Genomic DNA, 72,089 nt, shown 5'->3' with positions numbered 1-72,089 from the left:
TTCTACCTACTTTTACCTGTTTTTGAAAATATAAATAAATAATGATAAAGGCGCATCTTTTAAACAGGTCAGTCGTATTATGTATCATGTTGTGCATGTGCACGGCAAAATTCGGAGTGTAAAATTTGAATACTTTACGAGGGTGAAGAATGCAGAGAAAATGCATGAAAATGCACCCCAAAAACCTTAAATGTAAAAATGCATGAAGGTAAACTTTAAAATTAATACAGATTTGTAAGACATTCTAGACTTTTTATCACATAGCTTTGATCCTAAGCACCTAGAAAATGGAACTGGGTGCTGTTACTGATGCAAATTTGAAAGGTTAGAAAGTAATAATATTTTGTCCAATATTTCTGTGGTATTCATCGTCAGTGTAAGTGAATCAAGAAATTTGGTACACACCATATTGCGCCGTTCCTGCGTTTGGCCACAAAATGCATGTAAAGGAAAAAGTAGGTAAAAATATCTACCTGGAGTAGGTTTAAATACCTATGTAGCTATAAGTAGCTACGTAGGTAGAAATAGTCTTTGGAGTGGACCTGATAATAGCTTACCTTGTCAATAATTGCTTTAACCTTTATCAATTTTGATGTCTTACCTTATCAACGACATATTCCCTTATTGATAATGTCTTGCCTTATCCTTACTAATATTTTACGTTATCAATGTCTTACCTTATCAACGACATATTCCCTTATTGATAATGTCTTGCCTTATCCTTACTAATATTTTACGTTATCAATGTCTTACCTTATCAACGACATATTCCCTTATTGATAATGTCTTGCCTTATCCTTACTAATATTTTACGTTATCAATGTCTTACCTTATCAATAATAGACTGCATGTGTGATTTGTGGTTTGTGTCTCCATACAGTAACGATGACCATTGATCAGGTGCAATTCTCAGACCGGACTCCATCGCTATCTGAATGATCTGGGAATCGTGTTCTCGTCTCAAAGCCTCGTAGGAACGGAACTCTTCCTTGAGCTGCATCAAAGACGATTCTTCATCTCGTTTTGTCACCTACGTTTAAACAATGAGTGACTCAAGTGACCAATTTCAGTTGTACTGCATTTAAGACACAAAAAATTCAAAGGGTCCAGGGTCCATGTAAATATACCAAATACGTAACAAAATACACAATAGCAAAAACCTCAGACACCTGTGCCATGACTGCATTTTGAATTCCTTCTGAACAGGAAGTATGCACCATGTTACACAAAGCGACCTACCTTAAAACAAGATGCCCTATACAAGAGCTGTACTACGTGTCCTATAGCTGTCTTGGAGGCTTGAGGGTACTGAGATTCTAACCGCTGGACCACAAAGAGAACCAGCACCTTCCTGGACAGCAGAGAACCATCCTCCAGAGCCAGCAAGATGAGCTTTAGAACCTCTTCCTGCATAGCTGAAACAGAGCAACAGTCTTATACAAGTCTCCTGAAACAGAGCAACAGTCTTATACAAGTCTCCTGAAACAGAGCAACAGTCTTATACAAGTCTCCCGAAACAGTACAATAGTCTTATACAAGTCTCCTGAAACAGTACAACAGTCTTATACAAGTCTCCTGAAACAGAGCAACAGTCTTATACAAGTCTCCTGAAACAGTACAATAGTCTTATACAAGTCTCCTGAAACAGTACAATAGTCTTATACAAGTCTCCTGAAACAGTACATAGTCTTATACAAGTCTCCTTAAACAGAACATAGTCTTATACAAGTCTCCTGAAACAGTACAATAGTCTTATACAAGTCTCCTGAAACAGTACATAGTCTTATACAAGTCTCATGAAACAGTGCAATAGTCTGATCTTATACAAGTCTTCAGAGTCTTCTGAAGTCTAAAGGACAAGATATCCGCACAAACACAGTGACTGCAATTACGAGACAGATTCAGATAAGGTGTAAAACCAAGATATCAAATTCCTGGCTTATTTTTGGGTCTGGTTACCAGACCCATTTCCAATCCAACAAGATTTGCTTGTGAAACAGATGCCCCCGGATTACAACACAATGGAATTGCAAGACAGTGTAGTTTCTTTTTTGTTGTTGAAAAACTAGGCCAAAGGTCATTGTCAACAAATCTGGTACTGTTGGAAAGATCTTCTCACCAAAAAAAAAAAAAAAAAAAAAATTGCTCATGCTTAATATAAAAACAGTACCTCTTATGATTTGAAAGATATGGCCTATATTCTAATTTTCTAAAATTAGGTCAAACTTTAAGGTAAATGTAAAGGTCATCAGATGAAAGACTTGGTATCAATGGAAAGGTCTACAATTTATACACATACATGTATGATGTATCAAATATGAATGCTTTACCTCTAATGGCATAAAAGATATGACCAAGGTTAAAGTTTTTTGCTAAAGACAGACCAAATACTACATATGTATGTCCCCCCGAATCTTCGATCAAAATCTTTACCATCTCGAAAATTTCCCATGAACTATCACATTTGTACACATAGCTCTTTAAAATCAAAATTAAAGTGATTGTGAACATAGCTAATTTCTTGACTGGGCTAGTTTGTAACAGTCACTTTTCTTCCTATAAATTTTTTCACTCGCTATGCTTGGGCAATGGGAAAATTAATCTCAGTCGAGATTTGGCTTGGCTGAATATCTGGACTGACGCCTTCATTGAATCTTGGAGCAGTCCTTCATAATTCATGTCTGGATATTTACTTTCAGCTTCGGTCGAATCTCAACTGACATTATGGGAAAATAAGTGTGCGTCTTTCTGCACTTGTAACCAAAAGTGTTCACAAATGTCCAAGGGAAGTCTCACTAAATGCACAACTTAACATGTCAACAAGATCACAAAGATGATCAAATTGTACATAAACATATTCTATTTCTCAAACGTTACAAGCTCAGTATTAGATACATACCAGGGCCGAGGAACTGACAGCCACGAGAACGCACTGCAGCCCACAAGTTTGATGACAACTGTTGTGCATTTTGATGTTGAAGAATGAGTTCTGTGACCGTCCGCTCACCGAGTGATCGGGCTGCTCGAGCAGCACGAGCTCTGCCCTCCTCCTCCACTAACTGACAACTAACAAGAGAGACAACCTTTCTCTGCATGGGACGACTTAAAATGCTGTTAGTTACTGAGCTTGTAGCTGCTGCTGTGGAACAACCTATAATTGTGAATTTCATATCTGAGAAACTCGGGAATCATTGCAGAGTATAATCAAAATTATGCTATAAAAAAGGTTTGTATGTTTACATTTAAAGGGCCAGAAGATTTACCTTCAGAGAGGGGTTTAAGGTACAATGCAATTTCTTCTATACAGCGCTTTGCTGATTCGTAATGCTTCATCTTCTCTGGTATAGGGATGGAAGGAGCTGACTGCTCACTGTCCACTGGAATCGCAGCGCCTACTAACTGGAGCAGGGCATAGTTCACTGGCAGTTCATTGACGTCCCGCGTGATGACACACTGGTCAAACGGACACTTCTTCTGAGGAAGATTCAGCAGGCAAGTTCTACAGACTGTGTGTCCACATGCCAGGCTGACCGGCCTGCGGTCAGTCTCATTGAAGACATTGTAACACACCTAATCACAGAAGACGCATTTTAATAAATTATTTTGTCAATAACAATGGATTAAAAATTACTTCAGAATTTAAATTCAACGAAATATACAATTAACACATGGAACATAATGTTTCAAGTATAGAAATCATATCTGTGAAATTAACATCCAAATAAAACTAGAATTTTGGCAGTTCATGAAAATTAACCCCATGAATCCAAGTGATTAAACAGAACATTTTTATCTTCAAAGTCCATCTGTGCAAATTGGATATTGTTTACATGCTGATAACTCATCATGCACAGCTTGTATAGGCTACTTTTTTGGAGTTGATACTGCACCTGACATGACAGAAACTCAGTCCACTGGGGGGCTTGTGCTGGCATCTTCTCTCTGTCTATCACTTGCACAGACATACACTGGGCTTCACAGTATGCCAAAAGTCAACTGTTAATGGAAATAAAACCTTCATCAATGCTTTATTCATCACCAACAACTATACAGTAGTGACCAAAATCACAGAATTTATTACATGTCAGCACATTCTTCTTTAAATAACTATAGATTTACAGAATAGTTACCACTTATTTACCAGGGTCCACTTGCACAAAAGTTAGTTAAGTTTAACTGACAGTTAACTCTAAGTTAACACTATATAAATGTTGAAGTTAATGGAGAGTTAACTGTCTGTTAAAGTTAACTAACCTTCGTGCAACTGGGTCCAGATTACTTTAACAACCAGATGTACAGTATATGTACGATATATTTAACAAATATTGTGGCTAGATTTGAAGCAATACATTCCACTATCTTCACTGTTCCCTTTTCATTTGAGGGATGCCATTATATGCAGACCATGTAGATTTGGACGAACAGGTGGTTATTACTTTTGTGATACCAGGAAATACTATTATTTCGATCTCTTGTAAATACAGCCAATCTTACGTACTTGATTACAAATTGACAATCATATATCTCTTGCACAATATTATTAATTGTTAATGTTGAATAAAAAAAACAACCCAAAGAACTAGACAGAATACGAGAAGTCAGTCAACCATGAGAAGTTTACGTTTCATCATTTTTGTTAGAGTAATTCAATTGTCACGGAAGTGAAACCTAATGTGTATTTGCTCATTCAATAACCATATAAAAAAATTCAGATTCCTCAGTTTTAAGGCATTGTAAAGTCTGGAAAACTATATTCTGCATGAAGTCCAATAAATCTCATAAAAATAAGTCAACTGTGACAAAACTTAACATATAAAATCACATACCAATACCAATTCTCTGCTTCCAAAATTAAATTACGTGAAAAAAAAGTATGGAAAACAAAAATTGAAGAAGTTCATTTAACCATGAAACTAAATTTTTTATTGGTTGGAATCGGTCAACCATAACAAAAGTGAAATTTGATCTGTATCTAACCATTAGATAACCACACATCAAATGCTTGATTCCTAAGTTGAACGACAAATGTCTCAGAAATATGTAAACCCCCCACCCACCCCCCTTCTCCTGATGCAAAATTTAAAAGGGTTATGCACATGCACCATATGATTAACATTAGTGCCAAAACAATTCAAGATATTGAGCAGACAATATCAAGAATTCCTATATTCAGAATGGATTGACCCTTGACCATGTGGCTTCAAAATAAAAAGGTGCCATCAACTCCATAGGATGTACCAGTGTACAAAGACAACATTCAGTCAAAAGTCCCATAAACCTTGTAAAAATCAGTCAACTGTGACAAAATTCTGTAAACACAAGAAGTAAATTACATACCAAATTTCAGCTTCCTTAATCAAAGCATAATTAAAAAAAATGAATAAACAGAAAACTAACTTGTGACAGATGATTGGCTGGACTAAAAACTATAGTAGACCCTTCAGCATTTACAGTATAGGCCTATCATACTTACTGTTTGAGCTATTCCAACTTCAAACAAGCATTCTCGGTGTCTTGAAAAAGCAATACATGTCCCCTACCCTTACCCCCTATTATTTGACAGATACCAATATATGCAGACCATGTATATTTTCCAATACCAAGAAATATCATAATTTCAATGTCTTGTAAACAGTTGTGATGAATCAGATAAACTGTTAATATGTAGATAAAAGTCATACTTATTTGAAGTCTGAGGAAAGAAAGATCGATATGTAGATATTAGCGACTTCAGCAAACCATACCATGTCAACGACAGAGAGAGGTATTTATTTTTATCTACATAATAACAACACATTAATTATCACCATTTCTGTAGACCAGTCACAAAAATTCACATAATAGGAAAATTTAAAATATAATAACTTGTACCTTGACATTTTCGTTCATCAAGTGTGAAATATAGTTCAGACCAGTGTTGGCAAAAAAGTGGTCAATATGAGTATTGACCGGGCCGGTGGTCAATACTGGTCAATAGTGGTCAATACTGGTTGATTGAAAATTGTTTGGTCATTATAGTCTGTGTTGTTGGTTATTTTAAATGTTTCAGTGGCCATTATGGTAAATACTGTAATTCATAACATGCACTATCAGTTTATAATATACTTGCAAGTCATAATATTAAATAAATAATGTAAATGACTCAATTAAATAGGGGAAGATATAAAAGTTTATTGTAAAAATTAAAAACTGTTTCGTGGCCGTATTACTTTGGCACTGACAGCAGCATTGCAGTCTTTACATCTTGCTGTGGTCTTGTTGTTGTCCTCAACAATATCATAGAAATTCCAAAATGTTTTGTTGAAGCCATAGACAGTATGATGGGGGAAGTGTTTTCTATTTCTGTTCAAATTCTTTAGTTTATCAAGAACTGCCTATTGTTTTAAATCTTCATTTAACTGTTAAATAAACATTTTAGGGGGTGTGTTGGTGATGTTTTCATAACAATAACATGTACACTGGTCCTCTCTGGTCCCAGAGTATGCTAATTAACAACTGTCAACTCTGTTTCCTGTGCTCTGGTACATCTCCTGCTCTGTACATTGCAACACATTGTTTATCTACAGCATCAGTCACCCAATTCATATTAAATCACTGTGTTTATTTAATGTCCTCTTATTCTTAATCTGTCCAGGTACATGTATAAGAAGATCCTATTGTCTAGTTATGCTATATGTGACCCCCTTTTATAGTTCTGAAGATATTATGGTCACAGTTTCAGCAAACCAAATATATTAAACTTATGAAATTACATCTAATTATCTAACGAAAATTATTAATAACCAATTGATCCATATATCATAATGAAAAGGCTTAATTTATCTTTGCAAAAAATATACAAAAATAGGAAAATGGACAGTTTAAATCTCAATTGACCAGTATTGACCACTTATGGAGTATTGACCGGGACGGTTAAAACCGCTGGTTAAAACCGGGGGCGGTTTTAACCACCCAACCCTGGTTCAGACATCTTTTATTAAATCTTATTAATAAAAGATAAAAAAAAAAAAAATAGTTCAGAGACATGACTAAGATAAGGTTCAATCAACTGCAAAGTTTAAACTTCCTTGGCTCTTTTGAACCAATTTTCAACTCACTGTACACATCAAAATGTTGATGCTTTACAAAGTATTCTAACTCACTGTACACATCAAAATGTTGATGCCTTACAAAGTATTCTAACTCACTGTACACATCAAAATGTTGATGCCTTACAAAGTATTCTAACTCACTGTACACATCAAAATGTTGATGCTTTACAAAGTATTCTAACTCACTGTACACATCAAAATGTTGATGCCTTACAAAGTATTCTAACTCACTGTACACATCAAAATGTTGATGCCTTACAAAGTATTCTAACTCACTGTACACATCAAAATGTTGATGCTTTACAAAGTATTCAAACTCACTGTACACATCAAAATGTTGATGCCTTACAAAGTATTCAAATACAAAATGACTCGAACACGAAGTTGCTGCAATTAATGAAAGAAAACAATGCCAAAATTGTCAAGAAATAAAAATTCCAAGTTCTTGTAGAATTGACACCCCACCCCCTGTATATTTACTTAAAATCAGGTAAATGCAGACAGACTAGGACATTCTAAAACTGCCTGCAGCAGATGATGAAACTTAAAGATGCTGTACAACAAGAAATTTAACTTGGGAAGAAAATGTTTGTCATATTTACGAAAAAAAAATGTTCTGCAAATTCAACATACTGTGAATATTAATTCAAAACTTATAAATGATCATCTGCAAACAAAGACGTCTTTATCAAACAATTCTTCATTCTAGGGCTGTCATGGTTCCAAAAATTTTCGGGTCAGGTTGGTTCTAAATTTTTAACTTTGGGTTCGGGTATTTTGGTTCGGGTCTATATAACTTATTTTAAAAATCTAATATACAGTTAAAATCAAAAACCTTTATTGTATTTTGTTACAATAATTACTCGGGGACGTGGACTGAGGTTTCGACTCGACATCCATGGTACTAGAAACAGCACTGTCACTTCTTCTCATTTCCATTCCATGCTTTCAATGTTTTGTCATTGACGATGTTGATCCTGTGGCATATTTCCAATGCGTCTGTCATATCTTACATATACTGTCATTATTTACAGTTTTGTCAAAAATGCCATCATTTGACAATTGATCAAAATACAGTCACCTTTGAGGATTTTGACGACATTTCATTTAAACAGATTTCTAATAATGATTCCATTTTAAAAACCAGACCCAAACCGAAATACGAAAAAATGGAACCGAACCCGACCCGATCAACACAACCCACGGTTTTCGGTTATTTCAGGTACCTGTTGCAGCCCTATTTCCTTTGTATTCTTTGCCTGGAGTTCTATTGGTGTATTGTTAGTGATGTTCCAATCATCGATTATAATCTAAAATCAGTCGATTGCTGACAAATTCTAAGCGCTCGATTATAAAAATTTTATTCCATTTAATCAGTTTTTAGATTTTGTTTTCTCAATGACAATAGCGGCACACATGAAATCAAAAGTATCCATACCCGGGAATAAAGCATGTTTGCATGGTCAGATAGACGTACTTTGATTCAGGCATATAAACGAAGGACCATCCATCAAAGAGAATCTTCATACGAGCAAAGCCATGTGTGAATTAAGTAGATAAAAATCGCTTTCAAAGGCCACTGTTGCTTGTGTTTTCAATTGGTGACAATAGATCCGATTTGTGTTTTTTTTAATAAAATGAATTTCTTTCCTTATTTTTCTTTGGTGAATGTTAATCATATTTTAATTATGCCAGATCATCATCAGTTAATGACATGTAAATTTGATAAACGGGGTTATAACTAAAGCAAACGATATCCGTTTTTTCTTCATAAGCCCTTCTAAAAATCGTATTGACTTTTATATATGTAATGAAAGGTTATTAAGAAAGTAAAACAATAACAAATACACACAGTTAATATTCTTTTACACTCCCTCAGCTATAGAAACAACAAATATAAACACAGAAAATATTTATTTACACCTTTCCAGTAGTTCAATGCCTTTATTATAGAATTTCTAGTTGTCCGATTATAATCAATAAATAGTTAATTACAGTAAACCAATCATCGATGATGAAATTCTCACCGATTCCCCCCACAACATATTGCTACAGAGTAACTCACTTCATACAGTATGTTGACGTGAAGCGTTGCAGCTCATACCCTCAATGTATCTTCAAAAATGAAATCCATTTTCTCTATATTCAGTGGTACGCTTTACTTCTATGTGCCACTGTCACTGTTAAGCATTTCTTTGTTTACGATGCTGCTATAGATAGCAATGCCCAATTAAGGGGGAGATAACTTTCCAAATTTCCTTAAGTCTCGTTTTCATTCCGTATCAGAAAAGAGCTTGGAAAGTACAATTTCTTACAGTATTTTCTTACATGTATTAAACCATTTTGGTGATGTCAAAAGGAAGTTTGAGATGCCCCCTATCTTTACCAACATCGATAGATGAAAACATGTCAGAAAGGCAAGTTTTTGTTGGAAGTAAAGATTTGAAAATTTTGCATAATTCCTTTTTCATGTGAGTAATGTGGAAAGCTTCCTTAATTATTTTACTATAGAACTGCATCAGTTGTAAACAAGTACTCTACCGTTCTTGCACTGAAAAACTGATATTGCCAAGACGAACTTCAACTTGTCAACATTTAAAATGGCCGCCCCACATGGTTGAGAGAAATGTAAACAAGAGTTTTATTCCCTTTTAATATGGAATATGGGTGAATTGGAGATGATTAAATGATCTGCATTAGTCAATCAATTAATGGAATAGTTTGCATTCAGGAGTGATTTTGTATGTTGGAACAACAGTACAGTGTACTGTAGTTACGAAAAAGGTTTATTTCAGAACAGTACTGATTAAACTTTACAGATCAATGACACAACAGCATTACCATTAAAAATAAGCATATCAATTCTCTCACTTTTCTAATTCCAGGTGCAGACAAGAGGATCAACTGGAATAATACATATGTATCTTTGTTATTAAAATTGATATACTTGCTGCATTATAAATTCATTCAAAAGAAAAAGAAATGTAATACCAATTGAGTTGATTTTTTCAACAAATAAAATTGCTCAAAAAAAAGAGGTAAATTTTAATTTCAGATTCGTAATATTGTTTTAGGTTCAATCTGACACATACACAGCATTTATGAATAAAAATACATAATCCCATCCCCCCCCCCCCCCCCCCCCCCCCCCCCCCCCGTTTGTTTATTAATTAGCAGAAGTACACTTTTACAAAAATCATTTAAAGAAAGATAACTGTACTACCAATGACAGGGTCTTGTGGCTTTCAAATTGGGAAAAATCAATTTTATCGTGAATAAGTTTTGAAATCATATCAAACATTAATTATCTTTATTTAACACATCTAATTTTCTTTAACCTTCTAAATTTTTTATGTATTCTATCCAAATCATCATTCCCATAACTCTGTTTAAGTCTTATGTATATAATTTACATCAAATATTTTTTCTCAAATACATTTTCTTCTCATAATTTTATTATTGGGGAAAATGCAAACAAAATTGTAAAAAAAAATTGGCAAATTTTAGGAGGGGAAAGGACCGAAATTTGGACCCAAAATGTGCCTTAAAAAATCACTGAATGGAGATTTTTCAGAAAATTATTTTAAAAAGCTGGTTTCCAGTCTAAATACTGAGTATTGTTTTAAGTTCAATGTGACATACACAAAGCATTTCAGAATAAAAATATGGAATTTTTTTCTAATTAAGATTTGGCTGGACATTGCTACTACAGAGTAAATTTTACAGTTAACACAGAAGCGAACACAGAAAATTTAGAGCCTAAATTCTGTTATTGGTCTGTAAAGATAAGTCATACTAAAACCGACAAGACATTCAACTTTGTCTTTGTCTAATATCAAGTAATGTAACGGAACAGTTAACTATCGGTCTATTCTATTAGTATCAAGCTAGTGCTGGCTCGTACTGCGAGCTCCAATGACTAAAGCGCGCAAAATAATCCGAGCTAAATCTAAACCTTTAACAAGAAATTTTTTTTTACGCCAATCCCAGAACTCCTTTGTCAAAAATGACGGAGATCTCGCAAAGTCACACCTTGAAATGTGATGGTGAACTTACATGGATTAGCATCCTAATCTTGAGGTCTCCTACCTCGAGAATTCAGTGCACAATTAGGCGTAATGTTTAACGAAGTACAAGGTTGGGTAAGATGATGTGACATCATGTCTACAATTTGGAGTACGTCATAATAAGACTGACAGTGGCAGATCTAAATACTTGTTATTTCTTATTTGTAAAAGTCGTGCTACCGTAACATTATACACTCGGCATACGTAATATGGCATCGAAAACAAATTGTGTATAATCAATTGCAAACCACAAATCTTATTAAAATACTAAAGCCAAAAGGAATTGATTATTCTAACAAGAAGAACAGGACTGTCACTAGAAATTATTGAAGACGAGTCCAGGACTCGACCTTAATAAGCAGGTTGAGTCTCGTGAAAATTTAATGAGTCCCATGAAAATTTGATGAGTCCCATGAATATTTAATTAGTCTTTTTATATATAAGACAATCAAAATGGAAGCAGTACAAAACATATCAATTTTAAGATTTATTTTTAAGCATTCGCGACTTGGCCTCAGACAACGAATTGTCCACGTCAACAGATTAACTTCCCCGAATCTCCTATCATCACGACAATCCTATTCAATGTTAAACAGCATTTTAATCAAATTATTATTGTGATAAATAGACTCGTACTAGTTTTGTTTGCCAACAATCTGTAAAACCTACAAAAGTTGACAAACTACGCTATTTTCGATTCCAATACAGGTGGCTACCAGAAGACAAACATTTAATATATTTAAATATATATCCCAATTTGTAAAACAAATACATAAATAAAGAAATAAGAGTAAATAACTGCCAGTGGCAAAATGTTCTTCATTTTGCATCTTATCTAATTTTCTTTTGAATACTATAGCAGCGATTTTTTTCTACCCACTGGTAGTGGTATCGATTCGATTGGGGAAAATAGCATCAAAATAGAACAAATTGGGAATTTTCTACCAATGTATCGGCAAATGATTTCAACTAAAAGAAAAGAAACAAGAAGTATTCATCTCCTTACAAACTTTTTACAGTAATATTTCCTGTTGTGAGACATAAAGAATCGTCGTAGGCTCATTTAAAAATAATCGTAGCTCTACAACACGCGCACTGCCATGTTTTGTACTTTCAATTTAATACCGGAAGTGAACATTTTAGTTAACTCGTACAACGTTTCGGACTAAGTAAATTACGATGTCAGATGTCTATATTTTTCGGAAATTGAATTAGGAATTTTTAGTCTCAAAATTGGGAAAAATCTACAGTTTTCGGCATAGGGAATGGTACCGTTTATCGGTTCGGTACCAGTTATATAAGGAAAAAAACCGCTGCTATAGTCTAATTCACACCTAATTGACTGACGCTAAACAAACAAGTCGGATTGGAACAATGTGAACTCGGTGGTATTATCTCGGTTCACTTGAGCGTAACGTTTTACCTAGATTTTTTCCTACGAGTTTTAATTATACACAATATCGGGGCTTCTAAGTAAAATTGTGACTTTTTACTCTTGAGTCCATGACGCGTCCACAGGACTCGCCATATAAGAAAAACTTGCGTCCCAAATCAATTTTCTGCATCTAGAGAAGGGGAAAAAAAAGGGAAGTGACTAACTTGTTAAACAAGCATTCTAAGAGTATTGGATGGCAATACATAGTCCCCTACCGGTTGCAAAAATTACTGTACCACAACATTATTCAAAGTTCATTATGTAGGTAATGGTAAAAGGGAAAATTGGGGAACCAGGATAGGATATCAACTACTATTCGAGTAGATATTAGACCAGGAAAAAAAGAGAAATTTATAATTAGGTTTAATTAGGTCTTTAACCAAGTCAATAAACTGTGAAATGTAGGTGATCATGAATAATTTAGCTATATTGTTGTATTACTATAATAGAAGTTTTAATGAGTTTAGTACTCTTATCTACAGAGATGAGAAACTTGGATGTAAGGCCACATCAAATCGATTCTCTGGTTCTCAGACAACGCCAACCCCCCCCCAAAAAAAATCGGCCGCTGACATGAGTTTATTACCGCCCCAGAAAAAAATTGCAGCTGCCCGTCAAAGTCAAGTTAGGTCTTAGGACGATTGTATATCATAAGAGTCAGTAAGTTGACTAGTTTGAGTGTATTAGTGTTTACACTTTATCATGAGTACATAATAGAATCATGTGTTATATTTAGTGTTACTCTCACACTATATATACTTGCATATGACTCTAGTGTTGAGTGGTTTGATCAAAGGTTGTGTTCACACATTATTTAAACAAACTACATGTATTAGGTTACTTTATGACATCACCAATCATCATTCGATCTACCTTTGTACATAATTCATAATTGTTGTTTACTGATTTGTACTTTGTTCTTTTTAAATCACTGCTGCCTTTTGGCATAATAAAATAAGGAAACGGACAAAAGTCTGGTCACTTGACTACAACTATTTCAAAATAATTAATCCATCGGTTGAACGTTATTTTTTTCCCAATATCAAGATTTTTTGTGTATCCAAACTCCATTGATTTAAGCTAATTTTAAAAAAAGATTACCAAAAAAATAAAATTAAAAAAATAATGCAATTCGGCCAAAACATTTCCAAAAAAATCTTTCATTTGTCCACGTCTAAAGCGATTTCCTTGGCACATCCGATAATGTAAACCACAATACCCCACCCCCCCTGATAACCAACTATGTCACTTGCTGAAAAATCGTTAATTCTAGTTTTGTGAATAAATCTTAATGTATCCTCACAACAACTTTATTATATGTTGCAATTCATTCAATAATTATATGCGAATGCTGAAATATTTCATTATTGTGTTAAAATTAGGATTATGTACAAAATATAAAATATTGTTTTAATTTTCTCTTCTGAAAATGACATTGCTAAAAGAGGATTGTTATATGAATTTTCTTTTTTCTAAACTTTAGATAGGTGCGCATAAAGCAAAGGAGGAGGTGGGGGGGGGGGGGGTAAACAGGAAAAAAATCTAGATCCGCGCATGTGTGTGTAATGGTGTTGAATTTATCGATTTATTCAAAATTATCATTATGCGTTTTATGTTCAAAAGCAGGACTTTAATAAATAATATAAAACTCCAGGAGAAAACTAAATAGACTGTTTCTGCTGCCTAATTTCATTTATGTAATGAATATTTGGCAAATAGATATTGTTTAAATTGAACTTGGTCGAATGGTCAAAGCAGGAACATTACAAAATACGTGTATATGTAGCTGCACTCGCTCAAACAGTAGCACCATCAACATATTCAAAATTAAAATAGCATTCCATACTATAGATGGCCTCTGTGTACGATATATTAGTTTTTAATCCTTACCTATTGATCACCATATATGGTGAATTCTAAGCCACACAAACAGCTTCTTAATATATGAAGCATATGCATGGCAGTCATCATTTTAACTGTACAACTTTATAAAAACTAATAATTCATGATCTTCGATTTCCAAATTCAACCCATTTTCTCCTCTCTTAAACGGCTTTAACGCATGCGCAATAATTTATGACATTTCTAACCCGATCCAAATACTAAAACCATTCATAGATTTCATGAACACTAGAATGTGCAAGAATTTTATAAACCAGTGTGATAGGGAAAAGTTTAGGAGCAAGGAATGTGACAGTGTTGTTAAAACTTTTGCCAATTACATATGTAGCTGCTCATTATTGAGAAATGATGATTGATCATGAACTTAAAGGCCTAATTTTTTGTTTCTTGATCTATCTTTTGGACAATCTCACTCTTAAACACTCTCACTCTCGGACAATGCAGACAAACAATTTGGTTAACTACGAAAATATGCAATATTCAAAACAAGATTCTGTAGGGGAGAATGTTTTTCAGTATTTCGTAATCTCCATGTCATGCAATGTTTCACATATTTTAGAATCAGTTCTCATTCTTTGGCTTTTGAAACTGGACGTATATACACACAGATATATGTAAATGAGAGAAAATGTACTGTCTGCAAGTCTGACTGTGTAGAAGATGAATTCCATTTTGTATTTGACTGTATAGCATACCAACACCTAAGAAAACCATTCACAGAGTCCACGAACAGTTTGTGCAAGAATTTTATAAACTTGTGTACAATAGAGAAAAGTTTATCTGGCGTATGAGCAACGAATGTAGCAAAATCATTGAAAAAAATATTGAGCATCAAATCATACGTACCTAATCTTTGGTGAGCAGGTCTTCCAACAGTGTTTGGAATTCCCATGGGCACGAATTGTGCTCCTTTGTTAGCTGACCTGTTTTTATATTCCTATGAGGCAGAAATTATTCAAAAGCTTCTACATGAGAAGAATATATTTCTTGCTGTGACCTTCAACTCGCAATTCAGATATATCGACGTTTTATCTAATAACAATAATCGTTTTCATTCACATGTCGATTCGATATATCCCAGTGAATTCAAAATAAAAGACACCACAGAGTTCTCCACATCTGCTTCGTGCTTAGATATTTTATTGAAAATAAAATTGAACGGAAAACAACTCAACTTTATGAAAAACGGAAAGATTACAGCTTCCACATTGTCAGCTGTCTATATTTATGTAGAAATATTTCATTACCACCCCCATATGGTGTGTATATCTCTCAACTGATTCGTGGAGATCCGGGTTAGAATATGTCCTCAGTACCAATTGCTTGTCGTAAGAGGAGGCTGGATGAGGCGGACGGTCCTTCGGATGAGGCCCTCAGTACCAATTGCTTGTCGTAAGAGGAGGCTGGATGAGGCGGACGGTCCTTCGGATGAGGCCACAAAAAAACAAGGTCCCGTGTCACACTACGTGTGACACGATAAAGATACCTTCCTGTTTAAAGTCCATACAAGCCAAGCATAGGCCTACATTTTGCAGCCCTTCACCGGCAATGGTGATGTCGCCATATGAGTGAAAAATTCTCGAGAATGCTGACTCTGAACGAGATTTTCGAATCTTTATGACTCTTTATTACAGTCCTGATCAGCAGAGTGTGTTTGTGGACTCTATTATGACAATTTGCCCGAGTTCACCTAAAAATTAGGGTTACCCTGGACTGTTTGAAAGACCCCTGTTTGTGGGATAACACGATTCGATATATCCCAGTGAACTCGAAATAAAACACACCACAGATTCGTCAACTTCTGCTTCATACTTAGATATTTTATTGAAAGTAGATATAAACGGCAAGCTAACAACTCAGCTTTATAACAAACGGGATGATTTCACCTTCTTAATTGTCAGCTTCCCAAATTTATGTAACAATATTCCATTATCACCTGCATAATATGGTGGTTATATCTCTCAACTGATTCTATACGCAAGTGCTTGATCTACGTATGGTCAGTTTTTAAATCGAGACAGGCTACTGACAAACAAGTTGATGGTGCAGGGGTTTCACCAGTCTCGTTTAAAATCAGCATTTCACAAATTCTATGGTTGTTATAACGACCTAGTTTGCCAATACAACCTATCATGTGGTCAAATGCTGTCTGACGTGTTTTATACCGATTGTTATACCGTTCTTGACATACTGATTTTGACTAGGGATTATTCCGTTTACCTGATCAAGATATAGGGCTCACGGCGGGTGTACATGTAACCGGTCGACAGGGGATACTTACTCCTACTAGGCACCTAATCCCTTCTCTGGTATATCCAAGGGTCTGTGTTTGTCCAACTCGCTATTTTGTATTTCTTATAGAAGTTATGAGATTGACCACTGTTCGATATGTTCACTTTTATAGAAGTTATGAGATTGATCACTGTTCGATATGTTCACTTTTCGTGCTGATGATCTTGAGTCATCATGTGCATTCTTAGTTGAGGGAGAACTATGATGTTCGTGTTGTACTTCGTTTTTGACCTTTTTTAAAAAAAAGTTTTTAAAGGTGTTATTGGTTATAATTTGTTTTTTCTTGAGTTTTCCCACTTTTGTGAAGGATATATGATCGACAAAGATGTCGACTCTAGTTCCACTAGCCAGTAGATTAGATTGCGTGTGGTGAGCATGAATGATACATTTGTTTTGACGACCAGAGGTACTATCAGAGGTACTAACAGAGGTACTATCGGAACGTTTGTTTGCAATATGATATATGGAGATTAAAATTGCCCCCGTTTTATCCTGGTAATATGTGAGTAGTATATCAATGGCATGAATTGACAGTTCTTCGGACATGTTATTGTTGTCCTTGCAGATATTCATTTGATATTTGGTACTTTGCTTTGCCATAACAAGTTATACAGATCCAATTCGAATTTCGTCTTGGTCCGTTAATTTTTCACTAAATTATTGCCCTTGAATTTAGAAAAATAGCGTGAATTATCAGATTCCGAACTCGTTTTTGTTGTGCTTCCAGATTAGTACATTGCTTTGCCATCACATGTTACTGTTGAAGTTGCGCTTGCAGATATTCATTTGATAAATGGTACATTTTTAGCTCACCTCTACAAAGTTGACAAGAACTAGTGGAGTCGCATGCACACCAGCTTAAAGTTTACAAGTTTCTTATTTCTGTAGGTAAGAGTACTACGCTCATTAAAACCCTCTAGCATAGTAATACAACAATATAGCTAAGTTATTCATGATCACCTACGTTTCAGGTCATTGACTTCGTTAAAGACCTATACCTGATTATAAATTTGTCTTTTTCCTGGTCTAGTCTTTGTACCTCTATTGAAGTTCCTATCCCGGTTCCCCAATTTTCCCCTTTAACATAACCTACATACTTCGAATATTGTTGCGGCCCAGTAGTTTTTGCGACCGGTAGGGGACTATGTATTGCCATGCAATTCTCTCAGAATGCTTGTTTTAATGAAATTAGTGTTCAGCACTTCAAAGTTGTTGTTGACAAGTTTAATTGCTTATTTTGTAGACGCCTGAATGACATGGAATTCTGACCAATACAATTTTAGGAATAGAGAGAATGAGATTGTTATACAATACACATTCACAGATAATTTGGGCAGAGCATTGTAAAATTAGTATAAAGTTCACAGACCAATGGAATCCAAGGTAGTAGGCTAAATGGATACACGTTGTAATATCTGTAAGATGGCTGACATGATTTTTGGAGGAATAAATACAGTTTAGGTTAAACAACACTATGGCAAGCCCTTTTACTATTTATTCGAAAAATAAGATATCTCTTTAAATTAAAGAGATATCTCTTTTACTTTTAGAGATATCTCTTACACTTAAAGAGATATCTCTTTTACTTTTAGAGATATCTCTTACACTTAGAGATATCTCTTTCACTTTAAGAGATATCTCTTACACTTAAAGAGATATCTCTTTCACTTAAAGAGATATATCTTTCACTTTAAGAGATATCTCTTTCACTTAAAGAGATATCTCTTTCATTTAAAGAGATATCTCTCGAAGAATTCTTAGAGAGATATCTCTCAAAGTATAAGAGATATCTCTTTAATCGTTGAAAAAGAGATATCTCTCACAGAGAAAGAGATATCTCTTTCCAATATTTTTATTAGTTTGAATACGTAAGGAATTCTCCATAAAATGGAAGCCCGCCAAAGCAAATCTTACCATGATGGCTGGGGTGTTGCTAAAACGCGGAACAGAAAATGGAACGGAAGACGGAACGGAACAGAAAACGGAAACTATATTATGCAAAAATGTTATGAGGAGGTCAATATTTTGCAAAATCAAAAGGCTTATTATGAACAAGGAATGCAGAAATTACAGAGAGAACAGGAAGTCACCCTCAGAATCCACCATTTCATATTGATACCTCATACTAATGCATTATTATGTATTTTTACACGGTGTGTTTTGTGGATGAATGTAATACAGGCGCTTGCTTAATAATTTGCATAGTAAGTTTTACATATATCAAGCAAACGCCTGTTGGCACCATCTTTTTTCCCGGCTTTGTCATCCCTCCCCCCCAGATTTTGACAGTATGTTGTTTAACAAATAAAGGAAAAATAAATAAGGTAGCATACTGAAAAAGACTTGAATTATAATTCAATCCCTTTCAAATTCTATTACTTTATTCTGGCTGGTATGGTAAGAAAAGATTTTATGAGCCCATCCAATGAATAAAAGGTAACCCCCCCCCCCCCCCCCCCCCCCCGAAAACAACATTGTAAAAGATGAAATAATTTTTTGAACAATTTCCCCCAAATATAGCCTTTTTAAATCGAACGTGCTTTTAATCGAACTACATATGTTTAAGATAACTGAATTTGAATTTGGATTTAGTTCTACACCTGGTACAATATACATTTATGTATCACATCAAATTTTAAAGTGAACGAATCCTGTGAAGAAAACCGTTTTGCCTCATTTGGGATGAATCTATTTGAAAGTTCGTATATTTACCGATATCCTGCGGATTAGTGTTATAGAATTAGTGTTATAGAGATACAGAAAGGAAAGAAAGATTGAAACAAAACCAATGTTAACTAGGGTGAAGTTACAATAGTAAGAGAAATTAACAGATTTATTTCATAATATATGAAATAGCTAAAAAGCTAACACAGAATTTAAATTTGAATGGAATTAAAAGTCATCTCATTATTAATCCAAATGTTAAGCTATACAAATATTTAGTAAAAGAATTAACTGCCAGAAGTCCTCCCTATTTAGGATTGGAGTGTTGCGGTTACTAAGTCTCCTGTTAGTTAAAAATGATAAATCAAACAAAAGATGTTTCACTTGTTGACTAAATAAAATCATGAATTATTATTGTTTTATACATATCACACTCCCTGTTGTAAGAACGCACATACACGGTATTATGTGTAAATACGTGTACATGTGCGTTAATGACGTTTTGCCACGGGGGTGGGGGGGTAGAGGGAGTATAAACCACGTGTGTTCTTTTCATTCTCTACCCATAGGTGTCACTACTCGCTTACACCTCTGTCATTGCCGAAATTTCGAAATTCTTGTAAAATGCCTAGTAAATTCTTATACTAACGTTTAACAAAATTCGCTTAATCAATTTATGATGCAAAATTTTCAGATTAAAGTTGTTTTATCGCTTGTAAACAATTCCCAAATTGTTGATTTTAATCAAAATGACCCCCCCCCCCCCGATTTTTACCGTTATCTTATCTACATTAATCATTCTAATTCTTAAATTCCGTTCCGTTTCGTTTTCCGTTCCGCGTTTTAGCAACACCCTGATGGCTGCTATCCCGTGGGAAGATTTTGCTTTTACCACATGTGAAATGTATACATGTACAGGTCACAAAAACCAAAGACAATAAATTGATGAAATATGTGCGCTAGATTAGATTTCGCCTCTCGGCAACTTGACAATGTTACCCCAACCACCTCTTCAACCTTTCCCGCCATTTGTACACTAGAAGTATTTTGCTTGGTTAAAAAATGGGGTTACATCATTTCAATGACAATGCACCAGGGAGAAGTCATTATGGTCACCGGGAGGAAAATCTAAAGAGATATCTCTTTAGATTAAAGAGATATCTCTTTTTGAAAATTTAAAGAGATATCTCTCTAACTTAAAGAGATATCTCTTTTTACATCGATAGAGATATATCTCTTTACGCTAGAGAGATATCTCTTTCTCTCTGAGAGATGTCTCTCAAAGAGAAAGAGATATCTCCCAAGCGTAAAGAGATATATCATTTGTTTAAAGAGATATCTCTTTAAACAAAAGAGATATCTCTTTTGTTTAAAGAGATATCTCTTGGTTAAAGAGATATCTCCCTAGCGTAAAAAGATATCTCTCTAATTTACAGAGATATCTCTTTAACCAATAAAGATATCTCTCTTATTTAAAGATATATCTTATTTTACGAATAAATAGTAAAAGGGCTTGCCATACAACACCCTCACCTGTCCATAATTCTAATCTACGCATGTGATATAGATCTATAAAAACTACATTTTGCACTAGTTAAAAAGTCACATCCAATCTCTAAAACTATGCTAAAAAGACCGGATCTACAAATTCTACATCAATTACCTTCCAGCCTCGATCCCTGAGTGATAACCAATATGATATTAAGGAATGTGTTAACAGCTTCATATTGAATAACTACGTCAAGGTATCTAACAGCCAAATTATCACAGGCTGGAGTGAACTTCAAATGATCAATAGTGGTGAAAATAGTTGCACGAATAACAAACCAAGTAGGAGTGTATATATTTCTAATTCCGATGTTAAAGACCCATCTTATGACCGTACGGTCAGTGAAAATGTAGGCGGAGCCTAATCTGAACAGATGTTATTTTCCTGGAGTGGCCAGGGTCTACCAAGGTGTTAATTGCTATATATCCCATGGCACTCAAAGAAATACACAGAGACAGAGCATGGTAGAAATCTACCTGTCCATGCTTTTTTATAGTTTTGATATACACAGGACCTGTCTCAGGGACCTTTGCAGAGTTTCTGTAGTCATAGTGTTTGAATAATGGTTATATTCCTAAGGGTAGCTGACACACATTCTACACCCACCCCTCTTTCTCTCTCTCTGTCATTGACTCAATGAATGATTTCTGTTATAAATATAGAGGTATCATAAATTGATGACATAAATTATTTCAATAGGTTACAAGTTTTAGAAATTATTGTGCAAATCATTGTTTGATTTCTCATGTACAGGTATATAGAGGTGGGATTACAATTATATTGAAATTGCATTGTTCAGGGGCCTTTTTAAAAACAATTGAATTACATGTAAAGAAAATAGCAGTTGTGGACAGGTCATTGCTATCAAAACTCAGGTATACTGGGCTTCCTCAAGATCTAAAGAATACCTGTAGATACTGGCTGTTATTGTTATCAAAACACCTCTCTGGGGTAGCCCCAGACCACAGTGTCTGCAGATGTCACTCCACCTGAGATCTATTGTTAAATTATTGATTGGCAGGCAGCTTACAATTTGGGGGTGTCAACTTAAAATTGGGTCTTCAAAGTAGTTCCACCCTCCTGTGACGTCATGAGATTTTGTAAAATCAATGATTTATTTATATTTATGTGTGATATTACCATAAATTTTGTTGAAGTCTTTTCCAATGGTTATTGTAAAAAACATTATTAAACATAAAATATTTAAAACATCTAAGTTATATATAAACAATCAATATTATGTTTCAAAATATTGAATCCAAGGGCAATAACTCTGTTTTAATTGACAGTTTATTTACAGCATTATCAATATTTCACAAAAACTGGTTAAACCGATATAATAGTATTCATAATATCGGTTTAACCAGTTTGTGTGAAATATTGAAATTGCTGATGAAGGAAAATTTAAATTTTCTTACGTTGTTAGATGATTTTGCATATGTATGTCTTGCATCTTAAAAAATGTGATGACCTATATATTTCATTTGATAATTTATTTGTTTTAACTCTAATGAAAAGTGAATATAACGACCAGTAATCAATCTCATAACTCCTATAAGCAATACAAAATAGAGAGTTGGGCAAACACGGACCCCCGGATATACCAGAGGTGGGATCAGTTGTCTAGGGTATGGATTTACCTTAAATAACTGTAAACACCGAAACATAGGGATGGGGTGGTGCTATTGCATGGTTTGTTATTGCTGAAAAGGATTGGGGAAAATGGTTAAAATCTATTTTATGCTCTGTTACGAAAATTTGTGAAGAGCTTCCGTCAGCTTAACAATATATGATATATATGCACTAGTATATAAAATAAAAATATCACAAAGCCGATTGAGTAATCTCACACTCCCGAAGAATTGAAGAAACCAGTGGAGTATACTCAATCAGCTTTATGATATTTTTATTATACTACTACTTGTGTAGATTTCTCTATACTTAATTCTGGATTATTATTATCATTATCATTATTAAGTAAATAAAGTAAATAAAAGACACCACAGAGTCTTCCATATATGCTTCATATTTGGATATTTTGTTAATCATAAATGTCGACGGCAAACTAACGACTCAACTTTATGACAAATGGGATGACTTCAGTTTCTCCACCGTCAACTTCCCATATTTGTGTAACAATATTCCATTATCAACTGCATATGGTGGTTATATCTCTCAGCTAATTCGAGACGCATGTGCAAGAGCTGCGTATGATCAGGTTTTAAACCGAGGCAGGCTACTGACAAACAAGTTGACGTTAAAGGGGTTTCAAAAGTGTCAGCATTTCGCAAATTCTATGGTGGTTATAACGATCTAGTTTGCAAATACAACCTGGCATTGGATCGAATCTGTCTGATATGTTTCATACCAATTTTAGGCTGTTCTTTACACACTGAGTTTGACTACGGATTACTCCGTTTACCTGATCAAGATATAGGCCTCACGGATGATGCGACCGGTCGACAGATGATGACGAATCAGTGTTAGGATTAGGGTTAACCATAACCCTGTGAATTGAGGTGTCACATGCGGCACTTTTTTCGACCTCTGGTATATCCAGGGGTCCGTGTTTGCCCATCTCTATTTTGTATTGCTTATAGGAATTATGAGATTGATCGTTGTTCGTTATCTTCACATTTCATGTCAACAATGATTACAAACCAATGTAATTTCATTTCAAAGGTTACTAGAAGAAATGATGGATTTACTTATACCCCAAAACAAGTCTTGCATTTATATTGATCAAATAACAAATTTCAACTTAAAAGTTTTGAATACATGTACATATTTATATCTAAACATTCTACGGAGAGCGCTTTGTGTAACAACATTTACACAGTCATTCCAGCCCACTGGATTGACATTACTCTAATAATTTGGTGAATACTTTATTTAAAATAATTCAGAAAATTAGAGACAGTCTATGTTCTTCGATGAAAGTACTTCTTTAGATTGACATTAAGGTTGATGGTATTCCATTGGCTATGGGTGTGTTCACAATTCTTGCATTGGTAAATGTTGGTATTACTTATTACCATTGGTATACCAATGGTACCAAAGGTTACCAAAAGTATATTACCATTGGTAGACGTTTTTGCTGGCCGACCACATTCACGTTAGGATTGGCAAAGTTGGCAGCCCGGGAATTTCGGTAATCAGTCGCAACTTCCAAGATGGCGTCCAACATACATGCAAATGTTAGCGATATAACCAGTAGTATTTTGCCGCTCCAAATGACGTTTGGTGATAAAGTTTACAAGTTCCTTGTGAGAGCAAATGATGTGAAGTTTATATCTGAAAGTAAGTAGAATAAACCACCAAGTCTATAAATGATTTATAAGCACGATGCCCAAAGAGCCGGGTTTGGTATCGCTAATAAATATGACTTTATATGTGTTTAGATGTTGCTGCTGTGTCCAAGGAGCTAGCCACCCTTATCCCAACAGAAGTCCCTGACGACCCTATTTACTTTACGATCATTGAAGGCCGTGTCCACATTCCGGAGATTGTCCTAAAAAACTGAGAAAACTCAGAGAGGCAAACAACGCCCAGGATAGAGATGACTGCAATAGTCCGGAAAATGAGGATGAAGCTACGAACTAGGAAACTGAAATCCATTACAAAAGTGAGGAAGAAGGTAGATGTACTGCTAGATTTGATTGGAAAATGTCCTACACTAAAACACTTTTAGCTGTTTTGAAGGAGAAGAAAGACAGAAAAGAGACATTTACAAAAAACATGTGGAGGAAAGTATCAGTGTCATCGAAAGAGAAGGGATTAGAGAGGGAACTCAAACCAGATCAGTGCAGGGAAGAGTTTTTTTTCCCTCCGTAGGGTCTATCGGAATTTTACAGCACAGAAAGGGAAAACGGGAAACAAGAGACCAAAGCCCTTTGTACATGAAGAGGATATGTTTCAGCTTCTGCATGATAACCCATCCTTCAACCCCCCAGTTCTGAAGAGTTCCTTAGGAACTAATGACGTTAACAATAACAACAGCTCCAGGATTGACAACAATTCTCCAAGTACATGTACTCAGGATGCAGAAGGTGAACTGAGAAAGGCACCTAAAAGAAAGGCAATGAGCTTTTGGATTACTTGAAGGAAAGAGATGAAAAATTTCTGAAAACAATCACTGAAATGCAAGGCAAACAAAATAAACTAATGGAAAAGCTCCTTGAAAAATTGTAGGTCTTTGTAAATCTAATACTCTTTGTGCAATGCAAATCCAGCCAGTGTAGTATTTTCCATAAATACATATAGTTGTTTTTTGTTTGTTTTTTTTACCTTGCAGAGTAATTATTTGTACTGCTTAAATATTTTCTGTTCATGGTTTTGTGTAATGACCTGTTTTTTGTTGTTTTTTATTTATTTTTTGTAATATATGAAAGATATCGTTTATGCTTTGTTAAAAAATACAAAGATAAACACATACAACTAAAGGATCGTGGTCAGTTTTATTTGTAAGATATCAACCAATTCATACAATCTGTGTGGCAAAGCTTAGCAGTATGAAGAATAGTGAAGTTGAACAAATTATTGTGTTTCAGTCAATTTTATTGAATGTTTACCAATTGCTGCATTAACTGATTTCTCATTTGAACACCTGGTATCTCATGTCCATCTCGTGCAAAGATTCCATTGTCTGCATCCATGTTGTCGTGGTGTGGGAGCTCCTCACACCCATCTTGCTCACTCAAACATATGTTGTGCAGTACACATGCTGCTATAACGCTGTTGACTAAAATCATCATATCCATACATCGAATCTGAAAAGCCTTCTAAATCTACTTTTAAGCATACCAAATGCTCGTTCTATTACCTTGCGGCACTTACTATGACTCTTGTTGAAAAGCTTTTGTTGTCTATTCAGATTTCCATAGTCTCGGAATGGTGTTATTAACCACTGTAAAAGAGGAAAGCCAGAATCACCCAATAGATAAAAACCTTGGGGTATCATTTCATTGTTCTGCAAAAATAAATCAGAACCTCTCAGAACTGTTGCATCATGTGTACTTCCAGGATTTCCTGCCCAGACATAGTTAAACGACATATCAGAATCACAAGATGCAAGAAGAATGATAGAATAAAATCCTTTCCGATTATAATACGCCTGGTGCAAATGTTTAGGTGCGGTAATGTGAATATGGCTCCCATCAATAGCACCTAATACATTTTGAAATTGTGATTTATCACTAAACGTTCTGGCTGTTTTGTTGATTGCAGCAGCATCGTTTGGCCATCTTATAATGTCTGGCATAATTTTTACCAGTGCAGAACCAGTTCTTTTCATCGATTTGTGGAAAGTGTTTTTCGATACATTGAATCGATCCGACATGGACCTTATGCTCTCTAGGTTACCTGCAATAGTATATGTACCATTAAGGTTTTTTTTTTCATATTGGAAAGAGCAGTTACATAATCTAGCAAAAACTTTGTATATGTGCTTCAAAACATGATTGATTACTAACCTATAAACCATAGAAACATTAGGACATCTTTCTCAACATCTGGCATTGGCCCTGTGGTTTGATTATAATCTTGACAGGGATCGCAAACGCAAGCATGTTGTCTGACAGGTACCTCTTGACAGTCGAAAGTGACTTTTGAAATCATCTAGAGCGTACTGTGGAATAGTCACATCCATAAAATGTTGTACACGTGGTACAAATGTGCGTTTCATTGGCAAAAACAAATCACCTGATGATCATATAAAGTCACCATATTGAAAAGGTTGGTCTGATATTCCTCCAGTAACACAAAAACCACGCTTCTTATAGGATTAGCCATTTTTATTTATTTGTCAATGGTAATTATTGGACATCAATGGTAAGCAATGGTCTCATTTGGCAACCAATGGTAGCCATAAGCAGATATTCTATCATTGTTTAACCAAAATACCGTTCACAGTTTCAAGGCAACCAATTTTACCTTTTTTTGACATTGGTACTAAAGGCAACCAATGGCAAAATTGATATTGGTACCAATGAAAGAATTGTGAACGAACCCAGTGTTTGAGCCAGTGTCGCTTTCTGAGGTGCGTGATATTATCAATGGTGCGCGGATTAGACACAATATCCACGAAAGTTTTAAAACAATGTTTGGAGTGTGTTTTACCAATCATTACTGAAATTGTTAGCAAAATTTAATTGGGATCGAACGTGTCATCGGATTTTTAAAAAAGCTATAGTTCTGCCATTTATTAAGCGCCAAGGACTTGACAAGGATGAATTAGAAAATTTACAGACCTGTATCAAATTTACCTTTTCATTCTAAAATATTGGAAAAAGCAATGACAGTTCGACTTGAAAAACATCTGAACGCTCACGAGCTTCACGACCCGGTGTAATCTGCCTACCGCAATTGTCACTCCACAGGAACGCCTCTATTACGGGTTGACCATGATATTACCTCTGTATTGGACGAGGATTCATGTGTTGCACTCGTGGTTGTTGATCTTTCAGTCGCATTCGACGTCATATACCATAATATTCTGATCAGGTGTATGGAGTATGCTTTTGTTATTAGGGGATCGGCTCTGTCATAGATCAAATCTTATCTCTCTGATCGAAGTCAACAAATCGCTGTTGGATCTATATTAATTAAAGAATCCGCCTGATAGATAAAACCAAAAAACTGGCTGTAATAACAGTCCATGACTCATTGCAATGAATAACAGACACAAGCAACGTTTACCAATTTATTCATATAACAGCAATGACACATCCGGGATATACTGAAATGGACAATATCGGCCGCATGTGAAAATTTTGTGGGGTAACTGGGGAGTCGCCCAGTGAGCCAGTTTAACTTAACTTGTAAGGGGTACACTGGGGGGCCCGAGTAAAACATTCAGTGCCCAGACCTGAACGGACGCCAGCGTTCTAAGGAGGTAAGCGAGACCCGCCCTTCTCACCCTGTCTCCTGCAGTGCTACCTGGTATGTACATTATCATGTTGGACATAAGCCCCAAACATGCATCAGACTGTAGCATCCCCTCACTGAAGTGAGATGGATGTGGGCCCAACCGTCCCCGGTGGTGGCCCCACTATTAGTTTACTTGTTTTAACTTGTACGACTTTTAGTACTGTAAATTGCCCCCTTCTTTAGAAGCAGGTGGGGGAAACAACCAGGTTTTGGAGCAGAAACAGTCATCACATACCATTACCGACTCCCCAGTTCGGCCACAGACATTGGAACAATGTCCCCCACAAAAAACTTGTAGGATTAAAAACTGAGTGAAACTCAAAATACAATAAAGAATTACATGGATAAGAATAAGTCATTTGACCAAACCACAGTACTTGAAACTGGAGTTGCACAAAAATTACAGTAAACGCACAATTGGCAAACAGCAACAAGCACGAAATGATAAATTACTTGTGCGGCGGGTAAGAAAAACCTTTACATTTGAAGAAAAAGAAAGAAAAAAAAATCCAAGGCCGCTTGATATTGTTGAGAAATAATTGATTTCCCAGGACCGACATACAGACGAGTGCCATCTGTTCGGAACAACTCAATCTCAGTAGCCTTGATGACATGGTTGTGTCCAATCTACAAACCTCTAACCTGGTTAGCCATGAATTTTTATCATGCAACTATGGGCATCATGCCAATATCTTCTAGGTACTGAAAACGTGTCGTAGGAGTGCCATCCGCATGAAAAGAGCAATATATAAGTAATGGGAGGGGGGGCTATAAATATGCCTTAATTAGTAGTGTTGGGCAGATAATTTGACAAACTAGGGGTTTGCCGGTTTGGTTGGTCTTGGACCTATGTGAAAATACCAACGCTTGACCTAGCTGATTTTGAGAAACTTGTGGAATCGACGATGACAAAACTTACTGACTGCGCAAACCGTAAAAATGTCAATGAAAAGGCTGCTGAAAAAAATAAGATATAGGAAGTCTTGATATATTGAGACACCTATAAACCGCTTGACACCTTCTAGGGATGAGAGAAATTTGATTGGTTCTTTATGTACATCAACCAGAATTCGCTGTGAATTTTGTCCCAAGACATAGCAGGGTTGGAGGCCTTACGGAGTCGGAATTGGTCGTCATACTTTTGCCAATTTTGTGAACGATTAGCTGCAAGCCTTATATCTCGCATGTACTTAAGCATTTCTTGGGCCGTTTGACTATGTTGAAGTACAATGCTCATGTAAATCATGAAGGCTGATGTCCACTTTTCTATGTTCAAAAAGGAGTTAAGTTGGCGCTTGACTACGCATAGCTTGCCATTGACAAGTTGTAAATCCCCGTGGGACTCAAACTGCTCCAATTCCGTAGCAGATTTGAGTAGGACAGACAGATCAATAAATCCCCCCTCCCATATTTTTTGCTTGAGTTTAAACGAGACATGACTGCCGATATCATCGCATGCAGATGTAATTTGACAAGGTAAAGCCAAGGGTAAATATGCCGCTTGGTTCAACAAAAAATTGCAAGACTCACCCGGGTTATCCGGTGTACATGTATTATCGATTGGGAATCGAGGGACCTCTTCAGGGGGCTGTGGCTGCCCCTCTGCAGGGGATAGTCGATCCGTCCAAGGTGTGGCCGTGTGATTTGGACTTCGTTCCCGGAGTTGAGCTGTTGTCCGACGATTACGTTTCATCCCGACCCCCCTGGCCGGGGATCTCTGGGTCGCTGCTCGTTTTATAGGTGGCATTCCTAATGCAGGAAAAAATTGTCAAAAAGCTATGTGTAGGGAATAAATCCAAAAAGGGGAGAGAAAAACTTCGGCTACGTGCTTGGTTTCCGCCTCTAATACAAGAACCACGTTGCTGCTTCGGTTGGAAAAAGTGTAATGAATGGGTTCGATCACAGGGAGTACCGAGTGTGACGTAGTGCATACAAATTAACTTGTACCATCTAGCCGCTAAAGTCACGTAGACCCGACCTACAGGGTGTATCAAAATTAATACGGACTATTTGATATAAACTCAAATAATCTCGATTATATAAAACTTATACGGTACCAATTTTGATGCACCAGATGCGCATTTCAACAAATAATGTCTCTTCAGTGATGCTCAAGCCGAAATTTTGAAAACCCGAAATAGCAGTAAACTTGTAAGAACTAAAAGGAAAAACAGAGTGCCAAACTGGAGTCAAATTCGTCTAAGGATCAGAGCTATGCATGAGTATCCAAAGAGGTCCTACTCCACTTTGGTGTTTCACAGGGTTTTGTATTAGGACCTCGTCTACATTGCATGTTCTCGAAACCAATCTGAGAAATTTGCCAGAGACACAACATATGTTATCATTGTTACACGGATGACACTCAGGTATACTTCATTATAAACCCAAACGACAACATTGTCTTTCTGATATTGACAACTGGATGCAAAACAACATACTCAAGCTAAATCAGGGAAAGACAGACCTTATTATCTTTACACCAAAACGTAAAGCTAGTGCATTCTCAGGATGAAAGGCAAAGATAACGAACAGTGATCAATCTCATAACTCCTATAAGAAATACAAAACAGAGAGCTCGGCAAACACGGACCCCTGGATATACCAGAGGTGGGATCAGGTGCCTAGGAGTAAGCATCCCTTTTTGACCGGTCACACCCACTGTGAGCCCTACATGTATATCCCGACCAGGCAAACGGAGCCATCCGTAGTCAAAATCAGTGTGCCGAAAACGGCCTAACAATCGGTATGAAACACGTTAGACAGCAGTTGACCCAATGATAGGTTGTATTGGCAAACTAGATCGATATAACGACCATAGAATTAGCAAAATGCTGATTTTAAACGAGACTGTTGAAACCCCTGAATCATCAACTTGTTTGTCAGTAGCCTTATTCGATTAAAAAACTGTCCATACGCAGAACAAGCTCTTGCGTATCGAATCAGTTGAGAGATGTAAACACCATCTGCAGGAGATGATGGAATATTGCTACATAGATATGGGAAGTTGACGATGGAGAAGTTGAAATCATCCCGTTTGTCATAAAGTTGAGTTGTTATTTTGCCGTTAATGTCTACTTCCAATAAAATATCTAAGTATGAAGCTGAAGTTGATGACTCTGTGGTTTCTTTTAGTTCGAGTTCACTGAAATATATTGAATCAAGATATGAATGAAAATTATTATTGTTGATAGATAATACTAGTACATCGTCGATATATCTAAATGTGGAATTGGAGGCCACAGCAAGAATTTTTTTCTTCTCACGTAGAAGTTTTTGAATAAATTCTGCTTCATAGGAATATAAAAACAGGTCATCTAACAAAGGAGCACAATTCGTGGCCATGAGAATTCCAACAAACTGTTGGTAAACCTGATCACCAAAGACCACGAAGATATTGTCAATGAGGAACCCCAGCATATTTTTTATTTCAACTTCAGAGTACGTTTGTGTTGAATCAGAGTGGTTCTTCACAAAGTAGTTTTTGGATGACTGATCACTAGATATGAATATTTCCGTTTTCCATTTTTGTTGAAGAAGCAGCAATCTATGATGTCAAAAAGTCTAGTCTTTAATTTATCGTGAGGAATGATCGTGTGAAGAGTTGAAAAGTCAAACGGAGCAAAGATAGGGGCTTCGTAGAACATTTACTTGATCCAGCAATGTATCTTTGTAAGGATTTTCATGAAGTTTAGGAATCCAATATAGGTACATTAACTCATATTCATCCGACCGATTGACTGGGATATTACATGTGTCTAAAACTGAAGCATGGATTTGAAGAAGTTCGTCTTTTGAAAGGGCAGTTAGAGTATAGGTACGATTACTAAAAGTGGAAGTAATGCCAAGTTCGTTTAAAATACAGTTGTAATAATGAGCCTTACAAACAAAGACAATAATGTTACAAGCTTTGTCAGATGGAACCAAAACATATTCCTCATGTAACCTATCACTTCTGGTTTACGAAACACAGAAGGATAGATGGTACGTATTTTTGTTTTCATATGTTTAATGCGGAATTTTAATATTCCTCTTATACTTTTAATCCATTCTGACAATGTGTGAAGTTCTTCCTTTTCATATTTAGCCCACTGTGTGTGTCTGGCATAATCCTCAACAGAACTCATAATAGAAATGAAATTCTGTCTCCAATTGAATGACCGAGGTTCTCTGTATTTAAGACTGTTTAGAATAAGTGATTTGAGGTCCTCATTTTCAACTATATCAACATCACCAGTAATGACTATAGTTGAAAGAACACATGGATTAAGTATAAGATGGTCTATATCTAGGTACTGCAAAGTTGGTTTATAATTAAAAAGGTTGGGTGCAATAGTAGAAGTATATTTGTAGGAAATACTGGGTGTAGACTTGAACTTGAAATAAATTGGAATACACGACTGAACTTTTTTATGACGAAGAATCTTGCTTATGTTGACGACACCTATTCCTTTGTTTGTAAAATTGAGCTTAAGGAACTGGCGGCACAATTTGGTAGGAATATCATCCATGACCAGTGGTGGTTTAAAGAGCCTGTGATTGGCAACATCCATAATCATAGAATTCAGTCTATATGCAGGTGTTGAAAAATCCAAGTATAAACTAGCCGTCTTCAAATAACGTATGTGAAACTCTCAATGGAACAGAGTAGAATTTTGTGCGAACATGATGTGGACCTAATTGTCTGTTGACTTAAGGTAAAAGTGAATCAAACGTGACATCATTTTTACTTGGTCTTTTATATGAACGATATCCATGACTGCGTTTTCGTATTTGAGTATTGGGAAATAGTCTCATCACATTCACGTTATTTCCTTGTGGACTAGTCAAATTTAACGCATCGTACACATTATCATTGCATCCGTATGGAAATGCAATACCTAGGGTCCTGGACCAGTGATCTTCTCGTTGTCTACGAAACGGAGTACTTAATGTTGGACTATTTGTGGGATGGTAAATTTTTTCCAAAATCCTTACCCTCATGGACAGTATGGAGTGGTCCGGTGAGTTAAAATTCTTGTAAAGAAGTTGGTTACCACCCTTATTTATTTGAAAGCTGTACCCCGATATTCTTTTATTAAGTGAACCCTTAGTTTCTCCAACATAAATTAAGCCACAGAGGTTACACTCAATAGTGTAGACAACGTTAGAAGATTTACAAGTCAAATTATCAAAAGTTTTGATATAGAAACTACGTCCTGTGATATTAGTACTAAATGAATTTCTATAAGTGTCACAAGTTTTAGATTTTTTTACGGAACATTTTGAGATCGAGCACATTGGATTCTCAGGATATAAACTGACTTTCGGTGAATCTGTCGTCACTAGTGCTTCATGTGTCAAAATTCTTGGGATATTTTTCGACAATACACTTGGCATGGAGTGTCAGATAAGTGCATTAACTAAATTATGTTATTTCCAACTTCGGAATATCGGTAGAATTAAATCTCTTATAACGGAGGATACGTGCATGTCACTTGTTAGATCATTGATTACATGTACCATCTTCGCAAGCCAAGTGTCTGATTCGCTTACTCTCATCTACAAGATGAGAGTAAGCGAATCGGACACTTGGCTTGCGAAGATGATTGATTACATCCCGTCTTGATTATGAAATGCGCTTCATTATAACGTTAATTCAGCATCCTTGCAAAAGTTACAGGTAGTTCAAAACACTGCTGCCAGGCTAGTGACACGTTCACAGAAACATGAGCATATTACACCAATTCTCATATCGCTTCACTGGTTACCTGTGACATATCGAACGAAAGCATTTGAACCAATGATAGGTTGTATTGGCCAACTAGATCGTTATAACCACCATAGAATTGCAAAATGCTGACGTTAAACGAGACTGTTGAAACCCCTGCGTCATCAACGTGTTTGTCAGTAGGCTGCCTTGATTTAAAAACTGACCATACGCAGAACAAGCTCTTGCGTATCGAATAAATTGAGATAATGGAATATTGCTACATAAATATGGGAAGATGACGATGGAGAAACTGAAATCACTCCGTTTGTCATAAAGTTGAGTTGTTATTTTGCCTTTAATATCTACTTCCAATAAAATATCTAAGTATGAAGCAGAAGTGGACGACTCTATAGAGGCCTTTATTTCGAGGTCACAGGGATATATCGAATCGACATTTGAATGAAAATTATTATTTTATATAGATGATATGTCGTCGATATATCTAAATGTTGATTTGAAAGCCACAGCAGGGATTTTTTTCTTCTCACGTAGAAGTTTTTGAATAATTTCTGCTTTATAGAAATATAAAAACAGGTCAGCTAACAGAAGAGCACAATTCTTGCCCATGGGAATTCCAACAGACTGTTGGAAAACCTGATCACCAAATACCACGAAGATATTTTCAATGAGGAACTCTAGCATATTTTGTATTTCAACTTCAGAGTACTTGTGCGTGGAATCAGAGTGGTGTTTAACAAAATAATGTTTTGGATGAGTGATCACTAGATATGAATATTTCCGTTTTATATGGCCTTCATCCCTACCAAGTTCTGTTTTTACAGCAAGCTGAAGACAGGTATTACCTATCAATAATCGAGGGCGGAGACCACAAAAAAGTGCTTTTCCTAGATGTCATTAACAACGGAAGTTGATTTCTATGCATCTCGATAAGGGCGCTGTAATTGCAATAGTGAGCAACGAGTTGACAGTCCCTCTCACTTTCGTTTTTGCTTTAATAGGTCATATTTGTACACTTTCTAACGATATACAGAGATGTGAAGTGAATTACAGTATACACCTACCACGATAATTTCCTCATTCAGACTTTGTGATAATTTTTCAACTCGACAATCAAATTCAAACTCTATAACATTTCCTTCGATTGTAAATAATTTCATTGCTGATTTTGACCATTCACATGAATTCTAGATATTCATACCTCTACTCAGTCTTGGGTAAACAGCCCTCAGGTTACACATCCGGGGGGTTTGGTATTTTTATTCTATCAGGTGGAACATTTGGGTCGACGTTTGTTGATATATTTCTTACTTGTCAGTTAAGAAAATTCATTATTTCTGAAAAGTCAACATGAGCGAATACCGAAGACCCGATCCAGAGCTTTTGCAGAACTTGAAAGACATTGCAAATAAACTGCGAATTCACAGTATTCAGATGACAGACGCCAGCAACTCGGGGTAAGCTAAGGTTGCATGCTCGGGGAGGGTGATATACGATCATAATGTATTATATAAAACAGCATAATAAAGAATAACATGTCAATTTCTTTCAGGTAAAGTGAAAATGTGAACATATCTAATTTTTGTAACGAATTATAACAATTTTTGACGATGTTAATTGAATCTGTAAGTATATCATAAAATATTTATGCATTGACATTAACTTTTAAAATTGTGGTGATTGCATTGAACAGATACATATATTTAATAGTTATTATCAACTACCCCAAGTTCGTATAATCTCGCGGGCTGTGGTTATCCGGTAAAAATGCGTACACTGCCTTAAATGAGATACGTATATGAGAAGGGCCGCCGACTTGTGACGTCATCCTATATTTCCGCTGAAAAGCTATCTTTGTAATTTCAGCGTTCTCTCCTGGATTCATTGAACAGAATTTCCGTTGTTAATGGCATGTATCACTGTTATAAAGAAATTACACACTGTCGGGATTTGAAACTCTGTGTTCATTGCCTTATTTAGGAGAAAATATCATACAGGCGTTCATTTGGGACCAGAGTAGGATAAATAAGATGCACACCGATCATGAGAGTATTCAGATGGATAAGATAGAGTAGAGACAGCAGGAACCGATTACCCCCTCACGATGTAGCAATGCAGATTGACTCTGACCTAATTGTGTGTTGACAGGGGTTAGATTTCAGTCCACACGACCGTACACAAATTTTTGTGCAGTGACGTGAAATAGATGAGTGGATTTGAAATACATGTAGTGTATCAGGTATCATTAAGGAAATCTTTTTAATTGTAATGCTAGAGAAAAATCATGTTTTTAATTGTAAAGCTAGAGAAAAATGATCTTTTTGATTGTAGAGCTTGAGAAAATGTCTTTTCAATTGTAAAGCTTGAGAAAAATGGGGTATACAATATAAAAGTAATGAAAACTGAATCTAGTGTAGGAAGTCTGTATCAACTCAACAAGAGTGTAATATCGAGAGGCTTCTTTGTATGTTCAGATATTTGATTTTTGATGTATACGGTATTTGACAAATGTTGAGTATGCCCAGAAAAAATTAGAGAAAACAGGTATTTTGAGACATGGGAATATTTTATATACAGGCACACTGATTCATTCTTATATGAGAGGTAAAGATAACGAATAGTGATCTATCTCATAACTCATATAAGCAATACAAAAAACACGGACCCCTGGATATGCCATGTCATGAGAATCGGACCTACTTATGTAAAACTTACACGGTACCAATTTTGATGCACCAGATGCGCATTTCGACAAATAATGCCTCTTCAGTGATGCTCAACCGAAATGTTTGAAATCCGAAATAACAATGAAGTTTTAGAGCTATTACAGCCAAAAACAGCGTGCCAAAAAAAGTGCAGTCAAATTCGTCTAAGGATAAGAGCTATGCATGAGAAAGATAATCCTTAATTTTGAAATGAATTTCTAAATTTTATAACAGCAATTAAATATACATCCGTATTTTCAAGCTAGTAACGAAGTACTTAGCTACTGGGCTGTAGAGACCCTCGGAGACTAACAAGTCCACCAGCAGAGGCCTCGACCCAGGGGTAATATATAATAGAAAATCCGTACACTGTTAGAATCTTTAAAAATTTTTTAGTTTCTATGATCATCAGATATTTATATTTTTAAAAAAAATTGTCAAGGGCAATAACTTTAAGCTAGTATTTTCTCTTGTATGTATATTATACAATAATTTCCCCGATACCCACAATTAAATTATCTACACATGTATAGCTATATTTGTAAAGTAGAAGTTTGTAGCTACTGGGCTGTAGAGACCCTCGGGGACCAACAGTCCACCAGCAGAGGCCTCGACCCAGGGGTCATAATGTAAAACTTATACGGTACCAATTATATATATCTCTTACGTGCGTTATGCTATCAGGATTGTGGATGTCTAAATGGAACTATTTTAAGGTGTAAATTTGGAGAGATTGTTGGTTTTAGTATATTTCTAAAAGGATTTCAAAGCTCTAGACGTGCTTAATATGTATAAAGGAGTTCAGTGGAGACTGCAGTATTTAGATAAAAATGTCCTCCGTTCGATTGTTAGGCATTGCTATCTTTTTAGTTGTACTCTAAAACTAAAACATTTTATTTCAAAGTGGACATTTTTCATCTGTTTCAAATACTTCATATAAGTACGAAAAACGAAAACATTTTATTTGTTTTGAAAACTGTATATTTTGTGTGCTATAGTTTGGTCACTTGTGCGATGAAACCATTTCTTTTTCTTCAAAAAATTCCTTTCATTTGTTGCAAAAATTTTCTTTCATGTACGGAATTTTTTTTTTGGTAAAGATTTTTAGATGTCTATGAATTGTTCGATAACACTCTTTATCGATGCGGGAAAACATTTCATTTACTTGCGAAAACCTTGTATTCAAATGGTCAGTGACGTTTTGAAAGATTATGCAATAGAAAATAATGAATAGAAAAATTCTACTACATCATAATTATTCAAGGTTATACATCTATCCTGTAAACAGCTTAAACTATGAGTTTTGATGAGCATGTGTCATTTTATACTTTGACGTGTTCCCATGGCGTGCCTTCAACCTTGGATTGTCAACTTAGTTTCTTGGTGACAAATCCTAGTGTCAATGAAAAGTGAAGATAACGAACAGTGATCAATCTCATAACTCCTATAAGAAATACAAATTAAAGAGTTGGGCAAATACGTACCCCTGCAACTTTCCATATTTATGTAGCAATATTCCATTATCGCCTGCAGATGGTGTTTATATCTCTCAACTGATTAGATACACAAGAGCTTATTCTACGTATGGTCAGTTTTTAAATCGAGGCAGGCTACTGAATAATAAGTTGATGGTGCAGGGGTTTCATCAGTCTCGTTTGTGACCGGTCGACAGGGGATGCTTACTCCTCCTAGGAACTTGATCCCGCCTTTGGTATATCCAAGGGTCTGTGTTTGCCCAATTCTCTATTTTGCGTAGGTTATAGGAGTTGTGAGATTGATCAACCTTTGTTATCTTCACCTTACATTTTGACATCACAGACAGCTTCTTCTTCAATACAAATGGAACACCGAAATATTCGTATCTTGTGGTCAGTTATCCAAACATTACTTTGTTACACACTCCTCTGTTTTTTCGCACAAGTATTCTGGATATGATGAAGTTCTTCATTGACAATATACGTAGTCTTTGGTGGTAGGCTCGTCCAACAGTCCGTTGTAAATCCCACGAATTATGCTCTGAAGACCTCTTTTTATATTCTTATGAAGCAGAATTTATCAAAAAGCTTCAACATGAGAAAAATAAATCTCTAGGTGTCGTCTTCAACTCGATATTTAGACTTCTTGACGATGTTTTATCTATTAATATAACAATGTTCCTTTGCATTTATATGCTGATCCATATGCTGAATTCCAAGGAAAATACGCATCCTCGTGTTTCTGTATCTGTCTGCTGCATTTGATGTAATTGACCATTGCATCTTACTTGATAGACTCAGTACAGCTCATAGAATAACAGGCGGTGTCTTAAAATGGGTCCATTCTTAATAAGAAAAGCGACATCAATCTATATCTATTAACTATCAAAAACACTGAGCAAGTACTTTCTTTTGGCGTCCCTCAAAGGTTTGTTCTTGGGGCTAAATTTACTGCCTGTTTTCCAAACCAATCGGAACCACATGTCGACAACATGGAATGAACTACCGCTGTTATGCGGATGACTCTCAAATTCACCTTGTAATACCACCAATGGAGGATGGAATGATTACTTTTCAAGATTAGAAGCTTGTATGGCAGATATTAGTTCATATATGACTACAAACTCGTTCAAAACGTTCTTCAAACATGATGCAGTAAAAATTCAATTACACCATCTTAAAGTTGGAGAAAGCAACATGTCTGCTGCATTGCGTGTCAAAAATATTGGTGTGCACTTCGATCCCTATCTCACTTTTGAAAGCCTTGTGTCATCTATTGTGTAAGAATGACCCTTTCATGTTAGCAATATTGGTCGAATTCGCCATATCACAACTACAGAAGCGTGTAAGATTCTTGTCAATGCACTCGTTACACCAAAACTCGATTATGCAAGACCACATTGTACCGCTTACAGAAGGTACAGAACACCGCAGCCAGGCTTGTGTCGAGGACACATTGATTTTAACTACGAATAACTCCGTTTACCTGATCAGGATTTAGGGTTCACGACGGGTGTGACCGGTCGACAGGGCATGCTTACTCCTCCTAGGCACCTGATCCCACCTCTGGTTGTCCAGGGGTCCGTGTTTGCCCAACTATCTATTTAGCATTGCCTATAGGAGTTATGAGATTGAGTACTGTTCGTTATCTTCACCTATGATCAAGGCAAGTAATGCGAAATATTGTGCGCAGTGGACCGTAATAAGAGGCAAAGTCGATGTACATGTATGTAACATCAAAATCAACATGTAGCATTTACATATAAAGTGTGGACTGCATGTGAGATACTGTATAGTACATGTATATGGCAAATGAACACACGAACACGATGATCGGATCTTGACTGGGCCTAACTCGAGGACCATAAAAAATCCCCCGCGTTCCACTGAGTACCATACGTTGCAAAAAGTATATACATGTATATAGAGCAGGTTATCTAAATTGAAAAAAATATATCAAAAGTAAGACATTTTCATAAAAAAGATTTAAATTTGCTAATGCAATAGTCTACTTACTCTCTTCTTCACTGATAACGGTCTTAGCCTTCCTCTTCATCATCTTTTAAATGTATTGCATCATCCTCAAGGTCAAACTTGATGGTCTATGCACAGAATCCCCGAATGTAAAAAGAAATAACTTGCAGATTTTCAAAGCGGCCAACAGTATAAGTGTAATCGCTGAAGAACCGTCAATTAATGGTTAGCTGTTCATAGACCAGTTGACAGCTTTTCAAAAAAGTATTTAACTCCTAATGGTCAACTGTTTTCGTGTATTCAGTCAACGATCAATCTCATAGCTCCTCTAACCAATACAAAATAGACAGTTGGGGGACACATTGGAGTTGGGATCAGGTGCCTAGGAGAAGTAAGCTTTTGTATAACTGTATTAATATATATTTCATTCTGAATCATTTACTGACAACACTACTTCTGATGACTGATTTTACGACTTTGTTGATATCTATATAGTTTACCGTTAGGGTGATTAATTAATTAATCACTTTGATTTATACTCTACAGAAGTGGCAACATTATTTTCTAAGAATTATTTCTATCATTATATTATTACAAAATATTGTAAATCAAACACGATCAAACATGCAAGACACGCTTATGATATTTGTGATAGACTTCCTTGTTTGTCAATATTTGTTGTCACGAAATGGTCATGACGTTAATTTTTCATGTCCTAAATGTCATATTGGCAATCAAAGACTAGAAGTCACAAATAAAATTTGTAAACTGTGATTTTGCTTGTTAGATCTTCTTTTCATATTGAGGAAGTGCCAAATTAATGATTTAGAAAATACTTTACATAACAAGATCTAGATATTGGAGAACTTTCTACTTACAGACACCCAACGTCATGTTGTTCTATCGCAGAGATTATGTCTGTCCTGTTCTTCAATGTCATGAAGTACACTATCGCCGAACCAAGGGGAGATAATACCGACAGATTTGTTCTCTCCAAGGTAAAATCTGGTTTGATGATTTTGTGTTTAATATTTGCCAGCAGTATACATGTTCATCAAAACGCTTTTTTTTCAAATGCCGTTGTCTTCTTGGCATAAGTACAGTTGTATGTATTTTAAAATATTTAACACGTATAGACGTAAAGATATGTGTATCTAGCAGTTTTGACAAATTCCAAGGGAGGACTTAAGTATTAAGTAATTATTAGCTTCACTCACAAAGACTTGAATCTGTAGATTGAGAATACATGTTTGTGGGGACATGGTTTGTAGATCAAGGAGAATAAACATGTTCTAGGGTGTTTGGACATAGTTTTATAAAATACAAAATGCTTCCAAATCAGGGACGATGTGGTAATCTATGACAGGGACCATGGTTTGAAAGATTTTTTTTCTGTTTTGAATCTAGCATAAAAATGGACCGGTCCTTCAGATGAGACCACAAAAACCTAGGCCTCGTGTCACAACACGTATGGCACGATAAAGATTCCTCCTTACTCTAAGGCCATAAACGCCAAGCATAGGCCTAAATCTTGCAGCTCTTCACCAGCAATGGTGACGTCTCCATATGAGTGAAAATTTCACGAGAGGGACATTAAACAATATACAACCAACCAATCGAATGTGCAAATGTGCAAACTTTGATTCAAAGTCTACACCCTTTACACTAAGATACTGTAGAATTCAAGCACTCGCGAAATATTGTTACTCGCTTTCAAGTGTAAATTGCAGAAATATATATAAAAATTCTTAATCAACGGTCCACTTGCCAATTCATGTGCTCGCGATTTGACATTTTCGCGACTTTTTGCGATATTAAGTACTCGCGTAAAATAAGGAATCTACAGTATTTATAAAAAGGTATAGTGGTTGTTTACAAGTCAGAATTATAAAAGTTTAGCCAGGAACTTATGCTAAACACACTTCCATCAGGGTATCTTACTTGAATCTAATGTCCAGGTGATACGATAGTTTTATAAGCACTTTCTTCAATGTCTAGTGTTTTGACTTTGATTGACAGGGTCATGCTGCTCCCATCCTATATGCTGCCTGGGCAGAGGCGGGCTTATTTCCAACGTCAGAACTTTTAAAGTTCCGTAAAATTGATTCTGATCTGGAGGGACATCCCACCCCTGTAAGGAGTTATATGATTTACCTTAAAATAAAAAATAAAAATTAAAGTTTAAGATGTGATTTAGAAGTTACATTATATTATAGCTATTTCTTCTTTTTCAATCAAATCTCATTCTGAATTTTAGAAAACTGGATGACGAATTAATAACTTTTGTGTGTAAATGTAATCATTGAATGAAAGCATATGTACTAGTCAGAGTGACGTAGAGAAAAAAAAAGTAAGGTGCTTGATTACAGAGACTCAACTTCATTGATGTGGCTACTGGTTCCTTGGGACAAGGCTTAAGCTGTGCTGCAGGAATGGCGTACACCGGAAAATATCTAGACAAAGCTGAGTATGTATCACTCAGTATCTACTCGGCTACACAAAGAAATATCTAGACAAAACTGAATATGTATAACTTTGTAATCCCTAGGCTAAACACAGAAATATCTAGACAAAACTGAATATGTATAACTATGTAATTACTGGACTACACAAAGAAATATCTAGACAAAACTGAATACAATGCATGTATAACTATGTAATTACTTGACTACACAAAGAAATATCTAGACAAAACTGAATACTATGCATGTATAACTATGTAATTACTGGACTACACAAAGAAATATCTAGACAAAACTGAATACAATGCATGTATAACTATGTAATTACTGGACTACACAAAGAAATATCTAGACAAAACTGAATACAATGCATGTATAACTATGTAATTACTGGACTACACAAAGAAATATCTAGACAAAACTGAATATATATAACTATGTAATTACTGGACTACACAAAGAAATATCTAGACAAACTGAATATGTATAACTATGTAATTACTGGACTACACAAAGAAATATCTAGACAAAACTGAATATGTATAACTATGTAATTACTGGACTACACAAAGAAATATCTAGACAAAACTGAATATGTATAACTATGTAATTACTGGACTACACAAAGAAATATCTAGACAAAACTGAATATGTGTAACTATGTAATTACTGGTCTACACAAAGAAATATCTAGACAAAACTGAATATGTATAACTATGTAATTACTGGACTACACAAAGAAATATCTAGACAAAACTGAATATGTATAACTATGTATTTACTGGACTACACAAAGAAATATCTAGACAAAACTGAATATGTATAACTATGTAATTACTGGTCTACACAAAGAAAAACTGAGTCTGTATGATTTTAATTACTGAGCTACACAAGGAAAACTGAGTCTGTATAATTTTAATTACTGGACTACACAAGGAAAACTGAGTCTGTATAATTTTAATTACTGAGCTACACAGGGAAAACCGGGTTTGTATAATTTTAACTACGGAAATATTGATAAAGTTTAATATGTATAGCTCTGCGATTACAGGTCTACAAAACAAAATACCTAGAAACATCAATAATTACTTACCCTATTATTACTGATCGGGTACCTAGAAACATCGGTAATTACTTACCCTATTATTACTGATCGGGTACCTAGAAGCATCGGTAATTACTTACCCTATTATTACTGATCGTGTACCTAGAAGCATCGGTAATTACTTACCCTATTATTACTGATCGGGTACCTAGAAACACCGGTAATTACTTACCCTATTATTACTGATCGGGTACCTAGAAGCATCGGTAATTACTTACCCTATTATTACTGATCGGGTACCTAGAAGCATCGGTAATTACTTACCCTATTCTTACTGATCGGGTACCTAGAAACATCGGTAAAATACTTTCCCTATTATTACTGATCGTGATGCTGTGATCTTCAGTTACCGTGTTTACTGTATCGTTGGAGATGGCGAGAGTGCAGAAGGGGCAATCTGGGAAGCTATGTCCTTCAGCAGCCATTACAACCTAGACAACCTAGTGGTCATCTTTGATGTGAACCGTCTGGGTCAAAGTGAACCGACTACCCTGCAGCATGACATGGATGTTTACAGGAAGAGAGCAGAGGCTTTCGGGTAAAATACAAATTCATGCCATACAATGTTTACACCTGTCACTGGAATAATCCAACTCTCGTTTTTAATTATACTTTCGACAGGGTCTTGCATTCTAGCTATGCACAAAATGGCTAACCAGATATTGAAATTGGAAAATCTAAACTTGATACAAATGATTATTGATTTTTTTGGTGCACCAATGAAATCTCTCGACTTCAATTACTTTCGACAACTGAGTTTTGGTCCAATATTGGGAAAATTAAAAGTTATATATGCCTCAAACACAAGAGAAGAGGAATGAAAAGGTGAAGATAACAGTGATCAATCTCATAACTCCTATAAGGAATACAAAATTAAAAGTTGAGCAAACATGGACCCCTAGATATACCAAAGGTGGAATCAAGTGCCTAGGAGGAGTACGCATCCCCCGTCGACCGGTCACACACGTTGAGAGCCCTATACTTTGACCAGGTAAACGGAGTAATCCGTAGTAAAAATCAGTATGTGCGTAAAGGACGGCATAACAATTGATATGAAACACGTCAGACAGCATTTCACTCAATTTCAGGTTGTATTGACAAAGTAGATCGTTATAACGACCACGAATAGTATCTATATAGCGAGTGCCTTATATGATTGAAGAGAAATCACTCTACAAAGATTTAATCATTATATGATACATGAAAATTGGATAAAACATACATTGCAAATGTAAAAATAGTGGATTTTAAAACAAATTACAATTTAGAAAGGTGAATAATCAAGACATTTAAAAATAAGTTTGAATTAAAATATTGTAGCAAAAAGACCTTACACAAATTTGACAGGAGACAGGGATTGATGACGTATCTGCTAATGGAATCTTGTCGTCTGGCATAGAACGTTTCCTTGTTTTCGCTTGGCTTCTTTTAAAAGTAAAGGAAAATCAATTCCCCTTGAACATGCTTTTAAATGTTTTACAATGCATCTATATTTATGTGCTGTAAGATAATTCTAATTATCTTATCACATATGCAAGAGCTTGTTCTGCGTATGATCATTTTTTAAATCAAAACAGGCTAATGACAAACAAGTTGATGTTACAGGGGTTTCTAGTCTCGTTTAAAGTCAGTAATTCGCAAACTCTATGATTGTTAAAATCATCTAGTTGACCAATACAACCGATCATTGAGTCAAATGCTGTCTGATCAAGATATAGGGCTCACGGCAGGTGTGACCGGTCGAAGGGAATGCTTACTCCTCCTAGGCATCTGATCCCACCTCTGGTATATCCAGGGTTTGTCCAACTTTTTATTTTGCATTCCTTATAGGAGTTATGAGATTGATCACTTTTCGTTATCTTCATCTTTCATTATAAATCCAATATTATTATATTTATTATTTCTCGACAGTTGGAATACCATTGTGGTAGATGGACATGATGTGGATGCCTTGTGTAAGGCTTTTTATGATACCAGCACTGTGAAGGGAAGACCATCATGTATCGTGGCCAAGACCTTCAAAGGCAAAGGGATCCCAGGTAGGGCAAAAGTGTGTCAACACTCAGAATCAGTATGTACAAGCTGCTACACGTGTACTATTTTTAAACAAGAATCCTTTGTGAAGATTTGTTGCTCTTAATACAAGTAATTGTGTGTGTCTGTAAATGAAATGATATTTATGATTCTTTTTCAAAAAATTAAAATAGTTTTAGTGTGTGAATGATAGTTAATTTTCAACAAACAATTCAACTTTATGAAAAACGGGATGATTTCAGCTTCTCCGTCGTCAACTTCCCATATTTGTGTAGCAATATTCCATTATCACCTGCATATGGAATGATTCGATACGTAAGAGCTGGTTCTGGACATGGTTAGTTTTTAAATAGAGGGAAGCTACTGACAAACAAGTTGATGGTGTAGGGGTTTCAACAGTCTCATTTAAAGTTAGCATTTCGCAAATTAAATGGTCGTTATAACGATCTAGTTTGCCAATACAACCTATCATTGGGTCTGTGCTGGTATAGTCGTGGACGTCACAGCCAGTTAACCAAGAAAGTCCAAAATACGAAATCCACTGTATTTAATGTAACTTTATAACAATGTTGTGGTAAAAGGACTGTAGTAGGCCAAACTCGACGTGAAAATGTTTGCAGAAGTTGTACCGTTCAGGCGGAAGTAGTAAACAAACCTTTTTAAATGTTTGTCAATTCGACCCATAACTTATTCGTACAATAAACACCACACTCCCCGCCTGAATTGTAAGTAAGTACAATTCACAAGTAAATAAATTCAAAAAAGGATCAAACAAAGTGTCAATTCAACCAACAGATACAATCTGTGTAGCAAACGATTAAAGGAATTGTCAATACATAGAAACAAGAGGTACAATCTGTGTTACTGGTCTAATGTACACAGATGTCTTTCCATCTTTCACAGTCTTAACTTGAACCTTACGAACGCGATTGTCCTCACTTGGATATGTTTTCATCAAGATTGACAGAGGCCATTGATTCCTAGCACAGTTTGAATCGTTCAAAAGAACTATGTCACCTTCACTAACGGTGGGTTCATCAGATTTCCACTTTCGACGTGGTTGAAGATTGTGCAAATATTCGCATTTCCAGCGAGACCAGAAAATATTGGCCAAACCCTGTACGCGCTTCCATTCACTCTTCAGAATGTCCTTTGAACTGAATGACCCAATAGTATCTCCAATATCATACTTATGAGATTTCTGTGTGAGTAATAATGATGGTGATAGTATGGTGGGGCTATCCGGATCAGATGACAATGAAGTTAGAGGTCGGGCATTAACAATGGCTGATACTTCAGCCATAAGAGTGTTCAATATATCATGAGTCAAATTATGCTGGTTAGATAGCATTGAGTTAAGAATCCTCTTCACCACCCCGATCAAGCGTTCCCATGCTCCACCATAATGTGCAGAATGTGGTGGGTTGAATATCCATTTAGCATCAGATGATAATAGAAATCTCTGCACAGAGTCATCCTCAACATTTACACGGTCAATTGCTAGATCATCTAAGGCCCCGATGAAATTGGTGCCTCTGTCAGACCGAAAAATCTTTACTGCACCACGCACAGCAATAAAACGTCGTAGCGCGTTAATAAACGCAGCTGAACTCATAGAGTCGACTAGCTCAATATGTATAGCTCTGGTCACCAAACATGTGAATAAAACTCCCCAACGTTTAGAATTTGCACTGCCCCCGCGAGTCTTTCGTGTCACTACATGGTAAGGTCCAAATGCATCTACCCCAACATTCGAAAATGGCGGTCCTGGTTCTAAGCGATCTGCCGGCAAGTCAGCCATCTTTTGTGATGCAAGGCGTCCCCTCATTTTGCGACAAGGTACACAAGCTGATATCACGGATGATACCAATCGCTTACATCGAGTTATCCACAGGCCAGCGGAACGAATGGCACCTTCGGTAAAGAGTCTGCCTTGATGTAAGACCTCACTATGGTAGTGTCTAACCAACAGCTCAGCTAGATGATTCCGACCAGGGAGAAGTATCGGATGCTTTGACTCAAACGACAGGAGTGATTTCCCTAGACGTCCACCAACCCTGATGAATCCATCATTGTCCAAATATGGATCCAAAGATGAAATCTGACTTGTTTTTGCAACGGCCTTGCCTGCGTGGAGGCAATTGGTTTCTTCTGGGAATACTTCCCTCTGAAATTCTTTGAGCACATGATCATGTGCCTCACGGCGGATATCTACGAGACACAGAGTCTCACATGGATGTAGATTTCTATGACTTCGACGGTTTCTCCATAGACGCACAAAAAGCTTCAATCGAGCTATCGCATTCACAACAGATTTCCAACGTGAAAAACGTTTGAATCGGAATGTACCGAGTCCATGAATTGGCGCAACACTTGTCATCAGACTAGTTCGAATTTCCTTGTCGGAATCTGGATCCAGCAAATCAAAGGAAACTGGTTCCTTGTCAGTTTCAACAGATGGTGATGGCCCCCTTAACCATGCGCTATCCTGCATCTCATGAGCATCGATTGATCGTGTACCATCGTCCGCAGGATTCTTGTTTGTGGGTATGAACCTCCATTGGTGTGGAGACGTAGCTGAATGAATTCTAGCGACACGATTTGCAACGTAGGTGTGAAAACGGCGTGATGTATTGAATATGTACCCAAGCACAATTTTGCTGTCTGTATGAAAACGGAAGTCTTGCAGAGATATATATAAGTGCTCAGAGATTGTTTCAGCAATTTCAACTGCAAGAACTGAAGAACAAAGTTCAAGCCGTGGAACGGTATGTCCTTTTAAAGGCGCAACCTTTGCCTTTCCGAGGATGAACCCCATATGTGTTGGGTCTGTAAGATCACTAAGATAGGCAACAGCGGCTATTGCCTTCTCGGAGGCATCGCAGTAAATATAAACTTCTTTCCGACTGCAACCAGAATATGACACAGGTAAGTATGGTCGATGAATTCGCACATCATAAAGATCGAGCAATGAACTTCTCCAACGATCCCACTCTGAAAATAACTCTTCCGGAAGTGGTTCATCCCAGTCAACAGTTCCATGAATCAAGTTTCTGAGGAGGAGTTTCCCTTTGATCACAACGGGAGCCATGAAGCCTAACGGATCATAAATACTATTTATTGTAGACAAAACACCCCTTCTTGTAAACGGCTGTTTGTCATGGGAAGAACGAAACAAGAATGAATCTGTACCTAGATCCCATTTCACACCCAAACTCGCCTGAACTGGAAGAGAATCCTTCCGCAAGTCAAGGTCCTTAATGTCTTTAGCAAGATCATCATTGGGAAACGCAGCCATGACCTCATGGTCGTTAGACGCAATTTTGTGCAAGCGAATATTACCTCCTTGCAGTAGAGCTGTCTGTGCATCCTTGACAAGAGTAATAGCACTACTGGGTGTTGGAAGCGATGCAAGTCCGTCATCCACGTAAAAATCCTTGTCGATGTACTCAACTACTTTCGGATCCGCGCCTTGAATGCAAAGTCGTAAGCCATAAGTGGCAACGGCAGGCGAAGGCCGGTTCCCGAACACATGTACACACATTCGAAATTGTACCAGTGGCTTGTTCAAATCACAGTCCTCGTGCCACAGAAAACGAAGAAAATTTCGATGTTTCGGATCAACACGGAAACAAAAGAACATTTGCTGGATGTCTGCGAGTATGGCTACGGGTTCTCTTCTGAATCGCATCAAGACCCCAAGTAGGCTGTTAACCAGATCCGGTCCAGTCAATAGAACGTCATTTAACGAAAGGCCATTAAACTTAGCTGAGGAGTCAAATACCACGCGTGCCTGACCTGGCTTCTGGGGATGGTAAACCGCAAAGATCAGCAGAAACCAACATTCTTCCTCTGGTTGTAACGGAGGAGCCCTCTCTGCATGACCGTTCTTGAGTATCTTTTGCATGAACTCTATGAAGTGCGAGGCCTTGACAGAATCATTCAGCAGACTCCTTTGCAAATTTCTGGCTCGCTTGAATGCCATTGAATAGTTGTTGTCAAGCCTAGGCCGATCAGGTCGAAATGGTAGAGGTGATGTCCAGAATCCCTCTTCATCCCTATGGAATCCTGCTCCAACTATGTCTAGAAATTGTCGATCCTCAACAGACATGCCTACCTTCTCATCAAGAGGCGTTTTCAGGAAAACCGGATCATCACTCAAACGGAGAACACTCTGACAAGGTTCCATACAAGTAGGACGTCCGTTCGGCAATATTTGTGTCTTCAATACGTTGATGCAAGGTGGGATATGGTAACTCCCAAGGCAGGTTTCTCCCACTATGGTCCAGCCTAGAGGCAATCTCTGAGCAAATGGTTCAACGTCAGACCCAGTACGTTGTTCAAGCACGTGGTGTGCTTTCAAAAGGTCTCTTCCAATTAACAAGGATATGTTGGCCTTAGAATCTAATGGTGGTATGAATACTTCAATGTCAGAAAGATGTGAGTATGCTCGTGCAATCTCTGGTGTCGGGATCTCACTTCTGTTCTCAGGTATGAATTCACACTCGGTTACCATTGGCAGATCAAGGCTGACTGATCTATCCAATGATTCGACGACTAGTTCAGATACACGTCTTCCCCAAGTATTAACTTTGCCTGTGGATGTAGACAAAATATATGGAGACTGAGTACTGCCAACATCGAGCTTATCAAAGAGATATGGGGTACCTAAAGTGCTTGTACTCTGGTCGTCAATAACAACATAAGTCTTAAATGCACGTTCTCTGTGATCTTTAGGGTAGATCCACACTAACTGTATCTTGGCACATGATTTGCCAGAGAATCCTTCGCCACAGACTGTGGTGCACGCTGTCACAACTTCACCAGCCAAGGCTTTAGGTTGAATCTCCCCGCCATGCGAAATTGGTAAGTTACGACTGTAAGTAAACCTTTTGTCATCCTCTCGGTCCTCATGAAGAGCTGTAGGATGTTCACGCTGACAAACACTACAGGTAACCTTCTTTGAACATTTTCGAAAGTCATGCCTTTGAATTTCACAGCACTTCAAGCATACTGTCTTTGATCGTAAGAATTGTCGGCGTTTTTCAATAGTCATAGAGCGAAAAGCACGGCACTGATTGAGAGTGTGGTTCGAGCTCTCATGATAAGGACAAGACACTAGCTTAGTATGCGATTCAGTCTCCTTAGCATCCCTATCAAGTGAAGTCTTTTTAGTGGCTATTTGCTGCACAGTTTGTGTCTTGGGTTTCGACTGCTGACCATTAGATTGTTGTGATTCGTACATAAAGGATGGATTGTTCTTAATCCTTGCCATCTCCTTCACAAACTGCAAGAATTCCCTAAATGGAGGAAATACAGCATGGTGAGTAGTCTGGTATTTTGCAGCCCTGCTTGTCCATTTCTCTTGTAGTGATGGCGGTAGTTTACAAACAATGGGCTTGATCCCTGACGAAGAGTCATAATATGCGAACTGATTGGCATTAATTGGGTCATCTTTTAAAGATGCTACTTCCGACAGTAGATCTGCCAACTCGTAAAGTCTCTTGGGATCCTTGACAGTTATCTTTGGAAAGTCACTGATACGCAATTTTAACGCTGATTCTAACATTTCTGGTGTTCCATAACACTCGTCAAGTCTCTCCCAAATCAGTCTAAGCGCTCGGCTTGGATTGTGAGGATTTGCATTACGTATACGAAGAGCAGAAACCTTGGACTTGCTCCCAAGATACCGAATCATGAGGTCAACTTGATCAGTTTCATCCACATCCATATCTCTCATAGATCTCAAAAAGTTAGATTTCCAAACTTGGTAGGATTCAGCAGTATCATCAAATTCCCATTTACGCTTTGAGAGCAACCCTTTCTTTAACATGAAGGTAACAAAATCATTGGAGTGATTAGTCGAAGCATGGTGCTGTGAATTATTCAAATTCGTAGAGTCCAGTTGATGAGGAGGTTCAAAATATGTTGTATTTTGTTGCGGGCAAGGGTGAAATGTTGGGGCTTCCGGTCTAAGTGTCGAGCCAAAGTTGTCTATTGTGCTTCTGATTCCATTGATACGCCTCTGTTCATCCAAATGACTTTGGGCTAGCTCGGATTTCACAATATTGCCATCTAAGGCATCTGCTGCAGCGTCAGCCATGGCAGCCTCCTTTTGAAGAGAGACACGACGAAGCTCAGTCTCGATATCTAAGGCTTTCTTTTTAAGCGAAGCTTCTTCATCCAGAAAATCCATGGCAGCCCTCGCAGCCTCTGCTTTAGCTCGTTTATCCTCTGTACTAACTGACGAACGGTTCGAACGAGATGAGCGATTCGATGGTCTTAAATTAACACTACTGCGAGTATGTAGCGACCCGACTTCTAGTCTAGCTTTAGCATGCTCCAGTCGAACCATAGTTCTTTCCACTTGAATACTTTTAAGTGTTTGATCATCCTGAACCCTCTTGTGCAGCTCCAAACTTTCCTTCGTGTAGCACTCATATAAATAGTTAAGATAATGATCTATGAGGTCAAAACACTTTCGCGACTCGGCTTTCAGTCCAATTTCTGTGATGTACGGATCATCACTTTCACTGTAGTTAATGAATGAAGTCACAATTTTCCACTGATCCTTGATCTGTTGATCAATTTGACTCACACGTGACTGGAACTCCTCATACTTCTTTGCTGTTAATACTCTGACACGTTTACTGTGTGCATCTTCTGAAGATTCCAACTGACGTAAGGCATCAGTTGTAAGACGTTGTATGTTATCTGAGATTGGATCCGAGATTGAATCCATTTTGTCTGACTGGCTAATTAAAGTCCTTTTACTGTGCTGGTATAGTCGTGGACGTCACAGCCAGTTAACCAAGAAAGTCCAAAATACGAAATCCACTGTATTTAATGTAACTTTATAACAATGTTGTGGTAAAAGGACTGTAGTAGGCCAAACTCGACGTGAAAATGTTTGCAGAAGTTGTACCGTTCAGGCGGAAGTAGTAAACAAACCTTTTTAAATGTTTGTCAATTCGACCCATAACTTATTCGTACAATAAACACCACAGGGTCAAATGCTGTCTAACGTGTTTCATACCGATTGTTAGGCCGTTCTTGGCACACTGATTTTGACTACGGATAACTCCGTTTACCTGATCAAGATATAGAGCTCATGGCGGGTGTGAACGGTCGGCAGGGGATGCTTACTCCTCCTAGGACCTGATCCCACCTCTGGTGTGTCCAGGGGTCCGTGTTTGCCTAACTATCTATTTTGTATTGCTTATGGATTTATGAGATTGATCACTGTTCGTTATCTCCACCTTTTATTGTAATTATTTTCCGAAATTGCTAAATTTATGTAGTTTTTACAATCAATCTAGTTCATTTTGGGACATCATTTAAATTCAAGTGTCCTATTTTTGTGAATTGCCAAGATTTTACATGAAAAAGTGAAGATAAAGAACATTGATCAATCTCATAACACTTATAAGGAATACAAAATAGAGAGTTGGGCAAACAGTGACCCCTGGATATACCAGAGGTCAGATCAGGTGCCTAGGAAGAGTAAGCATCCCCTGTCGACCTGTCATATTCACCGTGAGCCCTATATCTATATTGATAGAACAATTATATCACGGTAGGCATTGAGGATCAGGAAAACTGGCATGGTAAGCCTTTGTCTGCAAAATCAGAGGCAGCAATCCGGTCTCTCACAGAAAGTATTAAGAATAAAGGGCCCCATGAACTGACACCAAAAGTACCCGATAACATCGCCAAACCTGTCAACATCACCAACATAAGGCTGTCTGAACCTCCCACCTACAATAGAGAAGCTCAGGTAGGTTTTTAATATTCCAGTGTCGATACACACCGATAACTCCTCACATCATTATAAATTGATAAACTGATTTGTATTTATCAAAAGAAAAGAGCAGATTGACATTTAGATATTGAAATAAACAAAGAGATAAACACCTATTTACCGAAGTAAACAGATTGACATCTGTTTTCTGAAATGAACAAATAGATTGTCCTCTACTTGTCAAAATCAACAAAAAAGATGGCCACTCATTTAGTGAAAAAACGAACAGATTGACAATTTCTTACCAAAATCAATAAACAGATTAACGTCTGCTTACCAAAATTAAGAAACAGGTCGATATCTACTCACACCGAAATCAAACAGATGGACATCTAATTCAGCTAATTCTGTATGCAGTATCAATTAAAAAGGAAGCTCAGTCAAAAACCCTCTCAAATAGATGCAGAGACGTTGATAGCAAGTGCCCAGTATGCCCATCTGCAGTATTTTTATTTTATGTTGGTTCATAACTTTCCTTGGTAGGTTACCACGAGAGCTGCTTATGGATCTGCCCTTGTGAAAATTGGCAAGAGTAATGACAGAGTGATCGCAATGGATGGGGATACTAAAGATTCAACATTTTCCATCAAGTTCAAGGTTTGTGAACATGTACACTGCCATTCAACTACCTCAGAAGCCCATCGCAGATGAAGATACCTCAATGTGTGTTTTTAATTGCTAAACGCATGCGCTACCGCGTAAGAGGTACGAACATGTGATGGAAGTATTTTGTATAACGACCTCTGCTGGCTAATCATAGAATACTAAATATAACATCGCAAATTTATGTTTCACAATATATACGCAGCAATCTTATCAAGAAAAATTCTTCTCAAGAATCAATTTGTAAGCATCCCCAAGTAGTGCAGAGGAGTCCATCGTCGAAAACCCACGGTTGGTCGCTCTACGATTACCTACCGTGGGTCATTTCGCTGGAAGGTGTATCTTGACTTCTATATGCGATTGGTCGCTTTATCATTCCTTATTGCGATATTCAGCCAATGAAAAGGCTCCTTATTTCCAGTCCTCGGTAGCATAGAAAACATGCTTTCGAAGCCAAGATTTCGACTACGTTTAAGTTGGACAAGTTACAATAATTTCAGCGAAATGCTTTATCTGCATTATTGAAGCGGAGGGTGTATTTGTGTCTATAAAGACAGGGGAGGAAAAAGCCTGTGTTACCAAGCGTTTGTACAGGTCTACACGAGTTCGTAGTTCCATCATAAGGGAGCAATGTGGTTTTTTAACAGACTTGGTATTTCATCGGTTTCTATAGGTATGTTAAACTTGCTTGCGTATGAAATAATTTGTTCTATTTGTGTTGTCGGCAAAATGTGAGCCAGTAATTGTGACCTTTCTCGTAAAAACATAATTGATGTCTCACCTACGCTAATTACAAAATGACATGTATACGGGATTGTAAGACCATATCTTAAAGGGAAAGGCAGCCGAATTTTTCTTTACAGGATTAATTATATGATAAAGATTTGCCATACTATTATGTTGATATACGGCGTAAATAAGCTTCAGTACTAATTTGAAAAAGTTAAAAATTGAAATTCCCGCTATCTATAGAGGCTGCCATGATGTGGAACTCTTTTGTATTCAAGACCACAAAAATCAATAAGTTTGACGTCACACCGTCTATTCCGGTTTTGATGAGATTCTAAGATCATCCACAGGTGCTTGGGTTAACACCACCCCCCCCCCCCCATAAGCTACACGAGTTGATTTAATTATTTGTTCTTGAAAATATTTCTGATGAATGTCAACAACGTCTTGCATACCCTATAGTCCAAAATAATTCAAAATAAGCCCTTTGAAAAAAATACCCTTACTGGTTATTATAACAGAACTTATAATAACCAGTGAGGGTATTTTTTTTTTTAAAAAGGGCTTATTTTGAATTACATGTATTTTGGACTTTATGGGTATGCAAGACGTTGACATGCATTAGAAATATTTTCAACAAAAAAATTCATTAAATCAACCCATGTAACTTATTCGGAAGGGGGGGGGGTTCCTGAACCCAAGCACCTGTGAGATCATCAAAGTTGTGCATGTGGTAGATTTAACGAATAAATAGGTCGATGCCTTCCTGGCAGGCAGTTAATTACACTAATGCGAAGGGGAGATGTGAATAAAGGTTGGTTTTTCTCTCTCGAAATTCCCGACTCAACCAAGTCATTTGAAAAGAAAAGACTACGTAAACTGTGGATCCATCATTTGCCTAGTGACAAGTTGAGGTTAAGACATTTGTATGAAGAACGTTTACCGTCTGCCTTGTCTTCGACTCGACTGAACGTCTTCTTTTCTCAATTTCTTCTTGCGAAAGAACGGGCTCAAATCTATACGGCTCCAAACTTAACTGTTCGTGACTTGTCATGTTTTCAGTGCTGCTGATGAAATAAACCGGAATAGACGGTGTGACTTCACAAATTAAACTTCAATGGTCACTCTCTTAGAGGCGGGTAATTTAAAATACATGATAGATTAATATTGATTTAATTGTTAATCAAGGATTTTTGTTGTTAAAGACCGTCAATTACGATATCAGTAAGTAACACTTTATTCATAACAGAACTTATAATAACTTTGTAGTAATACTTTATTCATAAAAGCCAATATGTGGTTAGGGTTGCCTTTTCCTTTAATTCAAATTTGCATCTAATTTTTAAATTGTATCATGCATGACTGATTTTATTCACGTGCCATGAAGCAGTGATGATAATAAACATACCAGAGGCGGATCCAGGATTTCCAAAGGGGGAGGGGCACATGTGAAAGTGAAGTATTAGTTAAAATAATCAGCCATTTTGGGTGACAAATCTGGAGTTTTTGATAGTGGCACAACATAACACACACACTTTCATGGGCGCCGCCATTACAGCTGACACTTTGAGTACCGGAAATATTTACGGCGATTCCCATTGGTCCTCGATAGGTCACGTAAGATCACGCATATTAATGTGTTATGCGAAAATATCGGTCTTGTGACCCACGGTAGGTTATCGTAGAGCGATCGACCGTGGGTTTCCGACGATATGCAGTGTCAAGTTTCTTCAAATTGTAGTCCCGAGATAAGGTTGGAGCCGCAATTGAGGCGCAAACGTTTTCATAAACATCTTTAGAATTTTTCATTTCAATCACAGCAGGACCATGATTAGTCATATTGATGTGCAAGCATCTTCAGGTCCTAGAAATTTAATTTTGTTCAATTCAGGGGTCTAGTGGTAGGGTGGGTCTAAAATAGGAGATGAATTTTTTTTAATATGGAATATACAAGTATTTGATTAGAATAGATTCTTTTCAAGAGTAAAGGGTCACAATAAATTATATCAAAATGCAAACGTGCCTAAGGTGTTGGGATTCATTTTTTTAAATTCAAGGTATTAACCCTGGGGTAAGGGTGGATCAAATATAACATAATGCATAGATACAGGAGAGAAATTCTTCTCCAGAATAGCAAGGTCATATTAGTCATATTGGTATTGTGGCATCATGTTGTGTGACAGTTATGTCATGACCCTTCGAAGCAAGGTTTGAGTCACAATATCGGATCAAAATTTTTCATGTGAGTAAACGTTGAAAAATAACCATCTTAATAAATTACAGCAGCTGAAGGAGGGCCAATTTTAGGTGAGCGATGTGGCCTCTGGGCCGGTTGTTATTTCAATCAAATAAACAAAACAGTTTTATAAATAACATAGCAGTGATCATTGTAGATGATCAGGGAAAAAATACAGGGTGGGATGGGGTGGAAGTCCTGACCTTAAGCATCTGTAGTACAAAACAAAAGGAGTGAATATGGATATGTTCAATACAAAAGAAGACACATGATATATTAATCAATAAAACATTTTATTGGTGAAAAATGTAACGTATGAATATTGAAAGCAAAAAAGTGTGGTCACTGACAAGACTTGGTAAACCATCCTTGTATTAACTTACGTAAATTGACACAGACCTACGTGAAATGTTTTTCTGACCCACATGGCTAAGTTTTACACAGACCTACGTGAAATGTTTTTCTGACCCACATGGCTAAGTTTTACACAGACCTACGTGAAATGTTTTTCTGACCCACATGGCCAACTTTAACACAGACCTAAGTGAAATATTTTTCTGACCCACATGGCTAACTTTAACACAGACTAAGTGAAATGTTTTTCTGAACCACATGACTAACTTTAACACAGACCTAAATGAAATGTTGTTCTGACCCACATGGCTAACTTTAACACAGACCCAAGTGAAATGGTTTTCTGAACCACATGGCTAACTTTAACACAGACCTAAGTGAAATGTTTTTCTGAACCACATGGCTAACTTTAACACAGACCCAAGTGAAATGTTTTTCTGAACCACATGGCTAACTTTAACACAGACCTAAGTGAAATGTTTTTCTGAACCACATGGCTAACTTTAACACAAACCTAAGTGAAATGTTTTTCTGACCCACGTGGCTAACTTTAACACAGACCTAAGTGAAATGTTTTTCTGACCCACATGGCTAACTTTAACACAGACCCAAGTGAAATGTTTTTCTGACCCACATGGCTAACTTTAACACAGACCTAAGTGAAATGGTTTTCTGAACCACATGGCTAACTTTAACACAGACCTAAGTGAAATGTTTTTCTGACCCACATGGCTAACTTTAACACAGACGCAAGTGAAATATTTTCTGACCCACATGGCTAACTTTAACACAGACCTAAGTGAAATGTTTTTCTGACCCACATGGCTAACTTTAAAACAGACCTAAGTGAAATGGTTTTCTGACCCACATGGCTAACTTTAACACAGACCTAAGTGAAATGTTTTTCTGACCCACATGGCTAACTTTAACACAGAAGATAACACCAGGATAACAACGTGTTAAAGATAACCACGAAAAACTGGGCCCCCAGCTGGTAAAGTTGTTTCATTGTAGGAGGCTTTTCCTGACCGCTTTATCGAGTGCTTTATTGCTGAGCAGAATCTGGTTGGTGTAGGAATTGGCTGCGGAACCAGAGGCCGAACTGTTCCATTTATCTCCACGTTTGCAAGCTTCCTGTCCAGGGCATTTGATCAGATCAGAATGGGCGCCATTTCTCAGACAAATGTTAACTTTGTGGGTTCTCATTCTGGTGTTTCTATTGGTGTGTATTTCTTTCTGTATCAAAAACAAAAAGTTGAATCCATATCTTTTAATCTTAAATTCAGTTTCACGCAATTGTAAATCATTATATGGCAAAATAGAAGAAAGCGTCCAAAGTTTAAACTTCGCCACCCCACTGACCACAGATCGTCGCTGCATTCGCTGCTCCAATGAAAACAGATTTCGTAAATTTATCATCTCTCTCTCTCTCTCTCTCTCTCTCTCTCTCTCTCTCTCTCTCTCTAAAATCATTGGGTGATGATTGTAGCCCTGTCGTCACTGCTCCAACGCCCTTGTACCCACGTCTTTCTTGCATCGGTGCGACAGATTTGTACATGTATCGTCTGCACCGGAAGTATCGAGGGCTAATAGAATTTTGAAGTCACGTGACTGTAGTGTGTAGATTTGAAATAAAATTGTTTCGATAGTAACTAAAAACTCCTTTGAATCACCTATGAACGAAATACATTGATAGCGAGCGAAGCTCGCGTCGCGAAGCGGCGCGACGAGCTCGCTCCAATGATTACGCAATTGAGTCACGTGATTTGCTCTTCATCAGCTGAAAAATGATGGGGACCACCCATAATGCCTCCGGGAAAATGTCGCCGTCACTGCGGTATACTTCATTGACAACCCCGTAATTAAAATAATTAGATTGTCTAGAAAGTACCATAAACGTTTTTAAATTCTAGACAAGCTTCCTCATAGCTTCAAACATTTTGTTTTTGCTTGGTTCGAGAGAAGAAAAAACATTGCAGCTAATATGACGTCACAATTTGTGTTAAATGAAGAGGCGGATAAAAGTCATGTTGCAAGATGTTAATGGACTTCGCTCGTCTCAACGGTCACACCGTACAACATATTATACCATACCATTTAGTAATTATCAAATTTTGACAAACATTCACATTTTTCTCGAACCATGTTCACTAAAATAATTGATTTTATTATAACTCAGAATGTTTTTGCTATATAAATGTTAGTTGAATAAATGCTATTTCTTCTAGATAACGCTAGCCGTGAAATAGTTCCTGAACTATCTCACCCTAGGGAAATAGTCTCGAAACTATTTACTGGATGCTATATTTTCCCGCGTTTTCTTTTCTGCGACGTCAAAGTCTGATAACTCTAATTAGTTTACCACTCGGATCACCTCGGGCGATTCCATCTAGGCTAATGTCGAATGTTAGTTTATTATAGGATTGAACATTATTTTTGAAGAATTTATCGATGTGTAAACTCCGGACATTTTACTCACAAACTGAATAAAAGTGCGAAGCATTTTTATGTTTAAGTTTGTGAGTAAAATGTCCGGAGTTTACACATCGATAAATTCTTCAAAAAGAATGTTTGATTCTTATAATTTCAATTCATTCACTTTATTGACAATTGCAAAAATTTGAATAGTTTCCCCGCACTATGTTATTCATTTTCAGGCGTGTTTGAATACATCGCGATTTCGGATTTATTGATGTGTAAACTCTTGTTCAGCTTTATTTTTGTCCAATCAAAACAATTGTTATAAATAACATTGGAATTATTTCACTTTGGTATGTCCGACACAAGTAAAGTCTACTTCGGAATAATAAAACACCTATTTACTGACTATTCGGACAATAGCAAGTTTATTGTCCCCCTCGGCTGCGCCTTGGGAAATAGTTGCTGTCTTGGGGGACAATAAACTTGCTATTGTCCTCATAGCCAGTAAATAGATGTATAATATTTTGTGTGGTAGACCCCTGGTGTTGACTACATATGGAGTAGACAGTCAGGCTATGCCAGTTATTTATCTAATGCCCCCTTATTCACAATAGAGTGGGTGAGACGTGTAAAGCTGTACACAGACATTCATGATTTAATACAGTCAATGGCCTCTAGATTACAGTTTTTCATAACCAGATTGTTATATTCTTTTCATTTTGCTGCAGTTTTAAAATGTTTGAATTGTCTATTTCAAAGAAAATGTCGGCATTTTAAAACACTTAATGATTAGAATTAGTACTGTAACAACACATGAATCTTTCAATTTGTACTCGGTTTAGGACTGTTTCATTACCATCCAAAATCGTTACCTTAAAAACTTTTCATTGTACCGTTTCTAGTCCAAAGCAATATGTTCTCATAAAAGACCAGTCTCTCTTGATGAAACACTTTGTTTTTCCCCGCATATCCAATTCGAACTTTGTTGGTGCTGCGTCATTGCAAATCATTATGGTGACAGTATGATCGCTTGCTTTGGATTTGAAACAGTATTGTAAAATTGTACACAATTGATATTCTCAAAGATATGTAGGTAACTCATCAACGTTTTGGTAGAAAATAAATATAGATTGAAAAAAAACCCAGAAAAGGAGATGGAGACAGCTGTTTTTGATTCCCCAAAACACTTGCATACTCAAAAAACATTTTTGCTTTAACTTGACATCTGAAGTACTTAAAAATTCACTCAGTATATATATCACGAAGATAATGGATACTTTCATTATATTTGGTGTTGACGAGATATGGAGTAGACAGTCAAGCACCCAAGCATAGGTCTGTCCTCTTTGTGTGACTCATTTCGAAGTCACCACCTGTAGTATGGAAATATTGATTATGGTCCAGGTGAAGACGGTCCCTCCGAGATGGCGCTGGAGGATCTGTCTATGTTCCGCAGTATCCCCGGCTCCACCGTGTTCTACCCTAGTGATGCCGTGTCTACTGAGCGGGCTGTAGAGCTGGCAGCCAACACCTCTGGTGTCTGCTTCATCAGGACTACCCGTCCAAACACCCCCATTCTGTACAATGCAGACGACAACCTGCAGATCGGGAAAGCCAGGGTAGATATCATTATTTTTTTCAAGAAGAATTTTCTATTCCACCAAAGAAGATGCAAACCTCTGATTTAGTTATTAATCTAAATTTAGTTTGATGAATGTTTCATTTCCTAAAATTTTGGCCATTGTTCTGCTGAATTAAATTTCATTTGAAATATAAAATTCTGAATTAATTTCTTGGACAGAAACTCTGTTCCAGAGCAGAAATTTCCAACTTAATCAATTTTTGTTCCTTCCTTCACCAGAAAGGGGGGGGGGATATTACGTATTATATATCAGCCCAATCCTGCGATCCAGTCTAGTTATATATTATATGTTAGGATGAGGTACCCATTATATATACTATGATGTCATGACCTCCTAAGTTACATTATGAGGATATTCCCAAGTTATCCAGAGAAGAATCTATGCTTTTAGAAGGTAAAATTACATTGAAGGAGGCTTCTACAACACTAAGTAAAATGAAAGCAAATAAATCACCAGGCTCTGATGGGTTCTCAGCTGAGTTTTTTAAGGTTTTTTGGAAATACCTTGGTACATTTGTTGTAAGGTCTATCAACTATGCATATGAAAATGGCACTCTGTCAAAAACACAGAGACATGGAATTATTACACTTTTACTTAAAGGAGACAAACCAAGACACTATCTTAAAAACTGGCGTCCAATTACACTTCTGAACACTAAATATAAAATAGCTTCTGGTACCATTGCAAATAGATTAAAGATTTACTTGGATAAACTTATCAATCCTGATCAAACTGGCTTCATTTCTAATAGGTATATAGGAGAAAATACTCGACTAATTTATGATATTATGCAGTATACTGAAGAAGAAGAAGAAATCCCAGGTCTTTTACTACTTATTGACTTTGAGAAAGCCTTTGATACCCTCTCATGGAATTTTATACAAAAGACCTTAACTTATTTTAAGTTTGGACCTGATATTCATGAATGGGTGAAATTATTCTATCATAACATCATATCTACTATTAACCAAGGTGGCAATCTCTCGGCATCTTTCAACATTCAAAGAGGATGTAGACAAGGTGATCCTTTATCACCTTATATTTTTCTTCTTTGCGCAGAAATTTTAGCTATACAAATAAGAGAAAATAAAAGTATTAAAGGTATAACTATAAATAACAATGAAAAGAAAATTTCACAACTAGCCGATAATACATCAATTATACTTGATGGTAGCAAGGAATCTCTTCTAGAAACAATAAAAGTATTGCGACACTTCTCTGAAATGTCAGGACTAAAAGTTAATTTTTCAAAAACCAATACAGTATGGATTGGATCAAAAAAATATAGTCAGGATACCCTTTCTAAAGACTTTCATCTGAATTGGGGGACTTTTAAGTTTACTCTACTTGGAATTAATTTTGATGTAGAATTACAGAACATGTCAAAACTAAATTATCAGCCAAAGCTAAGCAGAATAAAATCAATCTTAAATCAATGGGAGAAAAGACATTTGACACCAATAGGAAAAATTACTGTTATCAAAACTCTAGTCTTGCCTCTATTAAATCATATTTTTATGGCAATTCCAAATCCTGATGACAGCTATTGTAAAGAATTAGATAAACTATTCTTTTCTTTCTTGTGGAGCCATTCTCAACATAGAATTAAAAAAGAGGTAATCGTAAAGCAATATGAGGATGGTGGGTTAAAAATGATCAATGTAAAGGCTTTTATAGCCTCTTTAAAATTGTTTTGGATGAGACAACTCCTTTTTTCAGATAGGGGATTACATAATTTTATACCAAATTTAGATCTTAATAAAGTTACTACATGTGGAATAGAATACATAAAAAACATTAAGACATCGCTGAAAAACAAATTTTGGGTTGATGTATTTGATTCTTGGATTGAGCTACAGCTTAAACAAAATCCATTTACAGTAACAGTAGATACTCCAATATTTTACAATTCTAACTTTCTTGTGGGTGGGAAAGCATTTCTTAATAAATCCATGTTTCTCAATAATATTAAATACCTTAATGACCTTATTGATGAAGAGGGTTTGTTCCTGACTTATGAATCTTTCTGTAACATTTATCCAAAAGTAAAAATCAATTTTTTAGAATATATGAGTGTCATAAATGCTATTAAAGCATGGATGAAAAAAGTCAAGTTTGATAAAAAAATTAATTAAATTAACAAACCCTCTGATTATGTCGAGTATATAGACTCTTCTACGATGCAAAAAATCAAGACAATTTTATACTCTTCTCAATCAAAACTGCACAGAACCTACTGGTAAAAGAAAGTGGAATGAAATATTTGAATTAAATGACACAGAATGGAAAATGATCTTCAGACTGCCCTTTAAAGTTACAAGTAATTGTAAACTGCAGTGGTTTCAATACAGAATTCTGAACAAAATTTTAGCTTCAAACTCATACTTATTCAAAATCAAAATTAGAGATGATAAGAATTGTACATTCTGTCAGATAGAAGAAGAAACAATTGAACATTTGTTTTGGGAATGTGATAGTGTTCAGCATTTCTTAAGAGAATTTGAAGTTTGTTTTGAACATAAGACCAATCTTCAAATATCAATAACAAAAAATAATTTTATTTTTGGATGAAAAGAAAACTATACAAAATAATCTTGTTCTTTGGCTGAAATATTATATCTATACTATGAGGTGTAAAGGGAAGACACTGAATGTAAATGTTGCGATATCGCTAATGAACACATTTTATGAAACTCAAAGACATATTGCATATAAAAATGGTGAAAAAGATTTGTTTGACACCTGCTGGAACCGCTGGAATCAATTATTTCATTGAGTGTTTGTTTGCTGTTGTTGTTTTGGTTTTTTTGTTTTTTTTTTGAAAATTATCTTTTTTATAAATTTCAATATATATGTACCCTTTTAAAATATATTAAATAATGACTGAACTCCTCTCTCTCTCTCTCTCTCTCTCTCTCTCTCTCTCTCTCTCTCTCTCTCTCTCTCTCAGAAAATAATATATACATATACCTTTGATAGTTCTTCTAAACATTTTGTACAAGTTTCTTTGCAGAATGTATGTATATATATACTGTATGTATGTTTAAAAAAAAAAAATATATATAAAAAAAAAAAAAAAAAAAAAAAAAAGTTACATTAGGGTACATGTGTGTTATGAGATATGAGGCATTTCAGGACATGTATACTAAGACAAACATCACGAGAGTAATGTTTCCAGTTGCCAATCTCTGTTTTTGTCGAGAATGTTTGAATTCTCGAATTCTGAAACCGCCGCGGTGGTGTAGAGGTAGAGCGCTCGCCCCGCATGCGGAAGTTCAAGGTTCGAATTCCGGCCGCGACAGACGTAAGTCATTAAAACGAGTAGTGACAGTTCCATCACCAAATGCTCAGCATCAGGTGTGAATCTCAAGGGTTCTCGGAGATGCCCTTAAAAATGGATGTCTCATGTCACAGTAGGTGTGGCGCGCTAAAGAACCCTCGCTGCTCAATGGCTGTAAGCGCCGAGCATAGGCCTAAATTTGAAGCTCTTTATCGGTATTGGTGACTTCTTCTTATGAGTGAAAAATTCTCAAGAGGAACGTCAAACAAGATACAATCAACCAATCAATCGAATTCTGACCAGAGAATTTCAAACCTTCCACTTAGCATGATAGTTACTTATTTGAACATGACCTTTCAATTAGCTGAGTTTTGATACATGCGTCAGGGGAAACATGTATATATCGAATGACTGGTTACTGTCTCGAAATATCTTATACATATATTTTAGCGAGGAAAATAATATGTGATAAAGGACAAGCCTTGCTTTTACTTGAAGTGGGGACACAAATTCACAAAATTTGCTCAGCTTTACAAGAGAATAGGATGACCTTCGTTGTTCTGTCATCATCATTGTATTTGTGAATTCTATTTGAAGGTGGTACGTAAGAGTAACAGCGACAAAGTGACAGTGGTCGGTTGCTGTGTTACTTTGTTCGAAGCCCTGAAGGCAGCAGACAAACTAGCTATTGACGGAGTCAACATCCGAGTGATCGATCCTTTTACCATTAAACCCATCGACGAAGAAACAATTCGAAAAAATGCCAAGGAGACAGGGGGAAAGATTATAACTGTGGAGGACCACTATCCAGAAGGTCAGATGTCTGGACTCTTCCAGTTAGATTATAGAATGTTGTTCACTGTCTTGTGCAACATAATTAATGAAAATGTTAAAAGTGGGTTATAAATAAATCAACAAATATTTCTCATTGCTAGCTAGACAGATAGCAAGATTGTCACCATCCATCTCCGTATTCACTTTATTAAACCATTCTCAATTTAGGTGGTCTTGGTGAGGCTGTGTGCTCCGCTGTCGCTTGCTGTCGTGCGATCACCGTGAAGAAGCTTGCTGTACCGGAAATTCCGCGATCTGGTAGGAGTGATGAACTCCTAGAGAAGTATGGAATCAGTGCCAACTGCATTGTCAAGGCTGTCAACGAAATGTTGTCCCAGTACTAGAGAACTGCATTAAACACCAGACTATGGAGATCATTTATGTGCATACTTTATGTGATGAAAATTACACTAGATGTAAGATAAGATAAATGTGTGAAGAATAGCTTGTGTTACGCGTGTTATTTTCAAATTTTCACAGATTATGAGCAATAGATATTCTCACTGCCGCATTTCGTCTTCATTCCATTACTGTTGGAAAGTATCTCTAATAGTGCGATAGAAATGAAAGAGTTAAGATAACAAACAGTGTTCCGTCTCATAATTCCTATCATTAATACGAAATTAAGAGTGCGACAAACACAGAGCCCTGGACGCACCATAGGTTGATCAGGTGTCGAAGAGGGTAAGCATCCTCTGTTGACCGGTCACCCTCACCGTGAGCCCTATATCTTGATCAGATAAACGGAGTAACCCGCTGTCAAAATTACTATATCAAGAACGTCCTAACAATTCGTATGAAACACAACAGACAACATTCGACCCAGTGATATATCATTACAACGACCGTAGACTTTGTGAAATGCGGACTTTAAACGAGACTGTTGAAACTCCTATAAAATCAACTCGATTTCAAAACACATCACACACAGAACAAGCTCGTCCGTATCGAATGAGTTGAGAGACAAAACACCGTATACATGTGTGTATAGAATATTGCTACATAGATATGGGACGTTTATGATGGAGAAGCTGAATTCATCCCATTTTCATAAAGTTATGTTATTAGTTTGATGATCAATAACATATCCAAGTATGAAGCCGGTATGGAAGACGTGTTATGTCTTTTATTTCGAGTTCATTAAAATATATCGAATCGACATATATGAATGAAAATGGGTATTGTTGATAGATAAAACATCGTGGATATATCTAAATATTGTGTTGAAGGCCACAGCAAGATATTTTTTTCTTCTTATATAAAAGTGTTTGAATAACTTCTGCCTCATAAGAATACAAAAACATCCGACAAATGTTCTACCAAACCCCTGTGTTTGTTCCTCACGAAAATTATATATGTATTGATATACATGTATTGAGAGTCTCCAGTAGGATGCAAACTTCCGGTGCTTTCGATAAGTAGGGACGGACATCGAGGACGTTTCGGATCACTAGATGTTTAATACGGCATGTAGACATAAGCAGACGATAGGGATAAGTCCTTGAATCTTTTCCAACATAGATCTCGCCAGAAAACGGTAGGCAGAGAGGATAATTTGTTTAAGATAAGCCGTGAATCGGGGGCCCCCAGACAGAAATTAAAGATGGCGAGTATCGTCCCTTTACTTTCTTTTTAATGTACATATGATACATATTGGGGTTTTTTAAACCACAAAAAAGCAGATTTTGGTGGTGGATTTATCATTCGGGAATAAATGATACAAAACTTCAATTTATTAATCGTGAAAAAAATAATACAAAACTTCAATATCTGACAACCGAGCCCCTGTGGTTTATATTTGTTTCATGCGTATGTGAAACAAAATACAGATCAAATTATTTTGCTGATTTGCATGGAATATTGAGAGTGTGGAAGTCATAAAAACTGGAGTAATCACACCAATACTGCAATATTGTGTCATCGTTTCAGTTACTCTTAATTTTTAAGAATCACGTGATTAACCCTTCTTTTTTTCTTTTTTACTCAAACCACGTGTTACATATGTACGTCACACCAACAAGTGCAGCGAAATCGATAATACTATCGAAGATGCAGTTTCTGTTTCAAAAATAATGCTAATGTATAAGGGAACATTATGCAAACATTCCAAAAGATGAGAACATTTGCCAGACACATATATCTTCCATAGAGTCCAATCTCACCAGAAAGTTTCAGCTTAGGAAAATAAAACCACGGTTCTGATGAGGAATTCTCAATTCTTCTCTATAAATGCAGTTCTGCAGCTGATATAGAGGAGACGTGGGGACATGCCTAAATTATCCAAAGAATGAGGCACATAACTTAAATTGAATTTCCTTGAATTGAATGACATAATGTAATTACATATACATGTGTGCAATGTATGTTGTACATGATATCGGCTTAAAGATCGAATTAGCACGTATTGAATGACAAATCTAAACCGGAAAATTTTCTTAGCCCTCAGCAATGTAATTTACATTTCATTTCCGAAATCCTGTGTAGATCTTTGACAAGGTTAATTATCTCTTGTAGTCAAGAGCTCCGATGTGAAGATGATGACATTCAGCGATTAAATGCGCCTTATGTCCGTTTAAGGAGGTATGCTACATCAGAGAAATTTGATGTAGATGAAAAATGGAGGATATGTTCAACAATATTTTGAAGTTGAAAATTTTCAAATTTACTTTATTTTGTCAAAAAATACAGTTTTAGTAGAAGGTAATCTGAAAGAAAATTAAAACCCCTGTTGGACTTGAGCCTGCGACCTACAGTTCAGCAGTCGGTATTCTTTTTTTTCTCTTTTTGCAGTCGGTTTTCTAACCCACTGAGCTACTCGGCTAGGTATTTAAATGGAAAAGGAAAAGTCAAATATTGCTGATATCGATTTTGTCATCCTTTTTTAGCTCACCTGAGCCGAAGGCTCAAGTGAGCTTTTCTGATCACATTTTGTCCGGCGTCCGTCTGTCTGTCTGTCCGTCTGTCTGTAAACTTTTCACATTTTCATCTTCTCATGAACCACCGGGCCAATTTCAACTAAACATGGCCAAAAGCATCCTTGGGTGAAGGGCTTTCAAGTTTGTTCAAATGAAGGGCCATGTCCCTTTCAAATGGGAGATAATCACAAAAATGCAAAAATAGGGTGGGGTCATTTAAAAATCTTCTTCTCAAGAACCACTGGGCCAGAAGAGCTGAAATTTACCTGAAAGCTTCCTGACATATTGCAGATTAAAGTTGTTCAAATCATGGTCCCCGGGGGTAGGATTGGGCCACAAGAGGGGATCAAAGTTTTACATACAAATATATAGGGAAAAACTTTAAAAATCTTCTTCTCAAGAACCACTCAGCCAGAAAAGCTGAGATTTACATGAAAGCTTCCTGACATATTGCAGATTCAAGTTTGTTCAAATCATGGGCCCCTGGGGTAGGATGGGGCCACAATAGGGGATCAAAGTTTTACATACAAATATATAGGAAAAATCTTTTAAAATCTTCTTCTCAAGAACCACTGAGCCAGAAAAGCTGATTTTTACATGAAAACTTTCTGACATAGTGCAAATTCAAGTTTGTTCAAATCATGGCCCCCGGGGATAAGATGGGGCCCCAAAGGGGGATCAAAGTTTTACACACAAATATATAGGGAAAAACTTTAAAAATCTTCTCAAGAACCACTAAGCCAGAAAAGCTGAGATTTACATGAAAGCTTTCTGACATAATGCAGATTCAAGTTTGTTCAAATCATGGACCCCGGAGATAGGATGGGGCCCCAAGGGGGGATCAAAGTTTTGCACACAAATATATAGGGAAAAACTTTAAAAATCTTCTTCTCAAGAACCACTAAGCCAGAAAAGCTGAGATTTACACGAAAGCTTCCTGACATAATGCAGATTCAAGTTTGTTCAAATCATGGGCCCCTGGAGTTGGATGGGGCCACAATAGGGGATCAAAGTTTTATATACAAATATATAGGAAAAATCTTTAAAAATCTTCTTCTCAAGAACCACTCAGCCAGAAAAGCTGATTTTTACATGAAAACTTTCTGACATAGTGCAGATTCAAGTTTGTTCAAATCATGGCCCCCGGGGGTAGGATGGGGCCACAATAGGGGATCAAAGTTTTACATACAAATATATAGGAAAAATCTTTTAAAATCTTCTTCTCAAGAACCACTGAGCCAGAAAAGCTGATTTTTACATGAAAACTTTCTGACATAGTGCAAATTCAAGTTTGTTCAAATCATGGCCCCCGGGGATAAGATGGGGCCCCAAAGGGGGATCAAAGTTTTACACACAAATATATAGGGAAAAACTTTAAAAATCTTCTTCTCAAGAACCACTAAGCCAGAAAAGCTGAGATTTACATGAAAGCTTTCTGACATAATGCAGATTCAAGTTTGTTCAAATCATGGCCCCCGGAGATAGGATGGGGCCCCAAGGGGGGATCAAAGTTTTGCACACAAATATATAGGGAAAAACTTTAAAAATCTTCTTCTCAAGAACCACTAAGCCAGAAAAGCTGAGATTTACACGAAAGCTTCCTGACATAATGCAGATTCAAGTTTGTTCAAATCATGGACCCCTGGAGTTGGATGGGGCCACAATAGGGGATCAAAGTTTTACATACAAATATATAGGAAAAATCTTTAAAAATCTTCTTCTCAAGAACCACTCAGCCAGAAAAGCTGATTTTTACATGAAAACTTTCTGACATAGTGCAGATTCAAGTTTGTTCAAATCATGGCCCCCGGGGGTAGGATGGGGCCACAATAGGGGATCAAAGTTTTACATACAAATATATAGGAAAAATCTTTTAAAATCTTCTTCTCAAGAACCACTAAGCCAGAAAAGCTGATTTTTACATGAAAACTTTCTGACAGAGTGCAAATTCAAGTTTGTTCAAATCATGACCCCCGGGGATAAGATGGGGCCCCAAAGGGGGATCAAAGTTTTACACACAAATATATAGGGAAAAACTTTAAAAATCTTCTTCTCAAGAACCACTAAGCCAGAAAAGCTGAGATTTACATGAAAGCTTCCTGACATAATGCAGATTCAAGTTTGTTCAAATCATGGCCCCCGGGAATAGGATGGGGCCCCAAGGGGGGATCAAAGTTTTGCACACAAATATATAGGGAAAACTTTAAAAATCTTCTTCTCAAGAACCACTAAGCCAGAAAAGCTGAGATTTACATGAAAGCTTCCTGACATAATGCAGATTCAAGTTTGTTCAAATCATGGGCCCCTGGAGTTGGATGGGGCCACAACAGGGGATCAAAGTTTTACATACAAATATATAGGAAAAATCTTTAAAAATCATCTTCTCAAGAACCACTCAGCCAGAAAAGCTGATTTTTACATGAAAACTTTCTGACATAGTGCAGATTCAAGTTTGTTCAAATCATGGCCCCCGGGGGTAGGATGGGGCCACAATGGGGGGATCAAAGTTTTACATACAAATATATAGGGAAAAACTTTAAAAATCTTCTTCTCAAGAACCACTAAGCCAGAAAAGCTGAGATTTACATGAAAGCTTCCTGACATAATGCAGATTCAAGTTTGTTCAAATCATGGGCTCCGGTGGTTGGATGGGGCCACAATAGGGGATCAAAGTTTTACATACAAATATATAGCAAAATCTTCTCAAGAACCACTAAGCCAGAAAAGCTGATTTTTACATGAAAACTTGCTGACATAGTGCAGATTCAAGTTTGTTCAAATCATGGCCCCCGGGGGGGATCAAAGTTTTACATACAAATATATAGTTAAAATCTTTTTCTCAATAACCACTAAGTCAGAAAAGCTGATATTTACAAGAAAACTTGCTGACATAGTGCAGATTCAAGTTTATTCAAATCATGGCCCCCGGGGGTAGGATGGGGCCACAAGTGGGGGGGGGGGTTCAAAGTTTTACATACAAATATAGGAAAAAGCTTTAAAAATCTTCTTCTCAAGAACCATTGGGCCAAAGAAGTTGACATTCACATGAAAGCTTTCTGACATAGTGTAGATTCAAGTTTGCAAAGGGTAGTTTGGGCCATAATAGGGACTAAGGTTTTACATGCAAATATATATGGAAAGTCTTCAGATATGGGCCAAGGTGACTCAGGTGAGCGATGTGGCCCATGGGCCTCTTGTTTAAAGGAAGTCAGCCATTATGACGATGTAGAGTACTACCTTAAAATCATCTCGCTGTAATAAATGTATGGTCGATAATGTATAATGATTCATACATAACATGGGGATTTATGTTGCAGAATGGGACTACAAACACGATATTTAATAAAAATTTGTTGAAAACAAATATTGACATTAAATGTTTTGGTTTTTTAAGAAGCAATGTTTCTTTTCTGACATCTATATAACAATTCAGAGGATGAAGCTACCGTGGTTTTATCCAGCAGTACTCTGAATCATTATACGGGCCCCGTGACGACTTCCCGACTCTGGAATCCTAACAGGCTTCAGAAATGTGGTTAATGAATGGCGAAAATAACGAACAGAGATCAATCTCATAACGCCTATAAGCAATATAAGATAGGGAGTTGGGCAAACACGAACCCCTGGATATACCAGAGGTGGGATCAGGTGCCTAGGAGGAGTACGCATCCCCTGTCAACCGGCCACACCCGCCGTGAGCCATTTATTTTAATCGGGTAAACGGGGTCATCCGTAGTTAAAATCAGTGTGCCAAGAACGGTCTAACAATCATTATGAAACACGTCAGACAGCATATGACCCAATGATAGGTTGTATTGACAAACTAGATCGTTATAAAGGCCATAGAATTTGCGAAATGCTGACATTAAACGAGACTGTTGGAA

The 72,089-nt window shown here is 36.7% G+C and overlaps 2 protein-coding genes across 2 annotated transcripts in view; one reads left to right on the top strand and one right to left on the bottom strand.

Annotated features, from left to right (window-relative positions):
• Positions 1–14,665, bottom strand: part of LOC125678292 (roquin-2-like) — a 75,344-nt gene extending 60,679 nt beyond the window's left edge. Inside the window, exons 1-6 of the mRNA XM_056155420.1 lie at positions 14,484–14,665; positions 3,891–3,996; positions 3,264–3,570; positions 2,900–3,151; positions 1,240–1,415; positions 830–1,030 (exon numbers count right to left, since the gene is read on the bottom strand). Coding sequence (XP_056011395.1) covers positions 830–1,030; positions 1,240–1,415; positions 2,900–3,151; positions 3,264–3,570; positions 3,891–3,965 — 1,011 coding nt within the window. The 5' untranslated portion in view covers positions 3,966–3,996; positions 14,484–14,665. The remainder of the gene's footprint in view (positions 1–829; positions 1,031–1,239; positions 1,416–2,899; positions 3,152–3,263; positions 3,571–3,890; positions 3,997–14,483) is intronic.
• An 18,251-nt stretch (positions 14,666–32,916) lies between these two features.
• Positions 32,917–65,734, top strand: LOC125681589 (transketolase-like protein 2). Its single transcript, XM_048921746.2, has 12 exons — positions 32,917–35,091; positions 40,669–40,786; positions 41,808–41,921; positions 42,158–42,255; positions 43,702–43,893; positions 45,267–45,394; positions 52,970–53,166; positions 53,674–53,787; positions 58,127–58,334; positions 60,938–61,152; positions 65,054–65,270; positions 65,459–65,734. The coding sequence occupies exons 1-12, from the start codon at positions 34,985–34,987 to the stop codon at positions 65,632–65,634; spliced, it is 1,884 nt and encodes a 627-aa protein (XP_048777703.2). The 5' UTR covers positions 32,917–34,984; the 3' UTR covers positions 65,635–65,734.
• Positions 65,735–72,089: the final 6,355 nt, after the last annotated feature.

This window comes from Ostrea edulis, chromosome 2 (assembly GCF_947568905.1).
Source record: "Ostrea edulis chromosome 2, xbOstEdul1.1, whole genome shotgun sequence".
Lineage (NCBI taxonomy): Eukaryota > Metazoa > Mollusca > Bivalvia > Ostreida > Ostreidae > Ostrea > Ostrea edulis.
This window is presented reverse-complemented; position numbering and strand designations above follow the sequence as displayed.

Excerpts from the sequence above, each read along its gene's own strand:
- LOC125681589 (XM_048921746.2), top strand. The coding sequence starts at position 34,985 with ATGAGCGAATACCGAAGACCCGATCCAGAGCTTTTGCAGAACTTGAAA. Across the intron at positions 43,894-45,266 it reads AAGAGAGCAGAGGCTTTCGG|TTGGAATACCATTGTGGTAG; the intron begins GTAAAATACAAA and ends ATTTCTCGACAG. Across the intron at positions 53,167-53,673 it reads CCTACAATAGAGAAGCTCAG|GTTACCACGAGAGCTGCTTA; the intron begins GTAGGTTTTTAA and ends TTTCCTTGGTAG.